Genomic DNA, 72089 nt, shown 5'->3' on the forward strand with positions numbered 1-72089 from the left:
TGCCCTAGGTGCCAGAAATTTTGGACTTGAGTCCATTGTGCTTGGGTAATAATAAGTTGACTTGTGTAGCTTCAATTGGTGTAAGGCTAATTAGAGGTGAAACTATGGATATAATGCCACATTTTTTATGAAAAGATCCTGACCAGAAAACCTACCTAGAGTGACCTAAAATTTGCCTAAATCCAGGTAATCGAAAATCTAGACCTAGAAAATGACCAAATGAACAGTATTTGTTCAAATAGCCATAACTTTGTGTAGAGAGGTCCAAATGACCTGATTCTTAAACCCATGGAAAGTTTAGACATAGTAGAACAACTCTCATGAAGAATAGAAACTCAAATTCTGACCCTAACTAATTCAAATTGCTAATTAAATTTAGGTTATCAAAACTACTAGAACCAAATTTACCCAGAAAATCTAGGATAGACCAATCTGGCCAGTTATGATAAAAATGTCATAACTTGACCTACAAAACTCTATATGGAGTGATTCAAAAATGGAATTAAAGTAGACACATTAAGAAACAACTTTGATGAAGAGAGTTTAGCCAAAATCCTACTGTAGATTGGTCCAATGGAACAGTAAACATATGTGACCAAATCTGAAAATTTGAAATAACTTCTAATGAGCCTTAAATTGAAATTGGCAACCAATGCCAAAAAATGTAAAATCCAAAATGTGATATTATAGTGTAATTAGAACTTGCATACCTATTATTATTGAAAAAGTTAATATTTTTGCATGAATAGTAATGTAAATAGTAATCACCAAAACATTCAATATAAAGAACTAAACACCTAACTTATTTAATATGCCATAGTATGCCTAGTGAGATTGCTTTGGATAGGTTGGCATGCCAATAGGATTTCGATTGCAGTACTGCCTATGGCTTCGTGCTATTTCGTGATTTATGGCATTTAGTGCCATTTTGTAATATTATGGCTTTTGGCCATTTTGTTATACTTGACATACTCAGTTTTATGCCCGATTGCTATTATGGCTTGTTAGCCGTTCTGATGCACACTTGGCAGACACTATGTGACCGATGGTGTGACAGCATGAGGTACTTGATACCCAGTATCAATTTACCAGTTTATCCAGTCCAGTCAACTGGTATAGGTTACTTGGACAATCAAAATAAGACTTAAAAATTTATAACAAAGTAATGAACAGAAAAAGCACTAAATTAAGAATATTACGAATAATTACCCAAAATTCAGTCTGAATGAAATAACAGTAAAAATTTTTTCATATTTATTTATTTAGTTTATTTTTATTTTATATTGGCACCACTAAGCTATATTGCTTAGCGCGTCGCTTTTTGCTACGCGTAGGTTCTGGAGATACAGAGTGAGAGCCTAGCAAACCGTAAATTGGAGATCAGAGTCCAAATCTGCATTGTGTCCAGTTTTACTACATCTGTAGTGCATTTCGGTAGGACCCACTAGGCCTATCAGTGATTTTATATTTTGTAGTTAGACTTTTAGTTTGCCATGTAAATTATAAACTCATGTAATTATTTGTAAATTATGTAATTAATGATATTTTCATCTTTTAGTCATGAAATTTAAATATGAATTTATTTGTGTATGAAATTATGAGTTGCAATATTAAGATGCAATATTGGAATTGAATATGAGAAAGAATTTACATTATTAAAATTATATTGTTGAGATTTTTAATAGGTAGAAATCGTCAAAATTACGCATAAATTAAGAAAAACTCTGTCAGTTTCTCTGTTTGATAAATTGACCCTAAAGTAATAAAATAAAATGTAAATACTAAGAAAAAGAAATAAGAAAAGTTAAGACGCTCCAGCACCGGGTGTGATATGCCTCGCTCGGCTACATTATAGATGGGTAAGGGGTGTCACAATAAGTCGATACTTCTTATCATTTTTGCATGTTGATTACATCATCAAGAAGCCTCACAAAAAGATAAATAGCATTGAAAATGTGGAACTCACAGCCATAAGGGATAGCCTCATTAACATTCATGGCACTAACTTCTTGGGATTTTGCATCCTTAGGGCTTGTTAGGTATTATTATTAAAACTACTGTTGAGAAAATTATTTTTTTTAAATATCTTAATTAGAAAATATTAAAAATAATTTAAAATTAAATTTAATAAGTTTTAGTCATAAGAACAATAAAATAATAAAATAACTTTTTAAAACTGTTTTTTCAACATCATCTAAAATGATGCTTTTATTCTGAAAAGCAGTTTTGAGCCTTCAAATGCAATGCCAAATAGGCACTTAGATTACTGCTCCTCCACCTTCTCTAGCATCATTTGCACTCTAAATTGAGTAATTACTCTCACTGTTTGGCCTTGTTACTAACCTTTTTGATTTACTAAAATGATGCCAACATAAAATTGGAGTTAATTTAATTTAGGACTTTACTGTTGTTTTTTACTAAATTGCACAAAAAAAATAGAGAGAATTTGAGCGAAAGAAATGATCAGAAAAGAAAGAAATTTAATTTCCTTTATGATATTTGAATAAATTATTAGAAGGTGAAAAAATCTGAGTAAGAGAAATAATATTTGTATTTGCATATAAGTAACTTAAAAAAAAAATTCCTTTCATTTCTCTTTAATTTGGAGAGATATCTTTTGGGTCAAATGTAAGCAATAGAGAAATGCATTTTCTTCTTCTTTCTTTCTCTTTCTCCTCATCTCTCTTTTCAATTTAATGTCCAAATAAGAAAATTCAATGAAATCAAATTTCACTTCTTTTATTTTCTCTCCATTTCCCTCAATCAAGACAAAGTGTCAGGGATTTAAGTAATTAGGTTGATAACCTGTAATGGCAAATAAAGGGAAACGATGGAATTAATAGAGAAGGGTAAAGATAAGAAAAGGTTGGGGTCAAAGAAATTAAGAAGTCAGAGCTCTAATGCAGAAGAAAAAGGATTTTTGAGTTTAATTTTAAGTTTTCAAATAAAAATTGAAAATTAATATTAATATATGAATTCACATCATAATATTTATAATGAAAAATAATATATTAGTAAAAGAGTACTTCAAGATTATTTATTCTAAATAAATTCGATCAATGTGAGAGACTTTGCTTGAGTAGGAATGGAAATAGGGAGGGTATTTGCATGTACTCAATTTGAGCAAACTCTAACAAAATAAATTTGGATAGTATATAATCATGTTCGAGATAAGTATAGGTTTGAAGAATAATACTCATATCAGGTTCGGGTCAAGTTTAGATTTCACATATTAAATATCCATTATTCGAATCCGTTTATATAAATAGTTAATTAAATATAAAATATATATTTTTTATAATAATATTTTTAAATTTTTGTATATTATATTTTAAATGAAAAGATTTTAAATATTTTATTGAATTATTAAAATTTTAAAATTTAAATTATTAATAAAAAATATTTTTATATAAATTATTAATTAAATATATAAAATTAAATGAATTTAGTTATTTAATTCAGTTTGTAATGAAGTAGAGTATTTGGGTTTGGATGGGTTCAAATATTAAGAATACTAATAAGGTTTAGATTTGAGTAGAGTAATTTTTATGAATACTCTGCCTACTATCATTTCAATGCTTGAGGGGAGAACCTAATTTCTGTATGCAAATAGAAAACACTATATTGGTAAATACGAAAAAAAAATATAAACACTATACAAGTGTCATGTCAATAAAATTAACATTTATTTATTTATTTAACGAGCGCACAATAAGCTAAATAAAAGTTGATGGGTTATTGGGATAACCTTTTTCTTCTCTCATAATAAAGGTAAATATATGATTTTTAAGGCTTACTTTATTTTTCAAAAAAATATATATAATTTAAAAAATAATTTTTATAAAAATAATTTTTCACAATATTAAATTCATAATATATATTTATATTATGTATGTATAAATATTTTTATAATTTTAATAATATTATTAAAATTTAGAAAATAAAAAATGACTCCCTCGTTTAAAAAGAGAAAGTCATTTTATTTAAAAATAATTTTAAAAAATATATATTTATTTCATGTCTATATTTTTTTTATTGATTTACTTTTTAAGCATTCTAAATATTAAAAAATATTTTTTGAAATAATATTTTTTATGAAATAAATAAAATATAAATAAATAAACGAGAAGACTTAATCTCTATTTTTTTAACTCTTTAAAGGAGGAGGAAGATTAAAATTAACACCATTATTAAAATTTACTACTAAAATACTAATGGCCGATAATATAAAGCAACAAAATGTCATAAAAAAAAAACTTAAACCAAAAGTGATAAAATCCTTAAATTAAAAGAGAATTTTTTGTAATTTTCCCTTTAAATAGGTTGGTCAAGATCTTCCTCTAGCACCTTCTGACAACTGAATAAGCCATTTATAGGCACGTTTAAGTGGTGATTCTGCTATGGGGTTTATCCTAAACCAATGAGCCCACCAATTTTGATACATTACCCATTTAGCAAACTACAAACGATAACCTTCTACGTGGATAAACATACCTTTTAACTATACATCCAAACACTCCCTTCAAAAAAGGCATCGCCCCCATTACCCCCCCCCCCCCCCCCCTTTTTTTTTAACAACGGATAATGCATTACTGGTTTGTTAAATGGTGTGGGGTTTGCCATGACCTTTTAACTTAAAAATTATTTTTCTTAGATATGAAAAAAATTTAAGTGAGGAGAGACTACTTGATTCGAAGTGAGGATATATTATTAATTTTTTAAAAAAATTACAGGAAAATTTAACTTAAAATTAGAATTCTCAATCTCATTGAAATGTTTAATGGATCTTATCAATTGAATTAATTCTTATTAGTAAAATATATTTTTTAATTTATAAGTCAATTCAAAAATAAACAATGAGTTATTTGATAAAATTATTTAAAAATAGAAAAAATTAGTATTTGGTCTTTATATTTTAATGAAATTTACTGTTTAATTTATATATTTTGAAAAATACTTCGTTTATTCTTTATATTTTACTATTAAGCTATTTAATCTTTTTGTTAAATTTTTTGTTATTTATGCTATTAAATTATTATTTAATCTTTCTATTTTAAGAAATCTAATTAGTTGATTCTTGTATTTTAAAAAATACTATTATTTAGTCTCTCTATTTTATTGAAACTAATTAATTATTCCATATATTTTGAAAAATATATTCTTCGATAAAAATATAAATTTTACTATGTAGAGACTAAATCTAAGTTTGCATTTTTTTTTTAAATTTTCATTTTCTTAGACATCAATTTTGTCTTTTTTCTATTGGAAAATAATTTTTCTTAATAATTTAAAAATTTAACGAAACTAATTAACTTTTTTGTATAAGCAACTTGTACTATTTTTATTAATATATGAAAACAAAGAGAGAATGAGGGCGAAAAGAGTGTGGATGTAGAGAAAAAAATATGAAAAGAGAAAAATAATGGAGAATATGTAATGGTCCGGCCCACTAGTGATATTGTCCGCTTTGGGCCGAAACCCTCACGATTTTAAAACGCGTCACTAAGGGTTACGAACCGCCAACTTATAAACCCAGCATCTCTTCAGTGTTTTACCAATGTGGGATTTGACTAGGGTGTTACAGGATAAATGAGAAATACGGTGGAAAGGATTAGGGTAATTTAGGTATAAAAAATAATTATGAGACTAAATAGTTAATGGAGTTCAATTATAGAGATTAACTAATATGTTTTTTCAAAATATAGAGATTAACTAAGTAGTTCACAAAAATAGAAGAACTAAATAATAGTTTGATCAGTATTGACTAACAGAAAAATTGATAGGGAGACTAAATAGTTTAACGAAGGTAAAATATATAGAATCAATAGTGTATTTTTTAAAACGAAAGGACTAAATAATTAGTTTCTTCAAAACATAATGATTAAATAGTAATTTAACCTTAAAAATAATTTTGAGATAGGAAAAATATTTAGTTAAAACATATTTAACAATATCTTAATTTATCAAAATAATAAAAAAATATATAATTAGTTTTATAATTATTAAAATAATGACATTATTATATTTTTAAAAATTATTAAGATAATATTATATTTTAATTCGTTAAAGAGATATTTTAAAATAAATATATAAGTTATAAGTAATGAATATTTTATTTATAATCTTTAGCTTATTTAATTTTTTTTAAATTAATAAATCAAATTAAATATTAATTTATTTATAACTTTCTATTCATACATATATTTATTTTACTTATGCACCAAATTAAATTTCTCTCTAAAAAAGGCTTACTTTTATATAGGGTTAGAATTAAAATTAGGTTTTTTTTTTTAAAGATTTGGGTTTGATCCAATCCTTATGATAAAATTTATATACTTTTACATTTAAAATGATGTTGATTAGTTAATTATATTTCAACCTTTAAATTGAGTGGGCTCTAATTTGAAATTAAAAAAAAAAAAAAACCTAGAATTGATAAACTTTGTTAAAATATGTATAATTATATAATTTGGTAGCGTTAAACTTACCACTAAATATAATTACTTTAGTGATAAAGTATTTTTTTTTATTAATTAGTGTTAAACTTTAATATATACCTTTTTAACTTAATTTACGTATATGAAATTGGAGAGTCAAAATTATTTTTTAGAAAAAAATATTATTTTCGATGCCGTTAAAAAAATAATTTAAAAAAATTATTTTATTTTTTTAATATTTTTATAATTAAAATTTATTAAATTTAATTTTAAATTATTTTTTAATATTATATAATTAATATATTTAAAAATATATTTTTTAACAATAATTTTAATAATAATATAAAATAAATTGTATATATTTAAAGCTTTTGAATAATTAAAATATATTTTCCAAAATTAAACACTAAAACACTCTAACACCACTAAAATTAATATTAAAATAATTATATTTAGTGGTAAGTTATTTTAAAATAAGAGTCATTAAATAATTTTTTTTTAAATTAATAAGAAGTCGTATACAAACAAATAAATATATTTTTTATGAAGAGATTATTCATTATTATTTTCTGATAATTTAAGAAACTTATTCTCTTTAATTTAAAGAAAATTTACAATTTTATATTTTTATAAAAATATTATTTTTTAATACTTCAATAATGCGAATTTTCGTGACCAACAAAAATGAATCTACCACGATTCAACGGAAGCTTCCTAACCTACACCCAATCCCAACCGCACATAACCCAACCAAAAACCGCCGGATCCATTAGCTCCCACAGATCAACGGAAAAAGATCCAAGAATTACACAATAATAATATAACCCACATCACACCTGATTATTTCTTAGCTCCTAACCCTGGCTATAAATAACCCCTCTCCTTGTATTTGTCTACGGTCTCCTCTCCTCAATCTTTTCTTCTTCTTCCTCCAAATATCGGCTCTAACAGTAGCAAAACCTAATAAAATATGTAAAATTGAAATCGAAACAGAGCAGAAAAGAAAGAAAAAATATTTTCTTTTTTTTTTTTTTAATTATAAGCGTAATTTAATTTATTATTATTAATATTATTGATCAATGGGGGACGCGTTCTGCTCGGATTGCAAGCGACAGACGGAGGTGGTGTTTGACCACTCGGCAGGGGACACGGTGTGTTCGGAGTGTGGATTGGTGCTCGAATCGCACTCGATCGATGAGACCTCCGAGTGGAGAACTTTCGCTAATGAGTCCGGCGATAATGATCCCGTCCGTGTCGGTGGCCCCACCAATCCTCTCTTGGCCGACGGTGGTCTTTCCACTGTTATAGCTAAGCCAAACGGCGGTTCTGGCGAGTTCCTTTCCTCTTCCTTGGGTCGCTGGCAGAATAGAGGTTCCAATCCGGATCGGGGTTTGATTTTGGCTTTTAAAACTATAGCTACCATGTCTGATAGGTATCAAATTTTCATTTTTTTCTTCAAATAAATGGAATTTGTTTTCGGATTTTAATTATTTAAGCAGGATCGCAGTTTATGGTGTTGCGTTTGATTGGTTTGTTTTTGGATCGTGGGTTAAGCTATTGAAGGAAAGGGGTTGATTGAGTTTTAAGTATTGCGAGTTAATGTAATTTAAATGACCGTGCCTGGTGCACTGCTTTCTGTTCTTCTGAGTTTGCAACAATAAATCAATGGAATGCTCAGATTTGTGTTTTTAATTTGTGAAATTATGCTGTGTCTGGGCAATTCGATAGAGGGTTACTGTTATTGCATTTGTATCTTGAATTTAGTAGGATATTGTTTGCTTATAATGGTAAATGCTATTGATTGATACTTAAGTCTCTAGTTCACGAGATTGAATAATAATGGTGAGAAAGTGATTTTTTTTTAAAGAAAAGAAAATGGATTAAAGGAATAGGTGGAATCATGAATTCTTGGCTTTTTCTATAAGTTTGTGCTTTTAATAAATTAGTGATATCATATTTGATTGCAGTAATTAGTTTAAAGAAATGAACTATTTCAAAATCATTGCTAATGTGAAGAAATTTTTGTTTCAGGTTGGGCCTTGTTGCAACTATAAAGGTATGCTACTCACCTATTTAATATTTATGTTACTGCTGATTGTGTTAACTGTAACTTTAATGCAAATATACATCCATTTGAATGGGAGTTAATCATTTACTCATGTTTACAAGTATGAAACTATGTATGGAGTATTACACATTGAGGGTGATCCTTGATGAGTTTACAGTGGTTTAAACTAAAAATGCAGCCTCCTCACAAATGCAAGAGAAAGGCTGCATATTTGTAATTCTTTTCAAGAGCTTCCAACATGGGAGGCCTCATTCATTAGGACTCCTTTATTCATTGAAATAGACTTTGATAAAATCTAGTATAATAATACTCTTTAACTTCTAGCTTAGTCTCAGCATTTACCATTAAGTTGTAATCTCTTAATCCTTCTTTACCTTTCAATTTCCAATTGTTACGGAGATGGGGAGTGATAGTTCCAGTGCAAAGGTAATTTGATATGATGATCCCACAATATAATGTTTCAGATAGATTTTGCTGATCTATCTGAAACAGAGAAAGAGTAATAAAAAAATTCTGATCCTCTGGATGACATGAAACAATCCTGAGGTATTGTGAGAGAATGTAACAAGTTAACATCTTAGGCTACTCTTTAAAACAAAATGGGAATGTCTCTTATTCCAGTGGAAAGAAAATTGGTTTTAAGGGAAATTGGTGAATTATTTTATGTAATTGACACTGGTTATTGAGTAGGCTTCTAAATTTTGCCATAAAAAAACCATCTCAAATATGAAAATGCTTTACTATCTTTTCCCTTATAGAGGAGGGAAAAGAAATAGAGAGATGGCAGTCTACTTGTTATGCATTTTTTTTTTCTTTCTACTTGTTATGCATTTTTTTTTCTTTCTTCTGTTCATTTTATTTTTCTTTGGTTTTTTAGTTTTAAATTTTAACTTTTCTTTGAAAAGCTGTAGCTCTTGCTTAGGCTTTTTCATAAATCATAATAGTGGATTTCTTTGGAAGTCCTATGGAGGCTAGACCCTACCTTTTATATTTTTGAATATAAAGATGAAGTAATATTGTCTTACAATCTCAACTACTCAACTCAACTAAGCCTTTATCCCAAGAATTTGCGGTTTGCTATATGAATTCTTTTTCTCCATTCTAAACGATTTTAGATTAAATCTTCAGAAATGTGTAATACTTCTAGGTCATGTTGTACTACTCTCTTCCAAGTTAGTTTAGGTCTACCCATTTTTTTTTTCTATCCTCTAATCTAATGTGCTCTATTTGTCTAACTGGAGCATCCATATGTTTACGCTTCACATGACCAAATCACCTCAGTCTCCTTTCTCTCAACTTATTCTCAATTGACACTACTTATACCTTTTCTCTAATATTCTCATTACGGATTTTATCTAGTCTAGCATGACCATTCATCCACCTTAACATTCTCATCTCTGCAATTCTTATCTTAAACACATATGACTCCTTCAGTGCCCAACACTCGCTTCCATATAACATGGCCGGTCGTATGGCTGTACGGTGAAATTTTCCTTTCAACTTATTGGGAATCTTACGATTGCATAAAACTCTCATGGCACTTCTCCACTTTAAACATCCGACTTTAATCCTATGACTAACATCTTCCTCATATCTTCCTTTTATTTGAAAGATTGAGCCGAGATATTTAAAGTGATTACTTTGGGGCAGTACCACTCCATTCAAACTAACTCATTTCCTATCACCAGTTCAGCTTTAACTGAACTTGCAATGTATGTATTCTGTCTTCGTTCTACTTAACTTAAAACCTTTTGACTTTAGAGTACTTCTCCAAAGTTCAAGCTTTCTATTGACTCCTGCTCGCATCTCATCTATTAGGACTATATCATCTGCTAACATCATGCACCAAGGGATACTCTCTTGTATATGTTTCGTTAATTCATCTATAACTAATGTAAAAAGGTAAGGGCTTACAGCTGAACCTTGGTGTAATTCAATTGAGATAGGAAAATCTCTTGTGTCCCCTCCTACTGTGCATACAATAATAGTTGCTCCTTCATACATATCTTTTAACACTTGTATGTACCTAATAGATACCCATTTTTGTTCTAACACTCTCCATAAGACATATCTTGGAATACTATCATCAGCCTTCTCCAAATCGATAAAAACCATGTGTAGATTTTTCTTCACATCTCTATATTTCTCCATCAAGCTTCTAATGAGAAAGATCGCTAACATAGTTGAACGACCGGGTATGAAGCCAAATTTATTGGGAGAGATAGAAGTGTTACGACGCAGTAGATGTTCCACAAGTCTCTCCCACAACTTCATAGTATGGCTCATGAGATTAATTCCTCTATAATTTGAGCAACTTTGTATGTCTCCCTTATTTTTAAAAATATGTACTAAAATACTCATCCTCTATTCATCAGGCATTTTCTTTGAGTTTAGAATCTTATTAAACAATTTAGTTAACCATGTCACTCTCATATCTTTCAAACACTTCCACACTTCAATTGGTATTCCATTGTGTCCACAGGCTTTATCCACTTTCATTCTCTTAAGTGCTTCCTTTGCTTCTAAAGATCTAATCCTTCTAGTATATTTCACATTCTTTTCTATTGCTTTGTAGTCTATATTCACGCTATTACCACTTTAACTATTGTTAAAGAGATCATCAAAATAATTTCTTCATTTTTCTTTAATGTCCTCATCTTTCACCAATACTTTTCCTTCTTTATCCTTAATGCACCTACTTGATTGAGATCTTGACACTTCTTGCTAATCTATAAATATCTTTCTCCCCTTCTTTAGTTTCAAGTTTCTCATATAACTTTTCAAAGGCCTGCACTCTTGCTTGACTAATTGCCTTTTTTGCCTATTTCTTTGCTATCTTGTACTGTTCATATGCCTCATTATTATCACACTTAGGTAATTTCTTATACCATTTCCTCTTTCTCTTCACTGCCTTTTGTACTTCCGCTTTCCACCACCATCTCTCTTTTGAGGGTGGTCCATGTCTTTTAGACTCTCCAAGTACTTTTCTAGCTACTTCTCTAATCTTTGATGCCATCTTTATCCACATATCATTAGCCTTCGCATCCAACTTTTATGCTACGGACTCGAGAAGCTCATTTTTGAATTTCACTTGCTTTTCTCCTTTGAACTCCTACCACTTTGTTCGAGCTACACTATTTCTTTTAATCTTACTTGAATTGTTCCTAAACTTGACATCCAAGATCACTAATTAATGTTGACTTGTTAAAGCCTCTCCTGGAATGACTTTGCAATCCTTGCATAGAGCTCTATTTGTTTTCCTGGTTAAGAGGAAGTCAATTTTGCTTTTATGTTGCCCACTTTTAAAAGTCACTAAATGTGACTCTCTTTTTATAAAGTAGATATTTGCTAGTATTAGGTCGTGGGCCATAGCAAAATCCAGGATACTTTTTCCCTCTTCATTTCGGCTGCCAAAGTCAAAACCTCCATGAACATTCTCATAACTTTGCCTATCACTTCCTACATGTCCACTCAAATCTCCACCGATGAAAATATTTTCTTCATTCGGTATGCTTTGCATTGGATCATTTATATCTTTCTAAAATCTTTATTTACTCTCACTATCTAGTCCTATTTGTGGAGCATAAACACTAATTACATTTATTGTTTCTCCTTCTAGTACTAGCATTACTAGTATAATTTTATCTCTTACTCTTTTCACAGCTATTACAGTATCTTTCAATGTCCTGTCTATGATTATGCCCACTCTATTCTTGTTCCTCTCTTTTTCGGTAAACCATAGTTTGTACCCTGAATTATCCACTTTCTTGCTTTTTTCTTCTACCCATTTAGTCTCCTGAATGCAGACAATATTCATCATTCTCCTTTCCAAAGTATCCACAAGCTCCATTAATTTTCCTGTAAGTGATCCAATATTTCAAGGACCAACCCTGATTCTCCTCTCATCCTGTTCTTTCCTAATTGATCTCCTTCTATGATATCTTCTATTATTCTCTATGCCTATCTTGTGTTCTGTTCCACTATCTGTTCTACTATCTGTCTTATTGACTAACTTCTTTACCCACACCCGTCCATGATGTGGGAACCCTTGCTCATTTAACACTACACCCGGGCGTCGGCATGGCTCGTCGTTTTCGGTGAATGCCCTACACCCTTACATATTTCTCCCTATACTCGGGCTCCGATGTAGCGTGTCGTAAGTAGAGGACGCCCTAACATTTATATCATTTGAATCCATATCATGAGGTGTGACGAAATTTTTACGCTGGTTGTTACCTACCGCAACCCTCCTCCTTTATCCGGACTTGGGACCGGCTAAGTACAAACTACTTAGGTGGAGTTAACATTGTCTTACAATATGATTTAATAATTAATTTTATGACTTTTATTTGAGTTTTTCCATTTCTGTATTTTAGACTGAAAATTCAATTTTAAACATTGTTGCTAACAATAAGAAGTGTTACCATTATCAATCCCATTATTAATCAATTATAACTGAAAACCTTTGTGCTTGTTCCTGACAGCATATTTTTGGAGGGTTTTTCCCCTGTAGGGTGAGGCCCAAATAAAATTTTTAGCTGACCCAACTAGTTTGGAATTAGGGGCTTAGCGCTTTGTTCCGTTAACTTAAGTTGAAAGCAAAAGACCATATTTTATTTTAGATTTGGTTAAATCTAAAATGTTTGGTTAAGTCTATGTCAAAATATAAATTTGAGTGATTTTGATTATTAAAAAAAGAAAACCTTAATGGTAGCACTGGCTGATACAGTTTGATGTGGATTAATATGTTATGATACTGTGACTTTGGGACAGCAACCAATTCCAATGTTTGACTGCAACCTTAAAAGTATTTTTGAAATTTTAAATTTTGATCTCTTCCTTGCTGCTTGGTTTATATTATTTAGTTTTGTTGTTAAATGGTTTTGAGAATTGATTTCCTGTAATGATACTTTTGTACCTCTAATGGTGGATTTGTCATGATCTGAAGGACCGGGCTAATGAGATCTATAAACGGGTGGAAGATCAAAAGTCAAGTAGAGGAAGAAATCAGGACGCCTTATTGGCTGCTTGCCTCTACATTGCTTGTCGACAAGAAGACAAGCCACGAACTGTAAAGGGTACAGCCTAAGATCCTTTTAACATCTGGATGCTTCCTGATTTATCTTTCCCTATGTGTTTGTGCTTCCCTGAACCTGTGGATTTCAACTAGAAATTTGCTCTGTCGCCAATGGAGCTACAAAGAAGGAAATTGGCCGAGCAAAAGAATACATAGTGAAACAACTGGGGTTGGAGACAGGTCAGTCAGTGGAGATGGGAACTATTCATGCTGGGGATTTTATGGTGGGTTTTCTTTTTATTGAAGGACATGAATGCACTTACTTTTGCTGTTTATTCATGTGCACTTACTTGTGCTGTTTATTCATGTGCAATGTTTCTTATTTTTTGGAGAATTTGTATTGGTTCTTTCAGTACTTGTGATCACCATCACTAATTTTAACCTCAACTTGATATGTAGAGGCGTTTTTGTTCAAATCTTGGTATGAATAATCAAGCAGTGAAAGCTGCCCAAGAAGCTGTGCAGAAGTCGGAAGAGTTTGACATAAGGTACTTAGAATCTTCTAGTAGTTACTATAGCCTCTACATTAATGAAAAGATATTGTTGCTATAATTACTCGGTGAAGGAAGCTGAGATCATTTGTTACTATGAATGTGTAGTCTGTAGAACCATTTTTTGTGGATAAGTATAAATGATTTAAAATAATTGGCCGAACTCTTGGGGCTAAGATGGTATAAATTGAATTGTTTCAGATTTTAAAGAAAAAAAAATTAAAAATCTTTACTTCTGGCTTATGATAAGCGTTGGTAGTTTGCGTAGAACATTGCTTATTGTTTGCTCAGTATTGATTGTCTCCAAGCTTTAGATTGTTTTATAAACTGTTCTTTTAACGGCCCCCGAATTTTCTTAATATTCCTTCTGTCTCTATTGCCATTTCATCCCTGACATCTGCCGCAATTTTGAGCGTGATCAAGTCAATTACATACGTCGTGTCATTGCCACATTTTTTCTTTGATAGGTTGTATCACCAATCTATACTACTGCATTTGTACAATGTTCTCATTTTTCTCTGTAAACCAGTCTAGAGATGAATTTCACCATGTTGCATCTACTTTTCACTAGCCCAGTAGTCAGTTAACCCAAATTTGTCTTAAAGAAATCTTTGATAGAAATATATCCTTTGATAATAGCCTGATTTCAGGGGTCTATTTCCTCAAATTTGAACAAGCTCGTGCAATTATGTGAAGGAATGGCAAGGAGCCAATTTTAGTTTTATTCTTGGGTATGAGTGAAGGAGATATTGTTCTTAAAAATCAGTGTTTTTCTTTAGCTTGCATGTAGGGGGCAGTGGGGGTAGGTGATTTTCCTTGCTTCTTTTGCCCTTATGCTTTGGGGCAATTATTGGAGTGTTGTTAACATGATAAGAAAGCATCCCTATTTCAGAATCTTTTCTATGCTGTCGGAACAGTTTCTGTATATGTTGTCTTAATCATTTATGTTATATCTTTATATATATATATATATATATATATATATATATATATATATATATATATATATATATATATATATGTGTTTTATTCTTCTCTCTAATAAAATTTCCTTCAGTATAAAAGTAAAGGAGATTGGTTGAAGCTGTGTTTACAAAGCTTTTGAGGGTCGCCTTTTCTGGGAATGCAGTATGTTCACGTCTGGTCTGATCAAGTGATCATCCATGCTTACACACATGCATTTATGCTTTCTTGGGTTATGTTTTTTATATTTGCTGATGATGCTTGCAGGAGGAGTCCTATATCAATTGCAGCAGCAGTCATTTATATCATAACTCAGCTTTCAGAAGAGAAGAAGCCTAGTCTCAAAGGTTTGATGATCTTATGCCTTATTTTAAATGAGAAGAGGTTCATTTAAATTTTTACGTACTAAATTGCTGGATTTAATCAGATATTTCTAACTGACCAGATTCTATCATTTGATTTGATAGTCTATGATTGTTACTAATCTTGAGCACAGATAATTTCATACTGCTGCTCAATTTTACAATATGATATTTTTTTTAGAATTATCTTTGGCAGTAGAATCCAGGTAAATGTGTATTATTTGATAGAACTGTTGTGGATGCAGATATTTCAGGTGCCACAGGAGTTGCTGAAGGAACAATCAGAAATTCCTACAAGGACCTCTATCCTCACGTGTTGAAGATAATACCAAGTTGGTTTGCCAAAGAAGAGGATCTTAAGAATCTTTGCAGTCCTTGAATTATAAAGCAGACAATAATGGGAATCCTTAGACGTTTAAAACCGGTATTTGGAGCCTTCTATCGATGTATTAGGAAAACTTATAAGGCCTTTTGTTTTCATTTTTCTTTGGCAGTCAGCTACACATTTTGTTCGGACTGTGGGAAAACAAAGTATTTCAGCCATTCAATTCTAACCCATGTTTGAAGGAGCAGCAACATCCAACTTATCAGTGGATATTGACGTGTATTATGCAATCAAAGCCCACTTTTGAATCATTTCATTTGGCTAAGGAATCATCTCAACCATCACATGAAATTTGGATTTGGAAGCCTACTTTGGGTTTGGCTAGTTCTGCTATCAACTGATATTACCTGTTGAGTACTATAAAATTGCTAAGGTTATACTATGTGAGGATAAGCCACTTAGGTGGAACTTACCTTTGAAATTGGCTTGCATGCTTAGGCACTTTTTAATCTCTCACCAAGGTTATTCTTGGTTAATTTGGGATTGTAACAATATCCCAAGCTTGGAGATCAATATTCTTATTGGTCACGGTCATGTTGGTTACAATTAGCATTCCTGTTTTTATATATTGTGTCTAAGTCACCATTCTGTGAGCCACCAATTTTTATTTAATTTGAAATTGTTGATCATTGTGTGGTACTATGTGTACTATTTCCTGCTATATTTCTCTGCTTATTTATCTCCTTGAAATCCTTGATCTTGAAATCCTTGATCTTTAGTAATTTCTGTAGCTTTTGTATAAAGATTGCTGGGCTTCCAGTTGCTTTTTGGAAGGCGAAATCTTGGAGGAAAGCTGAATTATGGCCCTGAACTTTTAATCTAAGCTAATTTTTAAGTTTGTTTTAATTAATCCCCGCCTGTTTTTTTTTGGGGCATAAAACAACAATAAGGAAACTTTTGTCAACTGAACAATCACAGTCAAAAGCATCAATAAAGGAAGATGGGGGACATTATGCCGTAGACTTTCCTTATTGAAGTGGCCTGCCTTCGAATCCTATGCAAAGAGGAAAACTCTTCCATTTTGAAAAATTTTTAATAACAAAAATATTAATATAATTTTATTAAAATTATTATTTTAATTTTTTTCCCAAAAATTAATTCTATTTTGAATTTAAATAAAAAAGTTGTTATTTAGACATGGATAAAAAATTTAGGGAAAAATATTTTATTTGCAATTATATAGGTTTCATGATTTTTTTTTAAATAATATTTTCATTTTAGTAGGTTATCACTTATTACCTAAGATTGGATAAATTAATAATTAACCTTTGAAATTAAAATATAAATATAATTATAAAAATAATTAAAAAAAAATTTAACCAACATCCTCCAAAAACTGTCAAACTTGGCTATTAACTTGTCAACATGCACACTATCAGCTCCCAAAAATAGAACCCATACTACTAAGATTTGAGAGCTTACCATTTTGTCCCTAATGAAACAGCCTGAATATACTTTGGAATGAGATTTTTTTGCATAAACTCAACGTACTACGTACTCACAATATACATGATGGGATCCACTCCATTAAATATGTAGATTTTATATTTTATATTTATATTTTAAATTTATAATAAATTAAATTTAAATAAGAATTTTTTGAATAGAGGAAAATTTGACAACATAAAGCAGAAATAAATTTTATAAGTGATTTTGATATGATGTTAATTAGGGTTGTGCATAATTCTTAAAGTTTCAAACCGTACCAAACTTATAAAATAAGTACCGAATGAAACTTATTTTGATACTTTAGTTTCCATTCTAATTTTATATATGCTTTTCGGTGATTTTTTAAAATTTATTATACACTTTCAACATAATATTTTTTATATATAAAATTATAAACTTAATACAACTTAAAATTATATTTTATTTTTCTATCTTTTTTAATAATTTTAATTATATTTATTAAATTACATTATACTTCTTAATTATAAGTATACTCTATATATATATATATATTAATTCATAATTATATTTGTATTTTATAGTTAAAGATTATATAATTAATAAATAACTAAAAGACATATTAAATGATATACTTGTACTATTATATTGTAAAATATATTTAACTCTAAATCATATATGTAACTTATAGTAAGATTTTATAATTTAAAAATAATTAAATATATTATATAATATATTATGTATTAATAATCTATTTCAAAATTTAAATGCTAATTGAAATATAATTTTTTATGGAAATAATGGCATAATATTTTTTAAAAAATCGAGAATTGAATCAAAATTATATTAAACTAAGATAATATGAAAATTTTAATTTGATTCCAATCTCTAAATAGACCCTAAATTAGAATTAGAACCACACAATCCAGTGTTAATGATTGGTTTTTGTTCTTCATCATGGGACATATGGGTAAAATTCAACATGAAACTTTAAAATAGATAATATTAACCAATGGTTTTTTTTTTAAGCAGAAAATAGAAGATTTCACCAAAAGGATCAGGAACATCAAGTCTAGCCATAGACAAAACAGAGGAAGGCAATTCCTTGTGCCAAATCTTGTAGTCTAGGGAAGCTAGTGCCACTATAGGAAGTGCATGGGCAAGTTGATTCGCAGTTCTCGGAGAATACACCATTGAAGATAGCTCGATGAAGTCCATCTCCATTTTCTTTGCTTTGCTATAAAAGAAAAGAAGTAGCTTAACTAGAGATATGGGTAATGAAAGATTCTATGCTTAACTAGAGATATGGGTGATGAAAGAGTATCTCCTGGCGAGAATCTCCATTTTCACCCATCGATTGGCGAACTGACTCACCCAATTCTGCTGCTCTTTTTCTCATCTTATCCCCTTCATCTGATGCCATTAGCCTTTTCACAGAGCTTTCAACCATCTCTGATGTGGCAATCTCCTCACTGTGCGACGAGTCCTTAACAGCAAAACCAATCTTGAGGAATTCTGTAATTAGGACTGCGTTTCTTGGTTGATCTGAATGCATTGGCCAAGCTGCAATTGGCTCTCACATGGTCATTATTTCCATGCAAGAATTCCATCCACAATGACTCATAAACGCTCCTGTTGCTGGGTGGGCTAAGATTTCCAGTTGGGGTACCCAATCTCTCACCACCAATCCCATTCCATTCACTGATTCTTCATACCCTTCTGGGAGCTCAAATCTTCTTTCGTTTTCTTCATTGAAAATATCTCCTTTATCAGCTTCTCTCAGTATCCAAATGAACCTTTGGTCACTTTGCTTCAAACCAATTGCCAGCTGCTTGATTTGTTCTTCATCATTCATGGTTGTTGTAGACCCAAAGGACACGAAAATCACCGAGTTTCTTCCCTGTTTATCTAACCATTCCAAGCAGAAGTGATTTCCATATGAGCCTTTTCTCTCAGGGATAGTCACTGGGTTGAAAGGCCCTAAAGCCCAATGCTTTTTGTTATCCTCCATTTTTTCTTTCAAATGTTTCTCTAGCAAGTCCAAGTAAGTACCTTCAATCAATCTGTACGTGTTGTAAACTATCCCAGAATTGAATTCTTGGTGCTTAGACTGAGAATCAATTAGATGCAACATCTCATTATCGAAACAACCTTCAAGGGAAGGGATTTCCATGGGGAAGAACCCATCTGGCACATCAGGTTTTCCCATGCTTTCCCAATGAATCAAGCAAAGATTAAAAACAGATACACTATGGAAAGTGTAGGATTCTGCAGTTGAAATCAATGCAACTTCTTGAATTACAGATCCCATTAAAAAGTCATGGATGACGATAACCTTTCTTGCTTCGCTGGAAAGAGAACGCGGAAGCACAGACACAGGCTCTTGCAGGTGAGATGAGGCGTACTCTAAAGCTGGCAGCAAATGAGAAGGGAACTTGTTCCTTGGCATCTGGGTTCGGAGGAGGGCAAGGTAAATGAGAGATTTCAAAGTCATGGAAATGAATATAAGAGGTGGCGTTTACATCCCAGCCGTTAACGCGGAGCTTGACCTGGCGGTTGTGGGTGGCGCTGCCGACAAAGTGGACGGGAATGTTGTAGGATGAGATGATCCTGGAGAGTTGGAGAAGCTGGTTGAGGTGGCCTTGTGCTGGGTAAGGCACCATAACCACAACTATTTGTGCTTGTTTTAGGTCACTTTGGCCTCCATGGCTATCTGTTGGTCGGTATTGATGGTTTTTCATATTGATGGTTGAAGGAAATTATTAGTTTGAAAGAGGTAGAGGCTTGGAGTTGGAATCATTATATAAATAAAAAAAATTTTCTTAAATTCGATATATCATATTTTATCATAAATTCAATACACAAATAGGTGAGTCTCAATTCACTCTATATAATACATCATAAGTAATAACGAATCGGATAAAAATAATAATTTTTATAGTAATACTTTAATTAATTATTTAATTACGCCTAATAAAATTGAGTTAATACTTAATTTTATTTTTGTGTTTATCATAATGTTCAATTTCGCTTATTTTTAAATTTTTATATGAAAATTTCAATTTCAATTTAATTTAACTTGAAAATAAAAAAATTAAAAAATTAATTAAAAATCAAGAAATTAAACTTAAATCAAAATTCATAAATTAATTTAAATGAAAAATTAAAAATATTAAATTAAATATCTCAATAAGTATAAGGGTGAAACATCATTAACCTTATGATGATAAATGCTAATAAATATGTGGCTAGATTATTTGCAAAGAAGCATCAAACTTATTTTTTTTTCCATGGAATTGATAATAATGTCTAAATAAATTGAATTGCATTTTTACAATGCATAACAAGATTAGAGGGTTCTTCATGCTTTATTTTTAGCATATATATTCAGTGAAAAATGAATTAAAACTTTGATAAAAATATTCATAATTATGATTAATTTTTTTTAATTCTATCAATTCGATATATAATTTTTTTAATAAAAATTCTTATTTTCATTATGACTAAATTTAAAGGAACACATCGCGTACCTTCTAAAATGTTGGATATATTATTAAAAATTATAAATTTAAAAAAATATAATTTATATCAATTAAGGATGAAAGAAATTAAATATTGGTTTTGAAGGTCACCTGATAGCTTTAATAAATTGATTATCCAATTTAGCTAATATAAATTGAAAATTGTTGACAAAGAAAAGCTTCATTTACTCAATAATTATATTATCCCACTAATCCAATTCGATTGATTAATATATCTGATTTTGACAAAATAAAATAAAAATTATAAGATAGATTATAATTTAGTCTTTATATTTCTAAAATTAAATAATTTAGTCTTTAAAATTTGACAAAACTAATAACTTAGTTCAGTTAAGTTATCGTTAATTTTAGAAAAAATGATCAAAATATTCTTAACTTTATTCTCAATCTGAAAAAATTTAGTCATTTAAATTTTATTTTAGTGGCAATTTAGCCCTTAAAATTTAATTAAATTTGCAAATTAGTTATGTAATTTTAAAATCAAACAATTTAGTAATTAAAGTTTTATTTTAATAGTTATTTGTGTCTATATTCATCTTTCTTCTTTTTTTTTTATATATATATACCAATATAATATAATATATAAAAATATTATAAATTGATATATATATATATATATATATATATATATATATATATATATATATATATATATATATATTATTAAAATAATAATAACATAAATAGAATTTTACAAAATTATAAGAGTTTATTTATAAATGGTTATAATATTTAATAATCAATTTATAAAATATATGAATAATTATGTAACTAGCTAAAAATTTTAAAGATTTTAAAGTAATTAATTTTTATTTTAATAATTTAAATTTAAAGTTTTTTAAATTAATGGGACATACATTTTAAAAATATATAGATTAAATTATTAAAAAAATAAAATTTTAGGACTTAAATTATTTTTAAAATAAAAATAAAAATAAAAATAAAAATCAAAATATTGTATTATTTTTGTTAAAATTAACGTTCATTTAATAGAATTCTAATGCTAGAACTAAATTGCAAATTTTATTAGATTTTTATAATTTAATCAAATAAAAATTATATATATATATATATATATATATATATATATATATATTTTTTTTTTTTTTTTCCTTAAAATAATTTTATTCAATGAGACAAATCTGAGACAACGTAATGAGGTGGGGCCTATATCATATTCCATCATGCCAAGTCAACGGCGACCAGAGGTGGCTGCCGGCGAACCCCATCAGTCAATTTTAGCCAAGGTGAGAAGTTGCATAAAATTGAAAATATGTTTTAATTGAAAATTATTTTAATGATTCATATAATTTAATTTGAAATTAATTTATTAAAATTGAATCAATATAGTTAAATTCAACTAAAAATTAAATTAATCAAGTTTAATTTTTAAAAAATTAATATTTTAATATTTCAACCGATTAAAATCTTTTTATTTAGAAAATAAGCAGAGTTAATTAATATTTTTAAGTTATTTTTTTAAATTTAAATAAATTATATTTTAATAATTAAAATAAATTTATAGATTTCTAAAATAATATTTGTTTGGCATAAATTAGAGTTCTCTCAATTCTAAATCCAAATCACTATAATGAAATGAAAAGCCACCTAACTGCACAATTGGAGAGATTATTTGAGGCAACGGATGGGTTAATTCAATGTATGACAAACCAATGATGAGTTAACATGTGTCAATTTTAACATTATTTTAAAATTAGAAAAAAAATTGCCACCCTTCTATTATTCCACCCCTGCACGATACACCGTTAATAAAGGATCCACTTATTTTACAAATAATCTTAAATATGTCACATATATATGAACTCATCACTAGTTTATTGTATGTCCAAATAATGTTTTTCTTTTAAATTGGTGAGAAAAATTTATTTAAATTTATTCATTATGAACTCGAAATGCAAATTATTTTGAACAAGTTTATGAGTTGGCATGATGCTGGAAATTGATGGATTTTAGGATAATGTTGATGTGCCAGATCCGCGCCATGGTTTAGGCCTTACTCCAGAGATATTATTCCTGCGACTAGTACTAACAGTGACTCGGGAGATTTTGTCTTAAAAAGGTGCCTCTGGGAGAGAGAGTGGAGACTAATGCTTATAAGCAACTTAGCCTCTCGACTCCTAATCGATGTGGGTAGCTGAGCATCAACATAGCCTCCCAGTTGAGGGGCTTGGGAAGAGGCACATGGACACGTTTCCATAGACGGCGCCAATGTTGATGTGACAGATCCGCGCCATGGGCTAGGCCATGTGCCTAAAATGATACTTTTATTCAGAAAAATAGTTTGAGCCCTGCAAATTCAATGTCAAATAGACACTCTAGCTATCAAATTTTATTTAAAATTTTATATTGAAAAATCAAGAATTTTACAAGAAACTACAATGTGATTGTAATAAGTAAAATAAGATAGAATAGCTAATGATTGAAATGAACAATAATGTAGGATTTTGGTTGTTATAACCTATATATTGATCTTGTAAAGGTGATCAAGCACCTAAATCAATGCTTGAGCGAAGTTGAAAGGTGAATGACTTTCATAATTAGTTGGCAAGTACTAAGTGAAGCGTGTGCATATATTTAGCTTGACTCTTATCCATTAAAGAAAAAATAATAGTAGAGAGAAACTCTCAAAAGTGTATTTTGAAAAGTGAATGTAGACTTTATGAGTTGAATCACTATATATAAACTAAGCAATTTGAATTATTTTTCCCTTCACTCTTTAATTTTCAGCACTATATACATTCCATGCATGCATATAACAAGTCCTTTAATGATTTCATGAGTTGTGCATAAACTCACTGTGGCTTACACTATTTTTGTAACTTAAAATAAAGGATTCATATGCTTGAGTTATATGCTTTGATCTTTTGATGCATAAAAGCACTAGTTTCATGTATATTTACAAGTGTCTAGTTGAGTTTTTCAAAGAATTTAAAGTGAAAAATGAACTATCCAAAATAGTTCAATTAACCTCTCTCTCTCTCTCTCTCTCTCTCTCTCTCTCTCTCTCTCTCTCTCTCTCTCTCTCTCTCTCTCTGTGTATTTGGGAACATATAATAATTCAGGAAATTTTGAGAGATCAAAATATAGCAAAAAATAATTATAATTTTTGATAAAGGACTAAAGTGGGAATTATTAACAAATTACAAGGACTAAAATTGTTATTTAAGAAAATAAATGTTAAAGTATATTTTAAAACCTCATTATTTTTTTGTGATTAACTTTAATAATTATTAGGTTTAATGATAAAAATAATTCTTTTGTAATTATTCAATTTTTTTTTTCAAATTCCAAAAATTACTTGTAAATCTATTCAATAATTAAAATTGAAGTTGGACTATTTTAGTGGCAGCATATATATATATATATATATATATATATATATATATATATATATATATTATATTATATTCTTTTTATAAAAATTTAACTTATCATATTAAATATATTGACTTTTTATTTAAATATTTTTAAATTTTAACTATTGAAATGTTTTTTTATATTAAAAAATTAAAAATTATTTTTACAATATCTTTTAAAAATTTTAAATTTTTAAGTTATTAATTTTAAGCATTATAAAACTTTGTTGATCATATTATATACCTGTAAAAATAATTATTTTTTAACTAAATTTTTAGTTAAGTTAGAAAAATGATGAATTAATTTTTAAAAGTATATATATATATATATATATATATATATATATATATATATATATATATTAAATAAAACTTATTTATAGAATTGAAGAAATTATTTTTAAAAACTTCTTATAATATAATTGTTTTGTAAAGAGACTGAAGAAAAATAGGCATTATTATCCAGTTGATGATAACCATAGAAAGGAAAGTTTGACTTAAAGGCTCCTTTTATATATATATATATATATATATACTATTTTATTAATAAAATAAATTTTTAATATTAAATTATTTTTTTAATTAAAAAAATTAATGAAATTAACAGTTAATTTCAATAGTAGGAATTAATATGTTAATGGAATTAAACATTAGAGATTAAATTGTTACAAATTAAAAAAAAAGATTAATTTATAAATTGACCTACATTTTTGGATATACGTTGGGGATTAATTTATAAATTGATATTATGCTCTGTAAAATATCCAAGTAGGTGACCTGGAAATCCAGTTAACTGTGTCCTAATCTATAACCATAGTTTGGACAGGGATAATGATTCGTCCATGATTTGCACATTATGGTTTCGGAACTATGATATTTGCTTAGGGTCCGTTTGGTTTAACTGTTGAATATAACCGATAACCGTTAGCTGGCAGCTGATAACTGTTAGCTGATAGCTATTACTGTTAGCTAATAGCTGGTAGCTGATGATAGCTAATTTATATTAATTGTTTGGTAAAACTATGTTTTGCTATTGCTGTTGATATGTGAAATGACCAATAAGGGTATATATTATATAATTTATTTTATTATTGAAATAAATATAAAATTATAAATTTATTATATTGTATTATTTATTTTATTGTTAAATTAAATATATAATTATTAAATTAATATATTATATCATTTATTATATTATTAAAATAAAAATATAATTATTAATCTATTATATTATATTATTTATTTTACTATTGAAATAAAAAAATAATTAAATTTTTTAAAAAATAATTAAATAATTTAAAAAATATAGATAAAATAATAAAATAATTATTATTGTTGATAAAGAAAAAACTTATAATTAATTTTAAGTTTTTAGATATAAATAAATATTTTACATTTTATGTTTTTAATAAATAATATTTTAACAAAATTAAAATGTGTTAATTAAAATGTTAAAATTATAAATAAAAAATAAAAAAGTATTAATAATATTAATTTTCAAGTTAAATAAAAAGGATAATATGGTCAAAATAAAAAATCAAATCAAATCAGCTATCAGCTGATGAGAAACAGCTCTAAAAATAGAGCTGATACAAATTGCAGCTGATAGGTATCATATCAGTTATCCATCAGCTATCAGCTTTATTTTTTAAAATTTACCCAAACACTCTAGTTTATCTGTTTGGGTGTCTATCAGCTATCAGCTGCACTTAACAGGTGAACCAAACACCCCCTTATTCAAAGTGTAATTATATCCAGTAAAGATGTCAATCCCCATCCATGTGAGGTTCTATATCCTGCTTCTAAAACGATTCCTCCTAAATGAGAACCTACCTTATTTACACTATTTGTGACAGTAAGTAGGAGTCTAGCTAATACATATGAAAGGATATCACAGTCTCCGTGATTAAGTATGTTATTCTTTTTAGTCAATTTCCTATTTTGTTCTTGAGTGTCTTATCGACTTAAGTTTAAGAGGTTATCAGGCCAACTTACCCGTACTCTTACTTTTGCCTTGTAGATCTATACCTGCATAAGAAGGTCACAACATCATAAATTATCCTAAAAAAATGAAACCTAATAATCTGTAATGACATAAACATAGACAAATTTTTTTAACATGACAATCTAACCACAAAGGGGATAAGTAGAAAAGAAAAAAAAAATCACACAACACAATTAGAAAATAAGAAAAATTTTCACTCAAGAGCGAAAAGAATGGAAATAGAAACTCAAAGGGTAGGAGAAAAAGTATGAGCACTTTGAACATGACACAATTAGAAAATAAGAAAAATTTTCACTCAAGAGCGAAAAAGAATGGAAATAGAAACTCAAAGGGTAAGAGAAAAAGTATGAGCGCTTTGAACATAACATGAACAAATGAGAGAGGAGCGGTTGTCTTTAAGATTATATTTTAGAAAAATTCTTATTTAAATCTAATTCATCATGAATCAAGACACAATTATATAGAATCAACATATATAATTTATGAATTTCACCATATATTTATTATCTTGAATTCATAGTATATTAGGTCTAAGTAAAAAAAAATCTACATTTTATATAAAAACGTCAATTTAAGTGGTAGTTTTAGTAAGCATACGCTCTAAAAAAAAAAAGGCAATGATCAAAATTGGCATTTTTGTTGTCTCCATCTTGCATTATTGATTGCATGAGAAAACGTCACTCAAAATGATATTTTTTTTTTACACCCAAAATTGGCCACTTTACTTTTTTCATGTCAAGAAAATGAAATTTTGAATGGCATTTTCTTAATTTTTTTTTACACATTATCCTGGTCAATTGTTTACCATTTACATCAATTATGGTATATATATATATTACATTATTCTAGTAATTAACCCTATCATATAGTATCCAACATAAAAAAAAAAAAGAAAAGAAGAAAAGGACAAAGCCATTTGATATTGGAGAGTGTCTTATCAGAATCAGAATTATGACACACAGGGAGAAGCCATTTGGAAATATCTATAGTAGAGACTACAATAGATTCATGGATAGGATAGGATGGAAAGCTTTCCATGTTGGAATTCTTTTGCCATCTTTTTCTTCATTTGGGATTATATATTTAACCAACTTGTTTTGGTACATTTTCTTTCTCACGTTGTTCACATATAAGAAAAGAAAAACTTTGCACCAAACTTGAACTTTTCACATCCTAGTTTTATTATTATTATTATTATTGGGATTATAGATCTTACAATGAGAGAGTATAAAAATGAAAGAGTAGATATAAGCGATTAGATTATAACATTGACTTGACTTATCATTTTAATATATAAAACAACTCATTCTCTTATATAAGTTAAAATTAAAAATGAACTACTATATAATTTGTTCAGCCTTTTCTCTCAAAATTTAATAATTATTGTTTTCAGAGTTTATCACTGCCCTTAATATTTTGTCTACCAACTCAGAAACATTTAAACAACACCAAATGGAAAGAAACTATGTTTATTATTTGGGTTGTGTTTTATTATTTTGAGGTTTGTGCTTTGCTAAAGACATCTATTTGTTCCTCATCTCTCTAATTCATCACCTATTTTCAGTGATCTATTAACTCAATTATCAGAGTGGATTTGCCAAAACAATTCATTAACCCTTTTTAACAACCTTCTACTAGCTGCTGTGAGGATCCAAATTTTTTGAAGATTCATCAAACATTAAATAAAATTATATGTTATTAATGAGTTTTAATTTATTGATACTAATGTCAGATGACAAGAAATATGAGATTTAGCAGTAAAAAGCTATAAAAATTATAAAATTTACTACTATAAATTTATGATAGCAATATATGAATTGTTACAATAAAATTATGCTCGTAAATATTTTATAATAAAATTAAGGTTGTTGTAAAAAAAAAAAAAGTTATTGATAGCAATAGTTATTGTTGCAAAAAATTTTTAATGATAATAATAATTGCTGCTAAATCTTTTTTATGTAGCATGATAACAACAATTGCTACAAAATCTTTTTTTATGCATCATTATCGGTAATTATTTATATTGTTACATTTATAAATAATAAAATTAATGTTACTGTAAAATTTTTGCTTCTAATTTTAATATATATTGTGGTGTTGTCTTTAAAATTATGAAGTTTTGAGTTTAAAATAAATCAATGATACTGAAATTATCTCCAAAACTATTTAGTTTTGGGTTAAATTTCAATAAGAGATATTTATATATAAAAAAATTAAACATTTTATGATTATAATAACATATTTAGGCCTGATAGGCTGAGCTGAGATCCCCAGAAAAGGTATACTACTCCTTCCCCTTAGGGAGCATATTTCCACAAGAAAAGATATGTGTGTGGTTTGTTGGAAAAAGGAATGCATATTTGTATGTAAAGGTTACATATTGCGTGGATCTTACCATTGAAAAGCCCCCTATCCACCACATTCTCAATTATTATGCACACATAGTCCCCAGTACCTCAAATAATATCCAAACTTAGATAAAGTTACTGATTTGGAATTATTTTTTTTATTTATTAATATGATATAAGTTAAAATTGTGATTACAAAAAAATTACTTAAATATTAATCCAGTTGATTACTATTAAAGTTTACTCTCTTTAATAATTAGAATTCGATTTGACCGAACAGATAACTTAAACTTTGTATGAAAAGTCATTTAACATTTTCATCTTCAGTAATATTTTATTTAATATTTGAAATTTATAAAAATGTAATTATTAAATCTTTAAACTTTATTTTATACTTTCTTTGATTTTGTATTTTCTTTTGAAACATTTTTCTATTTTGTTTTGTATTTTAGTCTATATATTTTCACTTAACTTATGGCATTTAGGCTGTATGTATCAGAGTTTTTATTTATCTAAGACTAGTTTTGGTGCAGCAAATTAAGTTTTTTTTGGAATTATTAATAAAAAATTTTGCTTATAAAAAAAAAAAAACTCTGAACTTTATAAAAGTGAAATAAAAATACAAAGTGCATATAAGTCACATCCGTGCATTTACTAATCGCAGAATTTAAATAATTATATTTTTATAAAATTTAGATATCGAATGATATGTAACTAAAAGTGAAAATGTAAAGTGCATTTCGTGCAAAACTATTAAGGTCTAAAGATGCTTTTGGCTAAATTCTATCGAAAAGTATATTTCATAATTAATTATCATGAAGGTATGAAATGGGAATGCAAACTTAAATTAGGCGGGTGATCAAAAGAATAATTAAGGTGATCAAAAGAATAATTAAGTTTGATATATTGATTAATTGTTCATTTGGAATAAATAATTTGTAAGAAAAGAATTAAATTTTTTTTACACAATCATACATAAATTTTGTTTCTTTTAAAATGATTTTTGTTAAATTAAAAAGAATTAAAATCTTTCATTTTAAATATAAAAATTAACTAAAAAAATCAATTGAATTTTTTTATATTCCATATTGAATCTCATTCTTTGCTGCATATATATGCTATTTTCCAATAACTTGTGCTAAATTATTCAAAGTGTCCTTTTCTTTCTCTGTATATGCATTCACAAACCATATATAATAATTAAATGCATATAGAAAGCAACATGTAACCACTCTAGCTCTCTAGCTATTCTCATCAACATCTACCTCCTGCATTAATTAGTGTACATCCACGAACACAAATCTAATCTCTAGATATTGGATGCAACGGTAGAAAAGGCTGCAGACTATTTGTCCTTGGACAAACGAGTACACTCACTTGAATTGATGGGAAAGTTTGCTGGTTTCCAAAGTCATATAAACTTCCATATAGTAGCTTATCAGTAACAATCTAATTAATCTTTCACACTTTTTCAATTGAATTTGGAGTGAAGAGTTTCCACTTTGAATTTTCTTTCATAAATTAATTAAACTGATATGTATAGATATACATGTGACACATAACATCATCTTAGCTAGAGTAGATCTTCAGAGGCTTCTCCCTTAGGCCACTCCAAAACTTGCAAAAACTCAAAACGACAACCAACAATAGAAAGCATAGTACAAGAGAACGCTAGGCAGCCCAAAACAATCCCCCGGCTTTTATCTACTGCTGCCTTCAAGACAAAAATATCTACAATCCAACCCATCCACGAAGGAGGGGAAACCCACCGAATTAGGAAGGAAAGGTGACCTCCCCCTGCCCAGAGGGGTAAAGGAAAGCTACCTAAAGCGGCAAAGCTAGCAAGAACCTAGTCTTAAAAAGAAGAAGAAGACGAGAGAAATTTTCTCTCTCTACTAAAGTAGAGAGAAGCGGTTGCTGTGTTAATTGAAATAAAATATATAACAAGTAGTAGTCTTGACTAATTAATTTTTTAATTAGATGAGTTATTTATAATTTTGTTTAGATATACATGACTCTTAACATTTGCATTTTTTATTGATTTTTTCTCTCTCTGGACAATTATTATTTTTAAAAAGTTATTAATGTGTTAAGACTCTAAAATTATAAATTTTTAAATTTGAAATTTAATAAAGTAATTTCAAAAAAATAAGAAACTAGATTAATTTATAATAAAAAATAAAAGTCATTACCGACATGCAAACGACAATGATATAATCAAAGGAGCTTTGACTTTAATTGGTGCTTTTTTCACAATTAAGCAAACTTAAGTTACTTATTTGCTAGTATCACTTAGACAAACCTCTTTTGCTTTTGTTCACTTGGACTACAACTTCTATTCAACCATATTACAATTATTATTATTATTATTATTGTTAAATTCTATTTAGAGTTTAAATTCACTGCAACCACACAATTCTAAAAATAATTACAATGTTTCTAAATGAAAATTTATTGCTTTGTTTTCGATAAAATTCAATTTTATAACTTTTATTATCTTAAAAATAATTTTTAATTATGAGTTAAACTTTGCTTACGTGAGTTTAGTAAAATATAATCGATTTTAAGTTCAGATAAAAGATAAAAGCTGTAGTAAATTTATAACTAATATAAAATTTAATTTACGTGAGTTTGGTAAAACATAATCAGTTTTAAATTTAGATAAAAGATGAGAGTTGTAGTAAATTTATAGCTAATATAAAATTCAATTATCTCTTAAAATATGAATTCTTATATTATAACGGGTCTAACGGAATTGAATGGTGAAAAATTCATGGCTTGAGATTATAATTATTTTTGGATATTAGATTAAAATTTCCTTATAAAAGGATTCCCAACACAAACCAAGAAAACCCAGCATCCAGCAACATAGAAAACGCATACTTAACCTTTCCTAAAACCCAATCCTCCAAGCTATCACCATATGGCTAACAACCCAAAAAAACAAGTCCATGCATTTAACGACCAAAATGGCCTACAACAATCACAAGTAGTAGTGGTTATGGTGCCTCTCCCAGCACAAGGCCACCTCAACCAGCTCCTCCAACTCTCCAGGCTGATCCTTTCCTACAGCATTCCGGTCCACTTCGTCGGCACCGCCACCCACAACCGCCAGGCCAAGCTTCGCGTTCACGTGTGGGATGTACGCGTCACCTCTAGAATCCATTTCCATGACTTTGAAATCCCTCCCTTTGCTTGCCCTCCTCCCAACCCAAATGCCAAAAACAAGTTCCCTTCTCATTTGCTACCAGCTTTCTATAATGCCTCATCTCATCTTCGAGAGCCTGTGTCTCTGCTTCTGCGTTCGCTTTCTAGCAAGGCTAGAAAGGTTGTTGTCATCCATGATTCTTTAATGGCGTCTGTGATTCAAGAAGTTCCATTAATCTCCAATGCAGAGTCCTACATTTTCCATAGCGTATCTGCTTTCACCATTAGTTTGTTTCGGTGGGAAAGAAAGAGGATACATAATATTCAAGATAATGGGGTGATCCCAGAAGAAATTCCCAGTCTTGAAGGATGCTTCACCGATGAGTTTTTGGATTTGCTTGCTTCTGAGTATCAGTACCATACGTTCAACTCGGGGTACGTGTACAACACATGCAGATTGATAGAAGGTGCTTTCATGGACTTGATCGAGAAACAACAGAAAGGAACAATGGAGGAAAGGACCAAGAAGCATTGGGCTTTAGGGCCTTTTAATCCATTGACTGTGCCTGCAAAGACAAGAGGGTCAAATGGGAAACATATTTGTTTGGCATGGCTAGATAAACAAGCAAGAAACTCGGTAATTTACGTGTCTTTTGGGACTACAACAGCCATGAACAATGAACAAATCAAGCAGCTAGCAATTGGGTTGAAACAAAGCAACCAAAAATTCATTTGGGTACTGAGGGATGCTGATAAAGGAGATGTTTTCAATGGAGATCATGAAAGAAGAGGTGAGCTCCCAAAAGGGTATGAGAATTCAGTGGATGGCATGGGATTGGTGGTGAGAGATTGGGTACCCCAACTGGAGATTTTAGCCCACCCAGCAACAGGAGGTTTTATGAGTCATTGTGGGTGGAATTCTTGCATGGAAAGCATCACTATGGGAGTTCCAATTACAGCTTGGCCAATGCATTCAGATCAACCAAGAAACGCATTCCTGATAACAGAGTTGCTCAAGATTGGTGTTACTGTTAAGGAATGGGCCCGCAGAGATGAGATTGCCACAGCAAAGATGGTTGAAAGCTCCGTGAAGAAGCTAATGGCTTCAGATGAAGGAGATGGGATGAGGAAGAGAGCAGCAGAATTGAGCGAGTCTGTGCAGCTATCAATGGTCGAAGGTGGAGCTTCTCGCATGGAGATGGATTCTTTCATTGCCCATATCTCAAGTTAAGCTTTAGCTAGTTTGGTTGGAAATTTTTCATATTGGAACCAATCTGAAGATTGTAAGACGGAAATTAAAATTCTAATGACTAGCCAATTTCAAGTGAAAAAGGTATGGTATGGATGTGCTTATGTATTTTTCTTTAGGAAAATCGTTTCAAATTATTATGCGGGTGATTTATAGCAAAACACAATGAAATTTGTGAAATTTATAATTCGATTTAAAAAAATAATTAATTTAAAACATTTTAATTTCATGTCTTTAATTTTTAAAATTTTGCATTGAACAATATTTTACTTTTAATTTTAAATTAAATTATTATTTTAGTGTAATTAAAAAAAATTAAATGGTGAAAAACTGAAATATTACGTCGTATAATAAGTAAGATTAAGATGTCATTCCCTTGCTACACAGCTAAAACACAATAATTCACACCAATTTGGCTAAAAAGGTAGTCACTAATAACGTATTTGCGTTTGTGTTTGGCTGCTTTGGGTTAACAAATATCATGATTCTAAAAATGAACAAAACAACATATGGCCATATTTGTGTTTTGGTTAGCTTGGGCCGCCCCTATTGCTTATTTCCCATGTATATACTTTTAAAGTAAATTGCTACCAATCATTAAGGCATCCTAAGGTAAATTTACTTTATACAAAGTAAAAAATAAGTAAATTAATTATGTTACATAAGAGTACATATTGAACATTTAAGTTACAATATGTTTATAAAATGAGTGTGATACAAATATATATGTTAAGAGGTATACCATGATATTATGATGGACAAAATTAGGAATAATCACATTCATTAAAAGTACATGTAACATATATTGAAAATAAAATGAGAGAGTTTCAATTAAAATGGTTTGATTATATTTAACATAGAAAATTAAATATTCTAGTACGAAAATGTGATAAATTAATGGTGAAAAGAACAAAAATGAAAATAGAGAGACCTAAACTGAAAAGAAGAGAAGTAATATTAAAAAAATTTCCATCTTTGAATATTAATGTAAAATTGATTTCAAATATAGTTGAATGGAAAAAAGTGATTCATATATCAACCTCAATTAATTTAAAATTAGTGCTTAATTATTGTTACATACTTTAAGCCCTATGTTTTCTGAAATATATTAATGATCAACATTTACGTCTTTATTAATAAACTAGAGAATTATCTGTACTAATGCATGTGTTTATTAATAATTTTAATTTATATATTTTCTTTTAATTTTAATATATAAAAATAATATAATGTTTTAAATTTTTTATTAATTATTTAAATTTTTTTTATTACTTTTATCTCTTAAACTTTTTAATAAAGATTTTAAATAGAAATAATTAAAATCCTTATATATATATATATGTGTGTGTGTGTGTGTTAATACATTGTAAATTACCTTACAATAATGGCTACTTATTATAATATTAATAGGATAACTATTAAATAATTTATAATTTACATATAATAGAGAATACCATGTGAAAAGGAGAATGTCACATATTAGTCACGTAGCAATACTATGAAAAAGAATGCCATATGTCATATTTTTTGAAATATCTTTCTACTTTATATATATATATATATATATATATATATATATATATATATATATATATATATATATATATATATATATATATATATATATATATTTCCACTATATTTTAAATTCATTTATACTTTATTTCTTAAAATTTAAAATTCAGTTACATTTTAATTTCTTAATTATTATTTTATAAAACGTTTTTAATATTTCAAAATCTTATATATTTCATTGCTGATAGCAATAAAGAAAAGTGTTTGACATTGCAATTCAATTGTATTTCCTTGGATAAATTTCAATAGTTGTCTCTGAACTTATATGATTATAATACTACAGTTTTTTAACTTTAAAATGTAACATAAAACTCCCCCTGTAACACCTTCACTGTAGCAATTTCATACATTCTACTATTCTGGTAACCGGTGTCGGATCGGACAGCTAGAATATTTAGAAAAATATTTAAACTAGAGTGAAGAGTCATAAATAACTCAAATAATAATAAGAAAAATTTAGGAAAATTTTTGAAATAAAAAACAATCAAGTTAAATGAGCCGGTGCCCTAGCGATGGGTAACCCAGTGGGAAGTTACGATCTTCGTAATTAGAAGCCCTAAACCTGGGAGAAAATTCATGAAATAATTTTTCAGACTCCAGAGAAGAGTCATTGAGGTTTTCTATGGCATTAGAATGCCAAGAAAAGGTTTCGAAAAATTCTTCGATCGGTACAGACGATTTTGGCTCAATAAGCCAAACGGAGACCATTTTGGTCATTTCGTCTTTGGAGATGATTTTTGACCGACTTGTCCAGTTAAGTAAATAATTATTATGATCTAAAATATGAATAAATATTGCTAAAAATTAAATTGAAAATGAGTAGAAAGGAAAAAAAAAAAAGAAAAATGAAGAAAATTAGAATTATTACATCATGATGATGTCATTAAAAACTTATCCACCAATCACTATTCAATAAGCTTACATAAAACAAATAAAAAGAGAATAATAAACCAAAAATTGTGGTCATCTTCTTCCTCCCAAGAGCCATAGCTGAACCACCATTTTCTAGAGCTCTCTCCATTGCTCTTTCTTCTCACTTCAAATTCTCATATAAAAACACCATAAAATCCCTATACTTTTTTCATGAAAATTTGCTTGTGCACCTTGGGAGAGTGTTTGGCAGCCTAGAAAAAGAAAGAAAACGAAGTTTAAGCTTAGGAAAATTCTGCTCAAAGAGGTTAGTGCTACTTTCTTCCATATTCTTTTAGTAAACTTAAATTTGAGCATGAAAATGGAAAGAATTATAAGAAAAAAAGTGAGAAATTATTCATGTTTGATGGAAGAAGAATTTTGGTCAGCATGTGTACCTATGGGAATTGATGGATTTAAATGAAATAAAATGTGTTTATTGGAGTTCCTTAGTAGGAATTTGTGATTAGATGTGTTAGATGGCATGGATAGTATGAAATGGACACTTTGAAAATTAGGGTTTGTGAAAAATTAGAGTTTTACTTATGTAATAGTATGTTAACCTTATAATGGTCAATTGGTGACCATTTGAATGTGTGTGAGGAGGAATTGAAGTGAGTAAGGATGTTGGAGTTGAGCTTAGGCATGCTGCCCTTGGTGATCTACAGGACTGGTTGTGAGTCCAGCAGGTTTGGGCAGCTATAAATGGAGTTGTATAGATTCAATTGGTGCAACGCTAATTGGAAATAAAACTAAACATATAATGGCACAACTTTGGTGAAGAAACTCTGCCCAGAAAACCAAACCAAATTGACCTAAAAATTACCCTAATCCGAGTGACCAACATGCTGTCCCTGGAAAATGACCAAATGAATAGTGTTTGTTCAAATGGACATAACTCAGTGTAGAAAAGTTCAATTGATCTGAAATTTTACCAGCAGAAAGCTGAGACATATCCTTACAACTTTGATGAAGAACACAAATCCAAATTCTGATCATAACCTAGTCAAATTGCCAAACAAACTTAGGTCACCAAATCTGGCAAAACCAAATTGCTCATAAATTCTGGGTACAGGTCAATCCGGCAAGTTATGGTAAAATGACCATAACTTGAGCTACAAAACCCCAAATGGAGTGATTCAAAAAAAAGAAATATAACTAGACACAATAAAGAACACTTTTATAAAGACAATTTTATCAAATTCTTACTATACAAATGACCAATGAAATAGTAAACTTAGTGCTTGAAATCTAAAAATTGTAAAGTAACCAACACTAAGCTTTGAAATGGTATTGGCAATCAATACCAACAACTTTAGAATGCAAAATGGGGTATCCTGGTGAACTTAGGTTCAATAAATTTATTATGTATTAAAAAGTTAATAATTTGAGTGAATAGTAATGTGAATAGTAATACAAAGACACAAAGTGTAATAACTAAATTGGTAGAGAAAATTGAGGTATGAAATTTGGAATCCATGAAACATTCATGGATTACTTGGAATAGAAATAGTAATTTACCTAAATGACTTAATAAACATTTAAGTTATGTGAATATATAATTAAGATTTATATTCCTATTACTAGTAGGTCTAATAAAACATGAGTGATACTACTTGAATATGAAATGAAATTAACCTAGATGGATTGTTGAGACTTATACTCCCAACATTAATGGAGTTCATAATATATTAGCAATACAACTTGAAGTATGAAATGTACCTTACATGGATAGATTGTTGAATGAATAAATGTGATAAAAGTGTCATTTGAGATTTAGGTTCCCATCAAGAGAGAAATGAAAGATGTTTTGAATGTGAATGGTACATGAGATTAAATGAATGTGAATTGTAATTAGTATGAATATTACGATGAATGCATAAATTACCTAGAAATGTGAATTTGGAAATTATGTTTCCATTATAAACAAAATTAGAATGCTATAAAAATATAAACGAAAAATATAATGAAATGGTGAAACATATAAACTCTTAATGGTACTATGTGCTCATGTATTGCCTAGACACGTGTGTCAAATTGGATAGATTGGCATGCCAATAAGGTATTGTTTTAGCAGTACTGCAAAAGGCTTTATGCCTGTATTCATGGCTTTATGCCCATATTCATGGCTTTATGCCCGCATTCATGGCTTTATGCCCGCACTCATGGCTTAATGCCTGATTATGTGTTATCATGACTTTTTAGCCATACTGACTGCATACGTGGTTGACATTTTGCGTTCCATTGTATGACGGCCTGAGGCACCGCGGTGCCCAGTGCCAATGACCCGTTATCCAGTTTAGTCAGCCTGTCATAGGTTACTTGGGCAGTGAAATTTATTGAAATAAGTTAAGAATATTAGCAATTAAAAATATTAGAAATTAAATAAAATAAATGAGTAAGATGACCTAAAATAAATTATAATAGTTATTTATTAGAAAGAATCAAAATGAACTGGACTGATATTTAAATTTACTTATTATGAGATAATCTGAGACAACCTAGCAAGTATTGTGAAAATGCTAAAATATTAGCAAAGAAAATTATAACATAAATAAATATTGCAAATGTGACTTATATAATAATATAAGCATAAATTTATTATTTTTAGATCATTTTTCTTTGTACATTATTACTGTACATTGGCGAAATAAACACTTCCAAAGAAGACTAAATTAGGATAAAACATATTAAATTTTAGAAATCGCATGTGAAGTATAAATAAATCTTAAGTATCCAAATTATGTTTTTGTTTTCTATCTTTATTTGTATATTATTTCCTTGTTATATTATTGCACCACTAAGCAGCATTGCTTAGCGCGATGGAATTATTTCCTTCGCTCAGGTACTGAAGCTAGAACCCAATGGACGTTTCACTAGAAATTTTAGGAGTCCAGATCTGCAGAGTGTCAAAGGTTGTCACCTCCTCAGCAATGCATGTAGTTAGGTCCCATGTATATCACTTTATGTATTTTGTATGTTATAAATATTTTGTATGTTGTAATTCATATGTTGTAATGTAAATTAAGAATTTGTAAGTAATATTAATGTGATGTAAATTAATAAATTAGCTTTTTTATATGTAATTAAATTATATATCATGTAAATTAATGAAGATTGAAAATTATCATATATGAGTTAAAAATGAATGGAAATAAATATGAAATTGAATTACATAGAGGATATTCAAATTGATAAAATAATTATGATTAGTATGAATAAGATTTTATTTTGAAAATATTGTTGAATTTTCAAGTAGGAGAATAATGAAATGTGCCAAATAGAAATAAAATAGGGGAAACTCCGCTGGTTTCTCCATAGAAAAATAATTGATATTAAATTAAACGAATTCAAAATTACTAAAATAATAAAGTAAGATAAGATAGGGTGCTCCGGCATCGAATGTAGCACACTCTGCTCGACTACACTGTAGTCGGGTGAGGAGTGTTACATTTATTAGTATCAGAGCATGGTTTAGGCATTCCTAGCCATAGATAGATGGAAAGGGATAGTGTGCATAACATGTATTGCATTCATATGAGTTAATGTGACACTAATACAGATCTGTTTTCTTGGTTTTTTTAGGTTAAGGTATGGACTCAGAATCGCAGAGGGCAGTAGAAGAAGAAGTAGTAAGCCGTATCCCGACTGGGAGTAATATTGGAAATCGGGGAGATCCTGCTCCACCAGTGCAAGAGGTGCCTGTACAACCCCAACAAGCCTTATTTGAGCAGATGACTGAATTCTTTTGACAGATGACTGGGGTTATTCCACCACCGCCTCAGCGAAAATCACCTCTAGGAAAAATTAGGAAGTATGGAGCTGTAGATTTTAATGGTGGAAAGGAAGACAATTCTTCAGTGACTGAGTATTGGTTAGAAAGGACTGAAAGAGTCCTGCAGCAGCTCCATTGCACACCAGAACAGAGTTTGGAGTGTGAAGTTTCATTGTTACAAGAAGTTGCATATCGGTGGTGGGATGTTGTAACAAAGGTAGTGCCACCAGCCGACGTAACTTGGAAATTCTTTCTGATAGAGTTCAAAAAGAAATATATTAGTTGTATTCATGAAGAGGAACAGAAGAGAAGTGGTGATCAGCAAAAGAAGAAATTTGGACAGTTTAGTAATAAGAGGCCAAGAGAACAGTTAAGTCAGACATTTGATCAAAGTAGGAGATCTAGACCCAGGCCTATACCTAGAAGAGATCAACCAGAAACACTAATAGTGAGTGCGCCAGGACTAGCAAGAAAATGTGGCCATTGTAACAAGTGGCATAAAGGTGAATGTAGGGGATTGACTGGAGCTTGTTATAGATGTGGGGCCATAGACCATCGTCTGAAAGATTGTCCTAAGAGGAATTTACCACGGACCCAAACAGAGGTCGTGGAAGGACCAAGTACAACAGTAACACCACTTCCAAATGTCACCTAAGCCGGAGAGGAGCAAGAAGCCCCAAATGTGAATTTGAGGTAAATTATTCTTCCTTTATGATATGCCTAAGTGTATAATGATAGAATCGAAAAGACTAAATAATACCATATATATAGAAAGAGTAGAAAGAGGGAGTAATAGAAAGGTAAAAGAATTATCTTAGATACCTATACTCGGTAAATTTCGAGGACGAAATTTTTGTTAGAAGGGAAGAATTGTAACACCCTTGCTGTAGCAATTCCGTACATTCTACTGTTCCGGTGACCGGTGTCAGTTCGGACAGCTAGAACGTTTAGAAAAATATTTAAACTAGAGTGAGGAGTCATAAATAACTCAAATAATAATTAGAAAAATTTAGGAAAATTTTTTGAAATAAAATACAATCAAGTTAAATGAGCCGGTGCCCTACCAATGGGTAACCCAATGGGAAGTTGCGGTCTTCGCAACTAGAAGCCCTAAACCCTGGAGAAAATTCATAAAATAATTTTTGGGACTCCAGAGAAGAGTCATTGAGGTTTCTATGGCATTAGAATGCTAAGAAAAGGTTTAGAAAAATTTTTCAATCGGTACAGACGATTTTGGCTCAATAAGCCAAACGGAGGGCATTTTGGTCATTTTGTCTTTAGAGATGATTTTTGACTGACTTGTCCAGTTAAGTAAATAATTATTATGATCTAAAATATGAATAAATATTGCTAAAAATTAAATTGAAAATGAGGAGAAAGGAAAAGAAAAGAAAAGAAAATTGAAGAAAATTAGAATTATTACATCATGATGATGTCATTAAAAACTTATCCACCAATCACCATTCAACAAGCTTACATAAAATAAATAAAAAGAGAATAATAAATAAAAAATTATGGTCACCTTCTTCCTCCCAAGAGCCATAGCCGAACCACCATTTTCTAGAGCTCTCTCCATTGCTCTTTCTTCTCACCTCAAATTCCCATATAAAAACACCATAAAATCCATAGACTTCTTTCATGAAAATTTGCTTGTGCACCTTGGGAGAGTGTTTGGCAGCCTAGAAAAAGAAAGAAAGTGAAGTTTAAGCTTAGGAAAATTCTACTCAAAGAGATTAGTGCTACTTTCTTCCATATTCTTTTAGTAAACTTAAATTTGAGCATGAAAATAGAAAGAATTATAAGAAAAAAATTGAGAAATTATTCATGTTTGATGGAAGAAGAATTTTGGTCAGCATGTGTAACTATGGGAATTGATGGATTTAAATAAAATAAAATGTGTTTATTGGAGTTGCTTAGTAGGAATTTGTGATTGGATGTGTTAGATGGCATGGATAGTATGAAATGAAAACTTTAGAAATTAGGGTTTGTGAAAAATTAGAGTTTTGCTTATGTAATGGTATGTTAACCTTGTAATGGTCAATTAGTGACCATTTGAATGTGTGTGAGGAGGAATTGAAGTGAGTAAAGATGTTGGAGTTGAGCTTAGGCATGCTGCCCTTGATGACCTGCAGGACTAGTTGTGAGTCTAGCAGGTTTGGACAGCTATAAAAGGAGTTTTATAGGTTCAATTGGTGCAACTCCAATTGGACATGAAACTAAACACATAATGGCACAACTTTGGTGAAGAAACCCTGCCCAGAAAACCAAACTAAGTTAACCTAAAAATTACCCTAATCCGAGTGACCAACATGTTGTCCTTGGAAAATGACCAAACAAATAGTATTTGTTCAAATGGTCATAACTCAGTGTAGAAAAGTTCAATTGATCTGAAATTTTACCAACAGAAAGCTGAGACATATCCCTACAACTTTTATGAAGAACACAAATCCAAATTCTGACCATAACCTAGTCAAATTGCCAACCAAACTTAGGTCACCAAATCTGGTAGAACCAAATTGCCCAGAAATTCTGGGTACAGGTCAATCCGGCTAGTTATGGTAATATGACCATAACTTGAGCTACAAAACTCCAAATGGAGTGATTCAAAGAAAGAAATATAACTAGACATAGTAAAGAACAACTTTTATGAAGACAATTTTGTCAAATTCCTACTGTACAAATGACCAATGAAACAGTAAACTTAGTGTTTGAAATCTGAAAATTGTAAAGTAACCAACACTAAGCTTTGAAATGGTATTGGCAACCAATACCAACAACTTTAGAATGAAAAATGTGGTATCTTGGTGAACTTAGGTTCAATAAATTTATTATATATTAAACAGTCAATAATTTGAGTGAATAGTAATGTGAATAGTAATGTGAATAGTAATACAAAGACACAAAGTGTAATAACTAAATTGGTAGAGGAAATTAAGGTATGAAATTTGGAATCCATGAAACATTCATGGATTACTTGGAGTAGAAATAGTAATTTACCTAAATGACTTAATGAACATTTAAGTTATGTGCATATATAATTAAGATTTGTATTCCTATTACTAGTAGGTCTAATAAAACATGAGTGATACCACTTGAATATGAAATGAAATTAACCTAGATAGATTGTTGAGACTTATACTCCCAACACCAATGGAGTTCATAATATATTAGCAATACAACTTGAAGTATGAAATGTACCTTACATGAATAGATTGTTGAATGAATAAATGTGATAAAAGTGTCATTTGGGATTTAGGTTCCCATCAAGAGAGAAAGGAAAGATGTTTTGAATATGAATAGTACATGAGATTAAATGAATGTGAATTGTAATTAGTATGAATATTACGATGGATGCATAAATTACCTAGAAATGTGAATTTGGAAATTATGTTTCCATTATAAACAAAATTAGAATGCTATAAAAATATAAACGAAAAATATAATGAAATGATGAAATATATAAACTCTTAATGGTACTATGTGCCCATGTATTGCCTAGACACGTATGTCAGATTGGATAGATTGGCATGCCAATAGGATATTATTTTAGCAGTATTGCAAAAGGCTTTTTGCCCATATTCATGGCTTTATGCCCGCATTCATGGCTTTATGCCCGCACTCATGGCTTAATGTCCGATTATGTGTTATCATGGCTTTTTAGCCATACTGACTGCATATGTGGTTTACGTTCTGCGTCCCATAGTATGACGGCCCGAGGCACCGTGATGTCCAATGCCAACGACCCGTTATCTAGTTTAGTCAGCCTGTCATAGGTTACTTGGGCAGTGAAATTTATTGAAATAAATTAAGAATATTAGCAATTAAAAATATTAGAAATTAAATAAAATAAATGAGTAAGATGATCAAAAATAAATTAGAATAGTTATTTATTAGAAAGAATCGAAATGAACTGGACCGATATTAAAATTTACTTATTATAAGATAATTTGAGACAACCTAGCAAGTATTGAGAAAATGCTAAAATATTAGCAAAGAAAATTATAACATAAATAAATATTGCAAATGTGACTTATATAATAATATAAGCATAAATTTATTATTTTTAGATCATTTTTCTTTGTACATTATTACTATACATTGACGAAATAAACACTTTCAAAGAAGACTATATTAGGATAAAACATATTAAATTTTAGAAACCGCACGTGAAGTATAAATAAATCTTAAGTATCCGAATTATATTTTGTTTTTATTTTTATTTGTATATTGTTTCCTTGTTATATTATTGCACCACTAAGCAGCAATGCTTAGCGCGATGAAATTGTTTTATTCGCGCAGGTACTGAAGCTAGAACCCAATGGACGTTTGACTGGAAATTTTGAGAGTCCAAATCTACAGAGTGTCAAAGGTTGTCACCTCCTCAGCAATGCATGTAGCTAGGTCCCATGTATATCACTTTATGTATTTTGTATGTTATAAATATTTCGTATGTTGTAATTCATATGTTGTAATGTAAATTAAGAATTTATAAGTAATATTAATGTGATGTTAATTAATAAATTAGCTTTTTTATATGTAATTAAATTATATATCATGTAAATTAATGAAGATTGAAAATTATTATATATGAGTTGAAAATGAATGGAAATGAATATGAAATTGAATTATATAGAGGATATTCGAATTGATGAGATAATTATGATTAGTATAGATAAGATTTTATTATGAAAATATTGTTGAATTTTCAAGCAGGTGAATAATGAAATGCGCCAAATAAAAATAAAATAGGTGAAACTCCGCTGGTTTCTCCATACAAAAATAATTGATATTAAATTAAACGAATTCAAAATTACTAAAATAATAAAGTAAGATAAGATAGGGTGTTCTAGTACCGAATGTAGCACACTTTGCCTGGCTACACTGTAGTCGGGTGAGGGGTGTTACACCCTCAACTTTCAAATTTTGCATAATAAAATTCCTCTGACTTTCAATTATTAATTTTTCAATTAAACATAGATGTGAATAACTCTAGCGTGGTAGTTAGTCAATATTTCTTTCTCCTCTCTTATGCAAAGTATAAAATTATTCTCTGTACATGTGAAAATTATTCTCTCTATAAAGAAGAGAATGATTCAATTTACACATAACTTGAGAGAAAAAAGAGAAATATTTACTAAGCGCTACGCTATAACTGTCCAAGTCAACGTCTAACTGGAAAACTATTGATTGGAGCTTAGAGAGATTTTACTGTACAAATTTAAAAGTTGAGGAGGTTTTATATTATATTTTTAAGTTAAGAGACTATGATGTTACAGCTATATAGATTTAGGGATAGTTGTTAAAATTTATCCATTTTTCCCCACTTATTTTTTGATTTTTCTTTTTCAATCTCTCTATGGCTCGGAAAAGACCGGAAACTGGATTTTTCAGCTTTTCCTAATTCATGATTCCCAATCAGTAGCTTAGATTGGAAAAAAATATATTAATTTTTAGGACGAATCTAATATATTTTTTTATAATTTATTCCATAATTTAATCCATGGATCTAGATGTTCCATAATTTTTATATACACTAACTTCGTTTAAATTTTTTCATGGTAAATAAAATATAATTAAATGATCTAAATTATAACAAAATATTTATTAATTTAATTAAATTATCCTTTATCCTAACTAAAATAGAGATAGAGAGGTGTTGTAATAGGTTTCAAGAAATTTTGATTAATTTTTCACAATCGTCTATCAATTTTGGAGTCTGATACACTTCCGTTCTTTATTTTTATTTTGTTACCTTAAAGTTTCTCAACTTAAAAAACATTACTTAAAAGTCCCTCAACTTAGAAAAGCATTATATAAAAGTCTCTCATACCAGAATCTCATCATATCTCCACCCAATCTGATATGTGGCAGTGCCACACTGTAAAATAAAGAAAATAAAGAAATTAAAATGCTACATATGAAATTTATATTAGTTTCTCTCATGCAACTTCTACCTCATGTCTATTAATCCTACTCAAAAGTTTAAAAATTATTTTTCTTATCCAATTAGGGATTAGGTCATCATACCACTCGAAATACTCACAACAATTGGAACTTTGCAATTTCATACTCAAAAATATAATTTTTTTGCATCCTTCTAAACTTGAATCATGTTGCCGGATCTGTTTCTCTTTGATGGATCTATTGTTTTTGTTTATTGGGTTAATTTTTGTGTGTCATGATTTTCATTCTTTGGATGTCCTATACTCTTTTCAGTGTTCTCCTCATTCAGATTTTTTCACTTAGCATGCTGCTTCCTAAATTGAGTGTATAGGGTGGACTTTCAGGCCTGGGTTTAATTGGAAGTGCATATGCTAAGTTTTTCCTAGCACTTAAATTAATAGAACTTATTTGCTTATAAAAAAAAATACATAAATGAGGTATATTAATATAACAAATCGTTTCAACAAAAAAAAAAAGAGCTTTAAAATCAGCCAACCCATCTAACATACCCCATATTTTTTGCACCAAAAAAAATTCTTCAAACTTGTTTGGTATTGAATTTTAGAGGCCAAAAAGCGCTTTTAAAAAAATATAATTTTAGATACTATTAGAAAAAATTAGTTTGTTATTTTTGTATTCTTATACTAAAACATGCCAAATTTATTTTTAAATTCACTTTTAATACTTTATAATTAATATATTTTAGAAAGTATTTTTCTTAACAGCAATATACACCCAACCTTTTTGTTTTACAATATGACATTGTCACATATCAAATTGAACAAATAAATGATAGAATTCTTGCATGAGAGACTTTTATATAACATTTTTTAAGTTGAGGGACTTTATGGTAATAAAATGAAGATGAAGGTCAAAAGTATAATAAACTCTAAAGTTGAGAGATAGTTGGTAAAAATTAGCTAGAAATTATATAAATGGTTATTATATTTAATATAGATAAAGGTTAATTATAAGAAAAATAATAATAGTTATTAATATTCTCAAAACGATAAATAATTATAAACAAAACAACTGCTAAACAAATAAAAATCTACAAATGGAGCTAATATATTTTTGAAAAAGTAGAAAAGAAAAATATTTTTTTGGTTTTGCGTGATATTTAATTTGTATCAAATAGTATTCTCAAATTATCTCTATTAGCACTTTTTGGTTCAAATTAACTTATGTGATAGTTTGAAACAATATTTTTAATAAAATGGATTTTATAAATAAATTTTAAATTTTATAAATTATTTGAATAAAAATAATTAAAAAAATTGAAAAAATAAATAACGCACAATTGTGTATTGAGAGGGCAAAAATTAAATATTCATATATTTATAATTAATAAAATTTCTAAATTATACTTTTTTTAATATAATTAGTTTTCGATGAAAATTTAAATTTAAGACTTCCCAATCATGGAAATGACTTCAGTATCACTAAACTAAAGCTCATATTAGTTTTAAATTGCTCTTTTATCAAATAATATGCAATATTCATTATTTTTTTATAAACTATATATTTTATTAATTTTAAATAATTTAAAAAAACTTAATAAAAAAGTTTCAAACTACATTTAGATTAACATATTCACCCTATACACCCAACATAAAATGTAAAATGCTAAGTGAAACAATTTAATATGAAAGATATGAGAGTATAAAACAAGATATAAGAAGTTTAAAGGCTCCTCCAAAAATATTTATTAACCGTAATATATTGTCTAACATTTAAAATATATTATTCTAAAAAACTTCAATATCAAAAATTTTCTTTAATACTAATATATATATATATATATATATATATATATATAATTCTTGCATTTAAAAAAAATAATTTATATTTTAATTTTTTGCATTTTCTAATTAAAAATTATAATAATTTTAACAAAGTAAATAATATTTATTAATTAAAAATTTTAAAAAGTAAAAAAATCAAAATAATGATAAAAAAAAACCATTGATTTAAAAGTTGAGTTTAATTATATATTTTATTTTTTAAAAAATACTACTTAGTTGACTATTTTTATTTTTAGAAAATTGAATATGTAAAAGCTAAAAAGTAATTAAAAAAAAATTCTAGTGGTTATATTTTTCAGTTGATACGTGCTGCTACAACGATGTGGCAACCCTCACCTCATATTCCATGCATGGGCAGCAAGAAGAGGCAATACATATCTAATTTCTAAAACGTGTGGTCTCAACCAACATCTCGGTCCTCTCCCTGCTCATCAATCTCTTAAATATCTCCACTAGGAGTTTTTGAATTTATTTATTGGAAACATGTTGACTCAAGAGTTTTCTTTCTTTTTTTTGTAATAGAAAATTTAGGTGAGTGGAGGTTTCTTCAGTTTAGTGTCAATACATATGCTACTAATTTCATTGAGAAATTATAATGAAGTCTACAGATTTCCCATTAAAAAAAGACTCGAGGGGCATTTTAGTGTTTAGGTACTTTTTATCTGTGATACTGTTAAAAAAAATATAGCTCTAACCATATTAAATTATGCATATGTAACCCATAATTATTCTTATATCACTAGTCTAATTTAATCACATGTTACTTATAAATTAACATAAAATCCAGTCTAAATATACTTGGATTTGCAGCTATTCTCCACAAAGAATATAGAGAAAGAAATAATCACAAGATGAAAGCACCATATTTGCACCAAGAGCATTAAGATTTTCACCACCTTCTTTTGTTCCTTGTCATGGCCGAATGTCACACCAAGGAGGAGGGGTTTTTTACCGTACAAAGGCACAGTGAAGCAAAAATTACGAAAACAGGGTCGACCGAAGAAAAATTACTAGAGCAGGGTGAGGGACCATCCGGACGCTATTCAAAATGGCGTCCGGAGTTGAAAATGTCCGTAGCGACCCAATTAGCATACTCTTTGACAAATCCTTCAAGTAGCAGTAAATATGATGGGGTATGGTTAGTTTCTAATTTTTGCCATACACGGTCAAGTATACCCTTATCGTGGACACAACTAAAAGCTGACCTTAAAGCCAAATATCTCCGTTTATCTGTTAATAGCTCTCCTTCCCATATAATTTCTTGAATGAGCCCATTCACCCTTATCATATGCTTAACAATGCATAGCAGGTAATCCCCCGTACTTGATACTTTTACTTCCATAGGGAGGTTAATCAAATTCCTAATTAAAGCATGTACCCTTGTCCGTTGCTGTTGACTGACAATCCTTTTTGGAGTCCGCATTATCCGAGCCATTATTTTATCTAACACATAAACAAAAATGAACTGGCATATAAATAAATTTGAAACAATTCATTACAAATATCTTACAATCAGTACAATGAAAGCATTAATCCCTGTTACATTTACATGCATAAAATGAAAAATTTAACATAAAATTACTTTGAGAATAAGAAAAATAAAATTGGATGGTTTGTTCAATACATTACTATTTTAAAAGAGTAACATAATTAACTAATGGTGTTTTTTCGCACTGGACAATTATTTTTTTTGTGTCCATGTTCACGAAAGATCGAACAATGGATATTAGACGTCTCCCAAACTTTTCTATTCACACTCCAATCCATTTCATTCTTCATTCTTGAGGATTTTGGTCTTCCTTTAAACCTTTTCCGTGTCGGGTTCGGCAAAAGAATTGGATCATTGTCTATTGGCCAATCATCATGATGTCCAAGTGCATGAAACTGCCACTCATAGCACTTAAGTGTTTGCTTTAACGTATAATAATTTGAAACATATTGCTCATAATTAATTGACTTTGATTGGCATGCTGCTATGACATGGGAACATGGAATGCGTATCTCTTGAAACTTCCCATACGTGCATGTCCTTTCATGAAGTCTGACAATGTGCTTCTTCCCAAATGTACCCTTCCAAACTTCAAATTCACCACAATCATGGTTAAACAACCTAACATTAAGTGAGTTTGCTTCATTTAAATTTTCACCCAAAATTTGACGACATGCTGGGGTTAAGTTGAAGCCCTGTAGCAGTTGTTCACGAAATGTCATGCGGTGCGTATCAAAATATTCGACACACTGAAAAAATATTTTCTCTACCATTGCAGTTATTGGTAATGCATGGATCTCCTTCAGCATTCCATTAATTGACTCAATGGTATTGGTTGTCATGCTACCATACCTTTTTCCTCCATCATGAGAACGTGTCCATTTTTCCAAAGGTATCTTTTTGGCCCATTCAAATGTGTCTGGATGCTCAGTCTTGATTGTGTTCATAGCCTCATAAAAATTTGTTTTCTGAATTTGGTGAGCTGTTACAAAATAAATGTAATATATAATTACTTTGTGACATTGAAAATTCAATTAACATAACCATATAAATACTAATCTTCTAAAAACTAACCTGCCTTTCGAAGAGCTTCTTTCACGTCAGTATTGTTGAACTTCGTGTTATAATTGCTCAATATGTGTCTTAAACAATATCGATGATGTCCATCAGGAGGCCGCCACCAATCTTACTACATTGCCTTTTTAATGCCAATATGCCTGTCTGATATAATACAAATATCTGAACGATCAGTCACAAACACCCATAAACAAGACATGAACCAATCCCAATTCCTTGTGTTTTCACAATCAACTATTGCCCAAGCAATGGGAAAAATATGGTTATTATCGTCCAATGCTGTAGCACAAAATAAACACCCTTTGTACTTTCCATATAAAAACGTTGAGTCTATGAAAATAACAGGGTGACAGTGCTTGAAACCTTCAATTGTTTGTTTCAATGTCCAAAACATTCTGTCGAAAACCCGATAATCGGGTTGTAATTTATTATTAACAAATAGAGGGTCATCTTCAATTAAAAACACAGAATCAGGATTGTGTTTGCACAAAGCAAGCATGAATTGCCGCAATCTTGTAAAAGATTCCTCCCAACCACCAAAGATCTTCACAATTGCATCATGTCTAGCCTTCCATGTCTTTCGATAACTCGGCATATATCCAACCTTGTCTTTGATTTCTGCTTGCAACGCAGATATCTTCACATTTGGTTGTTGTCGTACAATTGCAAGGATGAAATCAGATATAAATCTGCTATCCAATTGCTTATGGTCTTATGAGATTGATGGATTAACACATGTATGGGGTTCGTTATATCGAGTAACTTTCCATATATCAGATCCTTCCCAATGAGACGCACACATTCTCCACTTTTAATTGCTCTTTCTATCTTTGCACCTGATAGCATATGTTCTGCTCTTTGTCTCTTCATAACAAAACTCATGGTGCCTAAGTAAATGATATTCTTTGGCAGCTTTTTGGACAGCTTCTCTAGAAGGGAATATCATTCCAACTTCAAACTCATTCGACGGATCCCACATTGAACAACATTGTGGTTTTGACCATGGATCAACTGTTAGCAATGAAAAATCTATTTCAGAGTAAGGAGGAGGAGGGACAACAGGCATTACTGGGTTCGCAATATGAGTGTTATAGTACAAAGGCAAATCTACTACCAACTCATTATCATGCTGAACTTCCTCATTTACATTGGTGTCATCACTATAAATCCATTATTCATCAGAATCCTCTTCGTTCCCATCATCATTGGGGCAATAATCACTGGAAGAAAATTTTGAATCATATACCCATTGACGCGGACAAATATCTTCACATTCATTGATAACCCCCAAAACCTGATCCTTAACCGTACTGCCATGAATTTGAGATGGTTGATAGCATAAAACCGTGTCATCACTTGCATGTGCAGAAGCACCTACATCAGTACTAGCAGTATTTGATGGTCCTGCTTCATCAACAACATTTACGGTTGCATCCGGTGAAAAAATTTCAATATATAATTCAATCAATGACATACCTCCAATTTCATCAATAAAATTAAACATAATATTTACATCATCATTGTTAGACAAACCCATGCAATCCCATTTCACTAACTATCTTCCACAATGGGTTGTCTAAATAAGATATCTGATATAAAATCACATCCAGCTTTAAGACCAATTGCACGCACTATTTTCATACCTAAAGTACCAAAATCAATGCGTTTACCAATACTAATGACAGTTGATGAACCCCTACAATAGTCATAGCCTTCATCATCCATAATAATTTCTCCATCCCAATATAAAGTAGCAAAAGATGGAATTGACATTTTCTGATAAAAAAAAGGTATTATTTTAATAAAGCATGACAAAAGATATAAATTAAAATTTACATACATTATTATAAAAAACATTTATTTTATATTAAATTAAATTAAATATTTATATGAATGGGTTCAGGTGTCAGATACTAACCCGGTAAAATCTGAACACTAATGCAACCCATTAATAATATTAATTTAACTAAGTCGAACTCGTCCTAAATCCCATCCTATTATGATTTGGTCTTATACACAACCCGCCAAAGCCTAGCCTGTTGCCATCTATAAGGATGATGCAAGGATTTTCATTAGAATTTTTACAACCAGTAATAATTGTTACAACTGCTTCCATAGGGATGGTTGGGTTGAGCAATTCTAATTAAATATTTTAAAAAATAAATATTGTATTTTTTTAATCATTATATTAAACTATTGTATTTTTTTTAAATTAAAAATTATCGGACATATAATTACTATATTTTTAATTTTTAGGCAGGACGTTGGTTTGAATTTTCTATGAATTTTTTGAGAAAGTTAAACTATTATTTTTGGTTTATGTAAATTTTTTTAATCACGATATGTAACTAATTTATTTAATAAAATTAAAATTATGTATAATTACTATATATTTTTTATATTTCAATTTTTTTATCATCTATTAAATATTTTCCTCATTGTATAATTTATATTATATTTTCTTATAATTTATGTACATTTTTTAAATCACGATCTTCAATTAGTTTTTTTAAAAATAAAAATTACCTATAATTAATATACTTTTATTTTCGTGCATTATTTATATTTCAAAATTTTTATTTTATTCTTATATATTTTCTTAATTGTATAAGTTATATTACATTTTCCTACATTTAAATAATGTAATATATTATTAACTCATTTTTCTATGAAATTTTTTATGATCTTAAAATAATAATTTAGGTTTTTGTAAAATTTTAGCTTTATGCAAACTTTTTATTAAACATATCAAAATATTATATTTTAATATGAAAAAATAAAATTTAATAAACTATGCACTTAATCTTCGGACAAAATCTATGATTTTTCTAATTTTTTATTTTTTAAACATTTGATGTTAATAATACACATTTTAAAATATTTTGTTAATAATACACATTATGTTAATAATATTATTTTCTAATTTTGTTATGTACCTATTAACTTTATTTCTCTCTTACACTCTTTATAATTACAATGTCAAATTAAATTTCTAAAAATAATACATATATTATTTTCAGGTTAGCCATAACCGACTCAAGTATTCAAATAATTAAATAACATATAACACTAAAAATTCACATAAAACTATATCCCTAAACATTAATAATATCACAAAAACCTACTTCATATCATAACACATGCATGCATGCATACTTACAAAAATGATTTTATCAACTTTCTCTAATAATAAAAATATTTAACACTCAAATATTTCAATATGTTACAAGTAAATAGGTGATCTAACTAACAAAATACATACCTTAAATTTTTAAGAACAAAAAATCGGCACAAATAATTTTTTCCAAACTTCACTTGTGCTGTTCAAACTAAGAACCACCTAAATCTTTTTTCCTCCCACGACTGCAGCTCCTCTTGTTGTTGCTGGTCTATCAAGCAGAAACTGTCCCTCAGCTCCACTAATTTTACACCACCAAAAGAAAAAAATGAGAGGAAGAGAGTGATGATCAACACTGAAGAAGAAGAGAGATATAAGTTCGGCTTCGTGTGTGCGGGATAAAAATAAATTGATATAGAACTCTGGACGCCAATAATATTAGCGTCCCACGTCCCGTCTCTCTGCAAGGATTCGGTGTGTGGAGGTCTGCACGCCATTGATAATGGCGTCCCAACACCTGCAGGCCATTTATAATGGCGTCCCAACAGCCTTTCTGCAAGATTCGCTCCTGACGTGACCACCTGCAAAGATTCGGAGCTGCTGCAATAGCGTCCCACCTCAGGACGCCATTCAAAATGGCGTCCCGTCTCCGGACGCTATTTTGAATGGCGTCCCGTCTGTTTCTTTCCCCGTTTCGGTAAATTTTGTAATCTATACCCTGTCTTGATAAAATTTGTACCTTCACTACCCTAGTACGGTAAATTCCCCAAGAAGGAGCTAAAACCACTCGTTCTTCATTTCGAGGAAGAGTTATTATTTTTTTTATGTTTTTGAGTTGTCGTCCAACTTAAGAAACCGCTCTTCCTTACGTGAAGGAAGTTAATGCACTACACACTTTTGTTAAAATTTATTACTAGTAAAAAAACTATTTCATTATGTGTTTTGAACTCATGTCTTTAAGCCTTTTTGTTAGGCTTGGCTCATGCCCATCTTGGGTGGCTCTAATTCCTTTAGGTACAAATTTCCTTAGTATTTGTTAGGCTTGGCTCATGCCCATCTTGTCTGTTTACTTGAGAAAAAGAAAAAAAAAAAAATTTTTAGGAAAAATGAGAGAGAATGGAATTATTAATGGGAAGAATAATTTTTTTGTTTGGAAAATATAGAATTTTTCTATGGAAGGATAATATTTGGGAGCAGAGAAGAAAACATGCAATGTTCTTCCTTTTTTTTTTTTAAATTTTAAAATCCATTTTTAAAATGATATGATTTGTTTTTAATAAAGTATAAATTTTATTTAAATAATTTTAATTAAAATTTTGAATTTAATTTATTTGTAAAATCTATTGTATTAAAAAAATAATATCAGATTACCATGCTAATAAATTGACATCAATAGAGTAATTTAAAATAATTTCATTATCTCTCTTTTTTCTTATTTTTTCATATATTTTTAAAATTTTTGCATTTTTAATATTTAGGGCTTGAACTTTATTTTTTTATAATTTAGTATATGTAATTTCGCTTTTTTATTCTTAGGTGACAAAATGTGATGGTATAAAAATTGCTAATGTAGTGTTGACATCAACATCATATCATACATGGCGCCACATTAGCACCACGTCATACATGGGTGCCACGTCTACACCACATTAGTATGCCACATCATTGTCATTTAATACCGTTAGCAATTTGTCCTTACAATGCATATCAAGTCAAAGTTTCTGTCTTTAATTGTAACAAAACAAAATACATATCCTTAATACTAAAAAGGCCAAAGTACATGGTACTGAAGCGTACTTTACCCCCCAAAAAAAGTAAGGAAAATACAAGGATTGCTTTTGTTAAGATAATAAGAAGAAAAAGAAAGAAAGGGGAGAAAGGAAGAGAAGGAAAGAACCACAAAGGGCTACATCTTTATTTTTTCTCATTAATTTTATAAAATAGAATGTTATTCATATATATATAAATTCTATACTAATTAGAAATATATAAATCTACTAGTTAAGAATAGATAAAATCTATATTGACTTTCCATAATAGCTTTTATGGCCACTTCTCTTATAAAAGAAGTTTATTGTTACAGTACATACTTAATATCAAAGAATGGGAATTGCAGAAATACAATAGAGATTTCATGCTCTCTAACATGAAAGATGTATAACTACATAGAAATTACTATGAAAAGATAAAATAAATATAGCATCAAACATCCGAAAAACTTATACTATTACAATATCAATATGCAAAAGTAGAGGAAATTCTTGAAATGTGCTCTTTATACTTCTAGACGATAGGATTAGCAATGAGGAACTGAAAGTCAACTAGTCTCTTAAGATTCCACTTGCATATCCGGCTTCTACTCTCATTGACCATGGTTGGAGTTGTGCATTACATTTTTGTTCTCCAAAAACCATGAGTGGAGCTTTACATCCCAAATCTACTTCTCATAAACTTTTGCAAGACTCCTCCATCCATCAAGAACCAAAAATCTCCAATTAAACTATAGTTAGTAAAGAATAAAAGATTTAAATGGAGAAAAAAAAAACTATCACTTAGAACATTAAAAGGGCAAAGCCCCAGATCTAGTCCAAAACCTAAAGCAAGGATAAAAGAGAGAGAGAGAGAGAGAGAGAGAGAGAGAGAGAGAGAGAGAGAGAATTGAAAAAATAGCACAAGAAAGAAAGGGAAAAAAGTGAAAGGAGAAAAGGGAGAACAATAAGAAGAGAAAAAGAAATAAAGGAGGGGAGGGGTATGGACTGTCTGTAAGGACTGCCCCACCCAGATCTTTGTTTCTTTGAAAAAGCTTTATTGTTCATTGTAACAACCCAAGAGGGGTGTGAGGGGGGGTGGGGGGTGGGAGGGGAAGGAGTAAATTAAAATTTTTAAGGCCAAGAGAGATTTTTGAGAACAAGCACAACGAAGAGAGAAGGAAAAGAATGAAGACACAAACAATTTGTAGAGGTTCAACTATCCCAAGCCTATGTCCTCTCCTTAAGGCCTTTCATGAGAATTAACTCTATTAATCTTTCTTCTTTGGGTGAAGAATAACCCCTTACAAGCCACAAGAGCAAACCCTTATTCTTTTACAAATCCCTTTTCATACAAAAGCAATTTAAAGCTTTAACTGTCACACTTTATCCCTGGTAAGGCATGACATGTTCCCGTAGCATACCTAAGGAATTACCGAACTCCACCTACCGATAACCCATTAGTTATGCTACAAAGGATTTTAAAACAAATTATAGCTTTTTATCTTATCAATTCTTTTGCGAAAAATTGCATGAGAATAGTTAAAATTACATGTAAACATTCGTTGGAAATAATGATAGACTAAATATTGCAAAAGTTACATTTTCATAAGTCTCAAAGTAAAATACAAAATAGTTACAAACTTAAAATGTGATAGCAATGCAATGCTTTTAAATATAAACTGCTCAATGTCCATACATCCATACATATAGATACAAAATACATCAAAAGGAAATTATAGGGGTATACCTACAATATATACCCACAAATAATACTAAAATGCTGCTTTCAAGTCTCTCACTCGGCAGCCTTCTCCTTTCCCTTACCTGCGACAGCATAAAGAAGCTATCGCTGAGTATATCACTCAGTGGTGCACAACTAATAACTTTAAAACTTAAGGTAAAACACAATTTGTCAAAGCATAATAAATCACATTTTTCTTAAACATGAAAACTTCACAATAGTTCTAAGTCCATAAGAGCCATTCATTAGAATAACATTGCAAATGAGAAATCACACTTCATAAATCACAATTCACAAAGCATTAGTGTTGCCAATATCAACACACAGTTTAGGCCATGACACAAAATTTCACGATCAGTGCCGTGTTGTACACCACGACAAAGCAATCTCAACCTCACTAACCGTTATTAATGAGGGAAGGGCTAGCTAGCTAATGAGTACTCATGTAGTCTTACCCCACTAACCGTTATTAATGGGAGACATAATCAATATCAATTATCAACCCCAAGTAGCTGTTACTACTGGGGAGTTCCAAAAGGGATTGTCATGCTAACTATGGTTTCAAAACAGTTTCCAAAAATTTCCCACTCAATAATCACATTTATAAACTAATAAACAAATTTAAATTCATCATAATATACATATAAAGGTGGCAACACCCAAATTTCTTAAATACAAGAGAAAAACCATATTTCAGTCAAAGTAAACTTGTTCAAAGCAAACTCATTCAAATAAACACATTCCAAGCAATTTACAAGTTTAAAAATGAAGAAAAGGTTAGTTGTGCACAAACCTCCATTGCTCTCCTTTCTCTTTACTTACTATTCCTTGTCCGTTCCAACTTCTTTTTCTACTGAAAATACACAAATAGAATACCTCAATACCAATCTCAATTGCTGCCAAAAACTCATTACATGCATGTCTAATGCATCCCAAGTTAGCTTTGCAAATTTTAGAAAATTTTGGTTTTGGACAACTTGGTGCCCCAATCTTTGAACCCAATTTTTACCTAGTTTCGATCATAATTTGGTGAGTTGTTCTTCATGAAAATTGTTCATCTAGGTCTTAACTTTATTTTCCTTTTTGAATCACCTAATTCGGAGCTATGTAGCTCAAGTTATGCCCAAAACAAGATACTGTTCAAGTCACTATTCATGCTGCAGATTCAGTTCTAGCAGATTTATCAATCCAACTTCGTTAAGCAATTTGATCAAGTTAAGTCCATAATTTAGTCTAATGTTCTTCATAAGAAATGTTCTACTATGTCTTAGGTTTCCATCGGTTCAAGAATTGCCTAAATCAGAGATTTTTAGAGAGAGTTATGGCCATGCAAAGTTTACTGTTCATGTGATAAATCTGCAATTCTGCAGATTCAGTGATTCAAATTTGCTCAACAATTTGATTGGGTTAAGTCCATAATTTGGCCTCAAGTTCCTCATATGAAATATTCTACTATGTCTTAGGTTTCCATCGGTTCAAGAATCACCTAAATCGGAGTTTTCTAGAGAGAGTTATGGCCATGCAAATTTTACTGTTCATATGGTAAATCTGCAATTCTGCAGATTCGGTGATTCAACTTTGCTCAGCAATTTGATTTGGTTAAGTCTATAATTTGGCCTCAAGTTCTTCATATGAAATGTTCTACTATGTCTTAGGTTTTCATCGGTTCAAGAATCACCTAAATCGTAGTTTTCTAGAGAGAGTTATGGCCATGCAAAATTTACTGTTCATATGGTCAAATTCTGCAGGTTCCAAAATTGTGTCTCTAAGTTCAAGCCAAGGTTTAGGCAATTTCTGGGGTGGGTCTCTTCATGAAAATTCTAGCCCTATGTCTTAAGTTTCATTTTCAATTGGTTTCACACCAATTGGAGTTGTGTAGCTCAATTTATGAGCTGTCAAACACACTGAACTTAGTGTGCAAATTTTGCCCTAGGTTTAAAATTTTCATTTCTTCAATTATTCTCTCTAACCAACCTCAATTCATATTTAATTCACCCAAAATGACTATAATTTAGCATTGACACATCAATGGAACTTCCTAGCACAAACCCCACAATTTTCAAATACCAAAGTTTTCAATTTTCCCTAATCCTACCATTTCATTACTTCCATTCATCAACCTAATGTAAATTCCAACTAAATAAACCTCAAATGATCATAATTTAATACTACACACACCAATTTCACTCTTTAGCACCAAAACCCAATTTTCCCATGAACCTTAATCTCCCATAATTAAATTTATACACATTTCATGCAATTTCTTTGCTCTAATCATGCATACTACTTCAACTAAGCTTGATTTCATCATCATTTTCATTGAAATATATCAAACCCTAATTTTTCTCCAATTTGGCCAAAACCCTAGTTTAGGTTCCATGCATGTTTCTTTTCATTTTCTTATGAAATTTCATCATAATCTAACTTAATTTAAAGTTTGTATAACAAAATGAGCATTAAAGAACTTACCTCTTAATGACTTCCTTCCAACTCCCCAAATCTTCAATTTTCTTCTAATCTCTTATTTCCCCTCGCTTTTAATCTTTAAATCAAATATTAATTTGATGCTCTGTACCAATTATATGCAAAACCCATAGAGAAAAAGCAAGGAATTGAGTTTTGAGAATGGGTGTTAATGGAGAAAGAAGGAAGAAGAAGAAAGAAAGAAAGAGAGAAGGAAAGAGAGTGGGTGGTAACTAAATGGGAAAGAAAGGGAGGGTTTTGTCTTCTTTTATACTTATTTATTCCTTTTTAATTCATTTAATGAGTTGTCCAAAGCCCATTGGTCCCTTAAATTTTAATTAGGTCAAAAAATGGAATTTAAATTCTAGATTTTTGCCTCTTTTATTTTCTTTTCACTTTTACTCTAATTTTTTCCTCAATATTTCTTCATAATTCAATATTTTATTTTTATTTAATTTAATTTACATTTTGGTCAAAAGTCAACTCTTGAAGTGAATTGACCAAAATGCCCCTCATCGGGTCATAATCCTTCTTTTTTTTTTTTGATACCCGTTAAATCCTTAGGTCTTTGGTTCACTTGAATTTTTATTGTGTCTATCTCAATTAATTTTTTATTTATTTTTTATCCTCAAGGTGTCTTTGAATAGTACTAGTCACAGACAAAAAATGGTACTATTCATAACTCGGAGGTTCGGGGTGTTACAATTCTCCTCTCTTTAAAAATAAATTTTGTCCTAGAAATTTACCTGATCTCAGTCTCTGAATAGTTGTGGGTGTTGTCTCCTCATGTCCTCCTTATGCTCCCATGTAGCCTCCTGGCCTGAATGATGGTTCCACAACACTTTGACTAGAGGTATCTGTTTGTTCCTCAGTTGTTTTACCTCATATGCTAAGATCTTTATGGGCTCTTCATCATATATCAGGTCTGGATTCACCTTAATCTCCTCTACTAGCAAAATGTGAGAGGGTTCTGATCTGTACCTCCTCAACATGGAGACATGGAAGACATTGTGAATCTTTTCCAACTCCGGAGGCAGTGCAAGTCTATATGCCAATGGACCCATTCTTTCCAGAACCTCATACGGCCCAATGAAGCGAGGACTTAGTTTCCCCTTTCTACCAAACCTCATGATCCTTTTCCATGGGGAAACTTTCAAGAACACCTTGTCACCCATATTTTACCGAATATCTCTTCTCTTTAGGTCAATGTAGGACTTCTGTCTATCCGTTGCAACTTTGAGTCTGTCTCTAATGAGTTTAACCTTTTCTTCCATCTGCTGCACTAATTCTGGGTCAATCAACTTCCTCTCGCCCACTTCATCCCAACACAAGGGAGTTCTACACTTTCTGCCATAAAGTGCTTCGTATGGAGGCATCCCGATGCTTGACTGATAACTGTTGTTATAGGCAAATTCAATTAAAGGCAAGTGTGTATCCCAACTCCCTTCAAACTTAATCACACAGGCCCGAAGCATATCCTCCAAAATTTGAACGATCCTTTCAGATTGGCCGTCTGTCTGTGGATGGAATGCTGTACTGAAGTTCAATCTAGTTCCTAGGGCTTTTTGGAGACTACCCCAGAATCTAGAAGTGAACCTTGGGTCTCTGTCCGACACAATAGATACTGGCACTCCATGTAACCTCACCACATCATCAATGTATATTTTGGCCAATCTTTCTAGGCTGTAATCCATCCTCACTGGTAAAAAGTGTGCAGACTTGGTCAATCTATCAACAATAACCCAAATTGCATCACGATTCTTTTGTGTACATGGAAGTCCTGTCACAAAATCCATAGTGATTCTTTCCCATTTCCACTCGGGAATTGGCAATGGCTGTAGCAACCTTGCAGGCACTTAGTGTTCTGCCTTTACTTGCTGACAAGTTAGGCATTTGACAACATATTCTGCAATGTCTTTCTTCATTCCTCTCCACCAATAGTGCTCTTTCACACTTCTGTACATTTTGGTTCCACCGGGGTGCATTGCAAAAGGTGAATCATGTGCTTCCTTTAAAATGGTCTGCCTCACTTCAACATTCTCAGGAATGCACATTCTGCCCTTATATAACAACAAGCTCTCATCATTTACTGATAATTCTGGTTTCTTGCCATCCTGAGCCTCTTCCATCAACTTCACATACTTATCATCCTTCTGTGCAACTGCTTTAATTTGTTCTGCCAGCATTGGCTTCACTTGCCAAGTAGCTACCATCTGCCCATCTTCATTAATCTCCAAATTAGCATGCAATGCCTTTAATTCATGCACCATGGACAAAGGAGAAACCCTCAAACCAGCCATAGTCTTGCGACTTAAAGCATCAGCCACAACATTTGCCTTTCCAGGCTGATAGTCTATCAAGCAATCATAATCTTTTATCAGCTCTAACCATCTCTTCTGCCTCAAATTTAACTCCTTCTGTGTGCCCAAGTATTTCAAACTTTTATGATCTGTGTATATATAACATCTCTCTCCATACAAGTAATGCCTCCAGATCTTCAAGGCAAAGACAATGGCTGCTAGCTCCAAGTCATATGTAGGATAATTCCTCTCATGCAGTTTAAGCTGGCGTGAAGCATAGGCAATGACATTTCTATCTTGCATCAACACACAGCCTAATTCGTTATGAGAAGCATCACTGTATATGGTATACTCCTTACCTAAAGTGGGCAAGGTTAAGACTAGAGCTTCAATTGAACGCCTCTTTAACTCATCAAAACTTTCCTGGCACCAATCAGTCCACTGAAATTTTACATCCTTCCTAAGTAGCTTGGTCAATGGAGAAGCTAGCATGGAGAATCCCTTCACAAACCTTTGATAATACCCAGCTAAACTAAGGAAACTCCGAACTTTTGTGACATTTCTAGGTGGCTTCCAATTAAGAAAGGCTTCTACTTTGTTAGGATCCACCTGGATACCCTCTGCAGATACAATATGCCCCAAAAATGTAATCTCCTTTAGCCAAAACTCACATTTCGATAGTTTGGCATACAACTGCTTATCCCTCAAAGTCTGCAATACTATCCTCAAGTGCTTATCGTGTTCCTCTGCATTCTTTGAGTACACCAAAATATCATCAATGAACACCACAACAAACTAGTCTAAATATGGCCTGAAGATAGTGTTCATTAGGCCCATAAAAGTAGCTGGAGCATTAGTCAACCCGAATGGCATTACCAAGAACTCATAGTGGCCATACCGAGTCCTAAAGGCAGTTTTAGGAATACTTTGCTCCTGCACCCTCAACTGGTAGTAGCCCGATCTCAAGTCAATTTTGGAGAATACAGTCGCATCCTTCAACTGATCAAACAAATCATCAATCCGTGGCAGAGGATATATATTCTTTATGGTCACCTTATTTAACTGTCTGTAGTCTATGCATAGGCAAAGAGTACTATCCTTTTTCTTCACAAATAATACTAGTGCTCCCCAAGGTGACATGCTAGGGCGGATGAAACCCTTATCTAAAAATTCCTGCAATTGCACCTTCAACTCTTTCAACTCAGCAGGTGCCATCCTATAAGGAGTGATGGAGATTGGCTCCACACTAGGCATAGTCTCAATTTCAAACTGCACCTCTCTTTCCGAAGGCAATCCCGGCAATTCTTCCGGAAAGACATCCGAAAAATCCCATACCGTAGGAATATCTTTAAGATCTGGACTCCCCACCTGGGTGTCTATCACACGAGCTAGATAAGCTTCACATCCCTTTCTAATCATCTTTCTAGCAAGTGCAGCTGAAATAATGTTGGATGGTAATAACTGCCTCTCCCCGTGTATCACTATGTCTGTATACTCGGGAAGACCAAAAGTGACTGTCTTCAGTCTACAATCGATCATGGCGTGATGCCTGGCTAACCAATCCATGCCCAAGATGATATCATAATCTCGGAAGGGCATGTCAATTAAGTCTGACAGGAATGTATGTCCTTGGATCACCAAAGTACAATCCTTATACAATTTGTTCACCCCAACCTCTTATCCTAAAGGACTAGTCACTAGCACATCATAATCCAATTTCACACAAGGAATAGCAATAGAGCATGCAATACTGGCACTAGCATAAGAATGTGTAGAACTAGGGTCAAACAACACATTTACATCTCTATCAAAAATGGAAAAAGTACCAGCCACAACATCTGATGTCTCAGCTTCATCCCTCTGGCGCATGGTGTACACCCGACCGTGCACCACTGCGCTCTGGTTGGCTCATCGTGCCTCGCTGCCGTGTGTTACCTCTACCCCTGCCTCTGCCTCTACTAGTTGTCTGTTGTCTTCTGGAAGCAGAACCTTGAACAGATCCCTCAGTGGTAGTAGGCGGCCCAGATCTGCGGACACTAGTGCAATCTCTAGCAAAATGCCCACTTCCACCACAGTTGTAACAGGCTCCTATGGCCTTATAACATACTCCTCCATGAGTCCTGCCACAAGTCTCACAAGCACGGGTAGGAAAGGAACCCCTAGATGTCTACTGTCCAAATCTAGGTGGCCTCTGCCCTGAGAATCTTCCCCTACTAGATCCTCTGTTACTTGGTCCCCCAAAGCTCTTCCTCTTACTCGAATTGTTACTTGGACTCTGACATGTAGGCTTACTGCTCTTCTCTTTTTCAGTGGTTACCTTCTCAGATGCCCCTTCTAGTTCTATCCTTTCCAATTCAAGGGCCTGTGATATCAACCCAGAGAAGTTGTCATGTCGAAACCCAACCACTTGCAATCTCAAACTAGGCCTCAAACCGGCCTCAAACTGTTTGCATCTGTCTCTACTGGTAGTGAGTAGGCTTCCAGCATAGTGGCTGAGGCGAGAAAAGTCTCTCTCATACTCGGCTACAGTCTTGTTCCCTTGCTTCAAACTGAGAAACTCCTGTAGCTTCATATCCACATAGGTATCAGGAACATATTTCTGTCTAAACTCCCTTAGAAAGTCATCCCATGTCAGCACTGGCGGCTCAGCCAAACTGTGGGGAATGGTCTTCCACCACTCATATGCATCTCCATGCAGCAAGGAAATTGAATATTCAAACTTCAACTCATCTGTGCAGTGCAATTTCTTGAAGACCCTCTCCATCCGTTCTAACCATTGCTCAGCTTCCAATGGGTCCACTGTACCCTTGAACTCTGTTGCCCCATACTTCATTAACTTGTCATATTGTCTGGCTGGGGATGGTGGTTGCACTGGAGGTGCTTGCACAGGAGCTTGGACTGGTATATTGCCAGCCATTTGCTGAAATAATGCAGCCATCTGCTGAGCAAACTGAGCAAGAAACTACATGGGTGGGACGGGTGCAGCTGACCCACTGGCATTCTGAGGAGCTAGGGCCTCCCCCTGTACCTCAGCTGCTACTGATTCTTCTACGGTGTGATCCCCCTCTTCCATACTGAATCACAAGGAATTCTACTCCCTGAACAACCAACACAAGGAGATTTCCCTCTATTAGTCCATATTTATGATGTAATGCACTACATGTATCAATAATGACAGTTGAGCAGTTGTACTTATCAAAAATTTTCAAACATGCAATTTCAAAACTCGTATAAAAACCAAAGCTCTAATACCACTTAACATGTCACACCTTATCCCTGATAAGGCATGACATGTTCCCGTAGCATACCTAAGGAATTACCGAACTCCACCTACCGATAACCCATTAGTTATGCTACAAAGGATTTTAAAACAAATCATAGCTTTTTATCTTATCAATTCTTTTGCGGAAAACTGCATGAGAATAGTTAAAATTACATGTAAACATTCATTGGAAATAATGATAGACTAAATATTGCAAAAGTTACATTTTCATAAGTCTCAAAGTAAAATACAAAATAGTTACAAACTTAAAATGTGATAGCAATGCAATGCTTTTAAATACAAACTACTCAATGTTCGTACATCAATACATATAGGTACAAAATACATCAAAAGGAAATTACAAGGGTATACCTACAATATATGCCCACAAATAATACTAAAATACTGCTTCCAAATCTCTCACTTGGCAGCCTTCTCCTTTCCCTTACCTGCGACAGCATAAAGAAGCTATCGCTGAGTATATCACTCAGTGGTGCATAACTAATAACTTTAAAACTTAAGATAAAACACAATTTGTCAAAGCATAATAAATCACATTTTTCTTAAGCATGAAAACTTCACAATAGTTCTAAGTCCATAAGAGCCATTTATTAGAATAACATTGCAAATGAGAAATCACACTTCATAAATCACAATTCACAAAGCATTAGTGTTGCCAATATCAACACACAGTTTAGGCCATGACACAAAATTTCATGATCAGTGCCGTGTTGTACACTACGACAAAGCAATCTCAACCTCACTAACCGTTATTAATGAGGGAAGGGCTAGCTAGCTAATGAGTACTCATGTAGTCTTACCCCACTAACCGTTATTAATGGGAGACATAATCAGTATCAATTATCAACCCCAAGTAGCCGTTACTACTGGGGAGTTCCGAAAGGGACTGTCATGCTAACTGTGGTTTCAAAATAGTTTCCAAAAATTTCTCACTCAATAATCACATTTATAAACCAATAAACACATTTAAATTCATCATAATATCCATATAAAGGTGGCAACACCCAAATTTCTTAAATACAAGAGAAAAATCATATTTCAGTCAAAGTAAACTTGTTCAAAGCAAACTCATTCAAATAAACACATTCTAAGCAATTTACAAGTTTAAAAATGAAGAAAAGGTTAGTTGTGCACAAACCTTCAATGCTCTCCTTTCTCTTTACTCACTATTCCTTGTCCGTTCCAACTTCTTTTTCTACTGAAAATACACAAATAGAATACCTCAATACCAATCTCAATTGCTGCCAAAAACTCGTTACATGCATGTCTAATGCATCCCAAGTTAGCTTTGCAAATTTTAGAAAATTTTGGTTTTGGGCAGCTTGGTGCCCCAATCTTTGAACCCAATTTCTACCTAGTTTCGATCATAATTTGGTGAGGTATTCTTCATAAAAATTATCTAGGTCTTAAATTTATTTTCCTTTTTGAATCACCTAATTCGGAGTAGTGTAGCTTAAGTTATGCCCAAAATAAGATTACTGTTTACGTCACTGTTCATGCTGCAGATTTAGTTCTGGCAGATTTATCAATCCAAATTCATTAAGCAATTTGATCAAGTTACGTCCATAATTTGGTCTAATGTTCTTCATAAGAAATGTTCTACTATGTCTTAGGTTTCCATCGGTTCAAGAATCGCCTAAATCAGAGTTTTCTAGAGAGAGTTATGGCCATGCAAAATTTACTGTTCATATGATAAATCTGCAATTTTGCAGATTCGGTGATTCAACTTTGCTCAGCAATTTGATTGGGTTAAGTCCATAATTTGGCGTCAAGTTCTTCATATGAAATATTCTACTATGTCTTAGGTTTCCATCGGTTCAAGAATCGCCAAAATTGGAGTTTTCTAGAGAGATTTATGGCCATGCAAAATTTACTGTTCATATGGTAAATCTGCAATTCTGCAGATTCAGTGATTCAAATTTGCTCAGCAATTTAATTGGGTTAAGTCTATAATTTGGCCTCAAGTTCTTCATATGAAATGTTCTACTATGTCTTAGGTTTTCATCGGTTCAAGAACTGCCTAAATCGGAGTTTTCTAGAGAGAGTTATGGCCATGCAAAATTTACTGTTCATATAGTCAAATTCTGCAGGTTCCAGAATTGTGTCTCTAAGTTCAAGCCAAGGTTTAGGCAGTTTCTGGGGTGGGTCTCTTCATGAAAATTCTAGCCCTATGTCTTAAGTTTGATTTTCAATTAGTTTCACACCAATTGGAGTTGTGTAGCTCAATTTATGGGCTGTCAAACACACTGAACTCAGTGTACAAATTCTGCCCTAGGTTTAAAATTTTCATTTCTTCAATTATTCCCTCTAACCAACCTCAATTCACATTTAATTCACCCAAAATGACTATAATTTAGCATTGACACATCAATGGCACTCCTAGCACAAACCCCACAATTTTCAAATACCAAAGTTTGTAATTTTCCCTAATCCTACCATTTCATTACTTCCATTCATCAACCCAATGTCAATTCAAACTAAATAAACCTCAAATAATCATAATTTAACACTACACACACCAATTTAACTTTCTAGCACCAAAACCCAATTTTCCCATGAATCCTATTCTCCCATAATTAAATTTATACACATTTCATGCAATTTCTTTTCTCTAATCATGCATACTACTTCAATTAAGCTTGATTTCATCATCATTTTCATTGAAATATATCAAACCCTAATTTTTCTCCAATTTGGCCAAAACCCTAGTTTAGGTTCCATGCATGTTTCCTTTTATTTTCTTATGATATTTTATCATAATCTAACTTAATTTAAGGTTTGTATAACAAAATGAGCATTAAAGAACTTACCTCTTGCTGACTTCCTTCCAACTCCCCAAATCTTCGATTTTCTTCTAATCTCTTATTTCCCCTTGCTTTTAATCTTTAAATCAAATATTAATTTGATGCTCTCTACCAATTAGATGCAAAACCCATAGAGGAAAAGCAAGGAATTGAGTTTTGAGAATGGATGTCAATGGAGAAAGAAGGAAGAAGAAGAAAGAAAGAAAGAGAGAAGGAAAGAGAGTGGGTGGTAACTAAATGGGAAAGAAAGGGAGGGTTTTGTCTTCTTTTATACGTATTTATTCCTTTTTAATTCATTTAATGAGTTGTCCAAAGCCCATTGGTCCCTTAAATTTTAATTAGGTTAAAAAATGGAATTTAAATTCTAGATTTTTACCTCTTTTATTTTCTTTTCACTTTTACTCTAATTTTTCCCTCAATATTTCTTCATAATTCAATATTTTATTTTTATTTAATTTAATTGACATTTTGGTCAAAAGTCAACTCTTGAAGTGAATTGACCAAAATGCCCCTCATCGGGTCATAATCCTTCTTTTTTTTTTTATGCCCGTTAAATCCTTAGGTCTTTGGTTCACTTGAATTTTTATTGTGTCTATCTCAATTAATTTTTTATTTATTTTGGTCCTCAAGGTGTCTTTGAATAATACTAGTCACGGACCAAAAATGGTACTATTCATAACTCGGAGGTTCGGGGTGTTACACTAACACACTTTAGATACAAAAAATACAATTAATAACTTCAATCTCACTCTTAGAACACAATAAATACAGCTAAAAAATAAGCTCTCAAGAAATTAATTGATACGGCTCAAGTTCTAGAGAGAGAAAGTAGGGAAAGGCTTTGAAACTCAATAAATTATCAAATAATAAGTTGTTGTAACTTTCCTCCAGTTATAAATGGTCTTTATTTATAGTTTTGACAATAAAATGACAGTTGGGGGTGCACTAAATGCAATTATAGTCATTCAACCTGTTTTATTGAGTTGAAGAAACTTAGGTTCAGCTACCGAAGGTTGGGGTACCAAAAACTTATATTTGAAAACTTGACTTCGGCTACCAAAGTCCCTACTGGATAGAAAAACACAAAAGCTTAGAAAATGCATAACTCTTTGTCTCGGAACCAGATTTTTGATCCGTTTGAACCGTTGAAAAGCTCAGTAAATAAATTTTCCATGAAAAACATTTTCAAAAACTAATTTTGCATTTCTTAAAAATGAAAATTTCATTTCACTCTCTTTAGTCAAGAAATAAGTAAAAACAAAGATACAAAGAAATTTTAGAAATACTTAAACTTAAGTCAACACAATCAACTAATTGAAATTCACAAACTATAAAGAAAATAAAAAATTACATTGTAGAGTCACCCATGACCTTTTCTTCAATTCCTTGCTTTCATTCAATCTTGATTTTGAAGCAATTTCACAATTTTGAATTTGGAACCTACAATCTTAACACAAACACTTCCAAAGTAAATTAGCAGCACACTAATTGTTTATTATCATCAAAACATGGATTAGGACCCCTAGGTCCAACAATCTCCCCCTTTTTGATGATGATAAATAATTAGTAAATGAGAGAAATTAAGCACAAGTGAATTGTGTGTTTTTTAAAAATTCTTCCCTTTAGTGTATTTCCCTTTACAAAAACAATTTATACCTCAATAGACAAAGTTAAGAAAGCACATAAGAAGGGTTTTGACTCAATGGATTGCAATGATATAATGTCATGAGTCCTACATGAATGCAAAAAGCATTACTAGATAAAAAACAATCCAATAAGAAAGGCAATAAGCCAATATGTGAATCAATGCATCATAAATATACCAAAAGGAATAATCATCATCCAAAAATCCAAAATAGCCAATGGGTAAGAATAGCATGTATGATCAGTTATAATCCTATAACTATACATCCGTTAACTAAAACTTTAAGAGATCTAAGAAAACATCCACTAGTTACATATCTTCCCCTTTTGGCATCATAAAAAAACTAACCAAAGGGGAAGATGCACAAAAAAAGGAACATCTACGCAAAAACAAAAAGAGAAGATCAAAACTCTGAAGGTGGTCAAGCAGCCGTATCCGATAAAGGATGTAACACCCCGTTTGTATAGCCTGGTATATTTCACTGTTCCGGTGACCGGTGTCGGTCCAGACATTTATTAGGATTAGGGCCACACTTAAGACAATTTGAGAAGCCATAAACACAAATAATTAGTAATGTTTAATTAGTTAACTATAAATAAGAAAAACAGAGCATAAGAGATTAAACGAGCTGAGAGTCACAGCGATGAGTGACCTCCTCGGGAACGACTGCGAAGTCATTTTAAACTCAAATTTCGAACCGTAAAAAGTGATGCTGCAGTCCTTAGGACCCTTATGAACACAGTGGAAAAGAGAAAATCACGAAAAAGAACTGTTAAGCCAGTCAAATAATTAGGTCAGGGAGCCGGAAGAAATATTGGATTATTTGTAAACCGGGATGAACCGACGAGGGGCAATTTGGTCAATTGACCCCGAGAGCTGATTCCTGGCCTAACTGTCAAATAAAATCGGAGAAAAGAAAATTTCGAAATCGAGAATTAAATTAAAGAATTGATAGAAAAATAGAAAAAAAAAAGAAAGGAAAATCAAAAAGTAAAAAGGTGATGACATCATGCATGACCTCATGCATGATGTCATAAAAGAATTAATTAAATATTTATTAAATTAGATTTTTATGGTCTTCCAAAGCAAAATAAATAAAAGGAAATAAAAGAAAAAAAATTAGAAAAATCCTTCATCTTCTCCCTTCATTGTGCCGCCCCACTTTCCTCCAAAAGTCCTCCATGAGAGCTTTTTCTTTTAGCTTACACTAAGCTTAATTTTTCCTTACCCAACCTTAATAACTCCCTTAAATACCTCACTAGAACTTGTGATCTCAACTTGAGAAGAGGATTTCAAGAAGAAAGAGGAGTTAAAGATAGTGATTTGAAGCTTTAAGTGAGGTTAGTATATCAAACTCCTTATTTTTCCATTTACATGCATAACTAGTGGTTGAAATGAGCTTAGAACTTGATTTAAATGAAATAAAAATGGGGGAAGAACCAAACTGAATTTTCAGGCAGCTTGAGAGGAGTATGATTTGCATGAATATGATACATTTGAATGAGTTTAGAAACCTTCCTTAGTTGAATGATTAGTATTAAAACCATTAAGTGTGATTAAATGCAACAAAGTAGTGAAATTGATGAGTTAGGGTTTTGAATGCTAGGGTTTGTGAACTAAATTTTGGAGAAATGCACAAATGATGACTTTGGTCTATTATGAGATGAAAAATGGTCAATAATGACCAAAAGAGATGTGTGGGAATTGTTGGAATGAAAACCAAATTCGTAGGTCAATTGGTCATGCTGCTGGCAGCATGACCAAACCCACTTTGAAGGACCAAAACTCAAATTTTACAAGTCCAATTGATATGCCACCAATTGGAGATGAAAATAGACATAAAATAGCACAATTTTCATTAAGGAACCATGGCCAAAAACTGACCAAAACCTAGTGAACAAATTGACCAAAGTTGGATAAGTGCAGTCTGTCACTGTACAAACTGACCAAATGAACAGTATTTGTTCATTTGGTCATAAATCGAGCTAGACAGGTCAAAATGACCTGAAATTTTACTAGTGGTTAGATGAGATATAGACCTAAAACTTTCATGAAGAACACAAGTCCAAATTCTACCAGCAACCAAGCCATTTGGCCACCCCAAGTTGGTGACCCAAAACTGCCAGCACCACAAATTGCCCAGAAAATCTGGGTTGTGTCCAATCCGGCAGCCATGGTTCAAATGGCCATAACTTGAGCTACAAAACTCCAATTGGGGTGATTCAAAAATGAGAATAAACTTAAGACAATAAGGAACATTTTCTATGAAGGAAGTTTTGCCAAATTCCAACAGTAGGATTACCAATGGAACAGTGCAACTAGGAGCACCAAAACTGAAAATTTGACAATTTTGTCAAAAGGAATTAAGCTTTGAGAAAATGACCAAAACCAACAAATTTAATGACCAAAATGCGGTATGTGGGTGAAGTTGGAGTTCCCATACCTATTAAGCTTTTGAAAGTCAACAAATTGACTTGAATAGTGTAGTGAATAGTAACCCAAAACACAAAAATTTCAAGAACGTCGAGTTTAGCACAATAGAGTTGGTTAAAAGTGAAGTTAAATTTATTTTTGGATTTATGCTAAGTTATGGTACTGAAACACTATGAAACTGTGTGTTTCAGCTGAAAAAGACTTGGAAGCTCTGAGAGACTGAGTCAAGGCCTAGAGGCGACTCACGTCAGGTCTGTGCACAATAATTCTTGTTTAAATATTTTATTCTCAAAAATTTGACTTCTGTGATTAATTATGTACTGTGTTGCCATTTTATAATCGCAAATAGGACTTTGGAAATTGATCAGATTTCTCATAAACTATTTAAAAAAATTATTTTGAATTGATTTTGTGTTCACACTTAGCATGACAATATCACATTATTCCTCCTCCATTTATGGGGTTGAGATCGTTTATTTTCCTCCCTCTCTGGCTTGCCAGTTGAGGTTGAGATCGGATGAGTACTCATTAGCTAGCTAGCCACCTCCCTCATTGATTTCGATTAATGGGGTTGTAGATTGCTTTGTCGTGGTGTACAACACGGCATTGATCGGAAATTTTGTGTCATGGCTTAAGTGTATATGATTTTGGCAACACTGTGTTTAATAAATTATTTGACTAGATGGTGTTATTATGAGCTTTGATATTTGTGAAATGTGATTGAGAAGTATTCAAATTGTGTTTCATCAATGAATGATTTATGTATTGCATTTTAAATTTTTATTGTGCACCACTGAGTATTTTATACTCAGCGATAGCTTATTTTGCTGTCGCAGATAAGAGCAAGGAGAAAGCAGCAGAGTGAGCTGCTATTGAATTGAGGCCTCCACTGATCTTTTTGTACGGGTATTATTTTATACCCTTGTAGTTAATTTTGATGTAAATATAGTAATGTTGTATGTATCAATGTAAGTTGAGCAGTTGTAAATAAATTGTAATCATATTATTTTTGGATTTCCTTCTGTAAATTAATAATTGTACATGTGAATTTCATATTTTATGCCTTGTGAATGGAGTTGTTAAATATTTTGAGATGATAAATTTTGATTTGGATTGTGGA

The 72089-nt window shown here is 31.0% G+C and overlaps 2 protein-coding genes and 1 pseudogene across 2 annotated transcripts; 2 read left to right on the forward strand and 1 right to left on the reverse strand.

The window, feature by feature from the left end:
* The first annotated feature begins 7326 nt into the window (after positions 1-7326).
* On the forward strand, positions 7327-16422 carry LOC110647885 (transcription initiation factor IIB-2). Its single transcript, XM_021801914.2, has 7 exons — positions 7327-7869; positions 8469-8493; positions 13454-13583; positions 13676-13806; positions 13982-14070; positions 15304-15383; positions 15644-16422. The coding sequence occupies exons 1-7, from the start codon at positions 7517-7519 to the stop codon at positions 15775-15777; spliced, it is 942 nt and encodes a 313-aa protein (XP_021657606.2). The 5' UTR covers positions 7327-7516; the 3' UTR covers positions 15778-16422.
* A 1992-nt stretch (positions 16423-18414) lies between these two features.
* LOC110647886 (zeatin O-glucosyltransferase-like) lies at positions 18415-19953 on the reverse strand (annotated as a pseudogene).
* An 11393-nt stretch (positions 19954-31346) lies between these two features.
* On the forward strand, positions 31347-32840 carry LOC110647887 (zeatin O-glucosyltransferase). The gene has a single exon (XM_058147864.1). The coding sequence runs from the start codon at positions 31386-31388 to the stop codon at positions 32838-32840; it is 1455 nt and encodes a 484-aa protein (XP_058003847.1). The 5' UTR covers positions 31347-31385.
* Positions 32841-72089: the final 39249 nt, after the last annotated feature.

Source organism: Hevea brasiliensis, chromosome 5 (genome assembly GCF_030052815.1).
Source record: "Hevea brasiliensis isolate MT/VB/25A 57/8 chromosome 5, ASM3005281v1, whole genome shotgun sequence".
Taxonomy (NCBI): domain Eukaryota; kingdom Viridiplantae; phylum Streptophyta; class Magnoliopsida; order Malpighiales; family Euphorbiaceae; genus Hevea; species Hevea brasiliensis.

Excerpts from the sequence above, each read along its gene's own strand:
- LOC110647885 (XM_021801914.2), top strand. The coding sequence starts at position 7,517 with ATGGGGGACGCGTTCTGCTCGGATTGCAAGCGACAGACGGAGGTGGTG. Across the intron at positions 7,870-8,468 it reads ATAGCTACCATGTCTGATAG|GTTGGGCCTTGTTGCAACTA; the intron begins GTATCAAATTTT and ends TTTTTGTTTCAG. Across the intron at positions 8,494-13,453 it reads GCCTTGTTGCAACTATAAAG|GACCGGGCTAATGAGATCTA; the intron begins GTATGCTACTCA and ends CATGATCTGAAG.
- LOC110647887 (XM_058147864.1), top strand. The coding sequence starts at position 31,386 with ATGGCTAACAACCCAAAAAAACAAGTCCATGCATTTAACGACCAAAAT.